The sequence below is a fragment of the Bombina bombina genome, chromosome 6, assembly GCF_027579735.1.
Source record: "Bombina bombina isolate aBomBom1 chromosome 6, aBomBom1.pri, whole genome shotgun sequence".
Taxonomy (NCBI): domain Eukaryota; kingdom Metazoa; phylum Chordata; class Amphibia; order Anura; family Bombinatoridae; genus Bombina; species Bombina bombina.
In genome coordinates, this window is record NC_069504.1 from 494,043,310 (window position 1) to 494,115,398 (window position 72,089).

A 72,089-nucleotide genomic window follows, 5' to 3' on the forward strand; every position below is an offset into this window, starting at 1 on the left:
TGTGTAAAAAAAGTCTAAAATATACGTTTAATTATATCATGCTTAAAACAAAAACAGGGTTAATAAAGGCTTATTTAAGCCAGACTGTTTACATGCAGTTTTTTCATCATGTTGATTTGAAAGGTTTTGGGAGTTACTAAATTGCAGAGCCAGGGCCGGCTTGTCATTGGGACTAACAGGGTCCCATGGACCCAGGCGGCACTTGACAGGGAGTGGCCCTTCAATCAGTAATAATATCACATTTATTATAGTCAGACTGCCGCTCCTGTCTGTCTCTCTGTCTATGTCTAGACCACCATCTCCAGTAAGTCAGTGAGTGACTGTCTGTTCTCTCACCAGTCACTCTGGATATGATACCCGGCCCTGGGTTGGTATTCTTTGACAACCCTCAACGTCAGCGGGTCAGCAGCTAGCTTGGCCCTAATGGTCAGTGGCACTGACGCTGGCTCCTCCTCCTAAATCCTAACCTACCTGTCCTTAGTTGTCTGAGTTAGTCTTACTCACTCTCAAGACATTGAGAGTGAGAGCAACTCAGACAACTAAGGACAGGTAGTAGGTAGGTAGGTAGGTAGGGTCAGTAGTCAGTAATAGTCAGTGGGTGGGATAATGGGATTGACATGACAGGCACGCCGCACAACAAGTCATCGTCAGCCTCAGGAGCGACATTGAAGACAGTCTCTGGGCTGCCTGTATCTAGGGGTCTCTCACTCTGGGGTCAGACCGTCAATGGGTGGGATTTGAGAGCTGAGGAAGGGGTTTTCAGTTGTTACCAGCAAGTTGAGAACTAGTTTATGAATGTAAAGAGTAAGTGGTGAGTACGGAGTATGGTCCTAACTGCAATGATGATATAAGCACATAGAACATCCGAAACATAATTTTTTTCTCACAACCCTGGATGAAAAAAAACACAACAGTGCAGGCGAAGGGGTTGCGTGACCATGCTTTTGTGATTTAGCAAGTACGTTCATGTACAAACTGCACTTACTTTTTAAGGTTGTGGGGGAGTATAATACAAATTTTAATAAGCAAATAGTGATGTTGCGAACCTAAAAATTTGGGTTCGCGAACGGCGAACGCAAACTTCCACAAATGTTCGCGAACGGGAGAACCGGGCGAACCTCCATAGACTTCAATAGGCAGGCAAATTTTAAAACCCACAGGAACTCTTTCTGGCCACAATAGTGATGGAAAAGTTGTTTAAAGGGGACTAACACCTGGACTGTGGCATGCCGGAGGGGGATCTATGGCAAAACTCACATGGAAAATTACATAGTTGATACAGAGTCTGGTTTTAATCCATAAAGGGCATAAAAAAAAAAAAAGGGCATAAAAAAAAAAATGGAAAAAAACACACTTTTTCTAACTTTGACCCCCAAAATCTGTTACACATCTACAACCACCAAAAAACAACCATGCTAAATAGTTTCTAAATTTTGAGTTTAGAAATACCCAATGTTAACATGTTCTTTGCTTTTTTTGCAAGTTATAGGGAAATAAATACAAGAAGCACTTTGCTATTTCAAAACCACTTTTTTTCAAAATGAGCGCTAGTTACATTGGAACCCTGATATCTGTCAGGAATACCTGAATTTCCCTTGACATGTATATATTTTTTTTAGAAGAGATCCCAAAGTATTGATCTAGGCCCATTTTGGTATATTTCATGCCACCATTTCACCGCCAAATGCGATCAAATAAAAAAAAATTGCTCACTTTTTCACAAACTTTAGGTTTCTCACAGAAATTATTTACAAACAACTTATGCAATTATGGAATAAATGGTTGTAAATGCTTCTCTGGGATCCCCTTTGTTCAGAAATAGCAGACTTATATGGCTTTGGCGTTGCTTTTTAGTAATTAGAAGGCTGCTAAATGCCACTGCGCACCACACGTGTTTTATGCCCAGCAGTGAAGGGGATAATTAGGGAGCATGTAGGGAGCTTGTAGAGTTAATTTTAGCTTAAGTGTAGTGTAGTAGACAACCCAAAGTATTGATCTAGGCCCATTTTGGTATATTTAATGCCACCATTTCACCGCCAAATGCGATCAAATTTAAAAAAACTTACATTTTATTGCAATTTTAGGTTTCTCACTGAAATTATTTACAAACAGCTTGTGCAATTATGGCACAAATGGTTGTAAATGCTTCTCTGGGATCCCCTTTGTTCAGAAATAGCAGACATATATGACTTTGGTGTTGCTTTCTGGTAAATAGAAGGCCGCTAAATGCTGCTGCGCATCAATTGTGTATTATGGCTAGCAGTGAAGGGGTTAATTAGGTAGTTTGTAGGGAGCTTGCAGGGTTAATTTTAGCTTTAGTGTAGAGATCAGCCTCCCACCTGACACATCAGACCCCCTGATCCCTCCCAAACAGCTCCCTTCCCTCCCCCACCCCACAATTGTCTCCGCCATCTTAAGTACTGGCATAAAGTCTGCCAGTACTAAAATAAAAGGTTTTTAATTTTTTAAAATATTTTTTAAGCATATTTACATATGCTGTGGTGTAGCATCCCCCCTTAGCCCCCAACCTCCGTGAATCCACCCAAAACAGCTTTCTAACCCTCCCCATCTGCCTTATTGGCGGCCATCTTGGGTACTGGCAGCTGTCTGCATATATTTCACAGTCAAAAAAGTGTTTTGTTTTTTTAAATGTTCACTTCTGTTACACCAGATATGAGTGGTGGCACTGGGCAAGTGGGCACAGTATACGCTGTGAGCCTGACACACACGCTGGCAGGCAGGCAGGCAACTGCAATTAGATTACACAGGGAAAAAAAAAAAGCAGACTGATGTTCTAGCCCTAAAAAGGGCTTTTTGGGGTGCAACAGAGATCAGATGAGTCCTTCAGGACTGTAGTGGACACTGAATACACTAGCCTAGCTATCAATTTCCCTATTAAATCACCAGCAGCTACACTGTCCATCCTCTCACTAAGAATGCAGCTTCCGAATTAATCTAAAATGGATGCTGTCCAGGAGGTGGGAGGGTCTGGGAGGGAGTGTCTGCTGCTGAATGGCTGGAATGTGCCTGCTGACTGTGAGGTTTAGGGTCAAAGTTTACTCAATGATGACGAATAGGGGGCGGATCGAACTATTCGCCGGCGAACTATTCGAGACATAACTATAAGCAAAGTGATTGGTGAGGAGGAATGGTGAAGGTGTGCTGAATTTGTTTGTTGGCTCTGCCCTTCTCTAAGTGCGGCCCATTATAGCATCAAACACATGCTGGAATCGTAAGGTAAAGTTTAAAAAACTTTTTTAATGTGCATATCACTTTCATGTAACTGTTATCTGCTTTTTAAATCTGTAATATTGTTTTATATTAAATGCTGAAAAATTGTCTGCACACTGGCCCTTACGACCGCTGCTTTTTACCACCTTTTTCCAGCGATCTGGAAACTACGGGGGTAGATTGCAGCATCCGCTGCTTGTTAAATATACCCCATAGTCTGAGAGCTGTTAAAATCCCTTTATAGAAGGTGAGATATGTTACAGACACTTTCTTTTTATGGAAATTAATTTCCAGTAGTTTTCTTTTTAATTTTTAGATGAAAATCCTCGCCACAGTGGAAAAGATTCTGAATAAATGAAAAATTAATTTAAAAAATTACAATTGTTAAAACCCTTACTGAGCAAACTTGCCCATTATACTCATCATGTCCATATACAAAAAGCATTCAGATTGTTTAACACTTATCATGAACATCAGTCTAATTGCAAAAAACAGACTCCATTAACCCATATTGGATTTAAGTGCTCTGCATCCATTATTGGCATTTCCAAGTGCCATTGTGGGAAAATGGAGATTGGATTTCATGAGAGTTAACAATCTTGGCTGTGTTTGACTTGGAAAGATTGTGATCACTTTGTTGACATTTCCATTTTTCCAATATCTGAAAAAAAAACTCCACAAAGATTGGAATCAACTTAAAAATGATATAAATAGTACAATATGTAACCTCTTAAAAATATGCTGAAATGAGAACTAGAACAAGAAATATAGATTAAAAAAAAACAGTTGAATGTGAGCAGAGAAGACAAAATGAGAAGAGATAAAAGAAATATGTACAAAATGCATAAGGGATTGAGAAAGACTTATATCAAATACAAATTGGGTAGTTCAAAATATTGTCTCAGAGCGGTAACATCTGTAAAATAAACCACTCAGTCACTAATCTTGGGGTAGTAAGATTGTCTTCAACCAATAAGTAATTGCACTAAATAGGGACATGTGTGTTAGAAAGATGGGGCTGGGGATACACTGAGTCTCAGGGGCCGATTTATCAAGGGCCGAATGGCCCTTAATGCCCCTGCTTCCGCGCAAGCCTTCAGGCTTACTGGAAACTGGTCCGCCGCCTCTGAGGTTGCGGACATCAGTCTGCCCTATCATGTACGATCAGGTTGATTGACACCCCCTGCTAGCGGCCGATTGGCGGCAAATCTGCAGGGGGCGGAACTGCACAAGCAGTTCACTAGAACTGCTTGTGCAATGTTAAATGCCGACAGCGTATGCTTTAATGTCCGCCAGACTTTGATAAATCGGCCCCAATATCTCTATTCCCAAAGAAATTAAAGTTTCATGATTCAAATAGAGAATGCAATTGAAAAATTGCAATATACTTCTATTATCATTGAAAAATTACAATATACTTCCATTATCAAAACATGCACATTCTTTTTATATGCACACTTTGAGGCTCCAGCTCCTAATGAGTGTGTGCAAAATGCATAGTATACAGTATATGCATTTTGTGATTGGCTGATGGCTGTCACCTGATACAGGAGAAGGGAAAATTGGATTAACTTTGAGATTGAGCAGAAAATATTCTACTGCTCACTTAAAATTCAAAGTAAGTGCTATTGGATTGTTTTTGTTGTTGTTGCTAGTCTACTGTATTTAGTGATCGTTTAACTATGATATATAATCTATAGTTATAGAATGTAATCTACTTCTCATGACAAACATTCAAATGTTGGAGCCTTTGTATTTTCCCATTACTGAGGTATTACTCTGTTATTTAGCAATATTTGGTAAAGCTTTTTCCAATATTTTAGTAACCTACGTACCTCTTCCTGACAATTGATGCTTTTATACTTCTTAAATCTATAAGTAAAATAAAACAACACACACACTAGATATGTCACAATATGATGAAGCAAATAATGATTCGGAAATCAAATACTGAACTAAAATAGTAATAGTACAAACATCAAAAATAAAATAATAATCACAATCTAGTTATCCAAACTATATAGGGCTAGATTATGAGTGGAGTGCAATATCTTATAGATAGATTATGAGTGGAGTGCACGGAAATGTGCGCTGGTATTATAGGTGCGGTGCAATGCCCGGAAGCCAACTGTTTTCTTTATTTTGGGGGCAATTGGGACAACTTTTTTTATTTAACCAAAGGTCTGATCTTTGGTTAATTGAGCTTAGCGCAACGTTTATGGGTTATCTAGAAGATAAGGTTGTGTTTATCGGTAATTGGGGGGCAAACTTGGTGCTCTATCGCAGATTTATAGATTATATTTTTATTATTTGGAGGGGTGATATAGAAATATTTGAGTTTTTTATGGATGATCTGAAAGACAAACATTTTGGTCTAGATTTCACTCATGAAATCAGTAAAACCCATATAAACTTTCTAGATCTGGATATAGACATCATAGATGGTAATTTATAAACTAAAACTCATTTTAAAGCAGTCGATTCAAATAACTATATACATAATGACAGACAATATACCCAAGAATCAGTTCACAAGAGTAAGAAAAAACTGCTCTAGACTTATAGACTTTGAGGAACAAGCTGATCAACTTGAAACCAAATTCAATCAGAGGAGATATGATAAGAAATTGATAAAAGAAGCTAGGAAACTAGCAAGAGGAAGGGAAAAATCTGAACTACTAAAAAGGAAACCCAAAATAGATAAAATTAAGGATACACTATGGACACCATTCATCACAGAGTACAACATAAATCACAAAGAATTAAGAAACATCTTCAATAAACATTGATACATACTTCAAAGAGACCCCATTATGGGTGAACTACTTTCAGATAGACCAGAGATAGTCTTTAAAAAGGCCAAGAATTAAAAATCTATTTTAGCCCTGAGTGTTCCAAGGAAGCCAAGCAACACATACATAGAGGTTGATATGAACAATAAAAAACTGATGGGTTTTTACCCATGTATAGGGTGTAAAGCATGTAGTTTCAGCAATAAAACCAAACAGGTAACATCTAGCTCCGCAAACAAAGAGTGTGAGATAAGAGATTGCATCAGGTGCACAGATAGGAATGTGGTGTACTTAGCACAATACCCGTGTAAAAAACAGCATTTAGGGGAGACCTCCCGCCCCTTGAAAGATAGAATAAGGGAGCACCTCCTTAACATAGAACATAGGTTTAAGAGTCACCTGCTATCTCGCCATTTTAAAGAGTTTCATGATCAAAGCACAAGGGGTTTTAAATATTGGGGCATAATAAAAATTAAAGGAGACCTAAGGGGGGGAGACATAAATAAAACATTGTTAAGGGCAGAAACAGAATTAATTTTCTTATTTAAAAGTTTAGAACCAATGGGACTTAATGTTGAGTTGGATTTGAATTCCATTATGGAATGATATAGGTAGGGCCCACTAAAATTTGAGCACTAGCACTAGTCACCAAAATATTGAGTATTTGTAATGTCTTTATTGTATTATAATAAATATTTTAGCAAATATATATATATATATATATATATATATATATATATATATATATATATATATAAAATAACACACTTTTAAGTTGAGTTATATTTGAAATTTCATTGTAGAATGACTAATAGAGGGAACACCATAATTTGAGCACTAGCATTATTGATAAAAGAATATTATATTATCTGTATATATATATATATATATATATATATATATATATATATATATATATATATATATATATATATACATGTATATATCTATTCATAAGGTTCTTTTGAATATATATACACTTTAGGGGAATATATCACCATTATTGTATTCATAAATATATTAAATTTCCTTATCGCATTGTGAATAATGATTTTAATTTATTAAGGGAGCATATCATTATCAATACATCTAACGTACACTTAATGATTTTTAAATAAGTTGTTACTGTAAACATTTAGCCCACTTTTAATTTTATTTTAATTTTATTATATATTTTCTATTTTTTATTTATCCAACTTTTTTTTATATATCCCACTTCTATTGCATTAATAGTTCATTGGTAGCAATAGATTTGTTTTATTAGATATGCTTTTGAATAAATTGCTTTTTAATAATATACTTGGCCCCAAGAAAAAAGAAGTATAAGTCTCAAAGTATAGCTATACGAAGAATTATGCCTTTAAGAAAGTATCAAAGGAAGATCATCAATTAAGGAATCAACGGATAAATAGGGGAGTATGGGTAAGAAAAGTTCCATCTTGAAAAAGGCTGTAAAGCTGAAACGCGTAGATGATGATGATAAGCCGTTTTTAACTCCAATATCAGAGCGCTGTGATGAGTTAAATGCAACTTGCATTTGATACATTTATGTTGGATACTTTGGAAACTTTCTATACTTATTATACTTCACTCAAAGACCTCTTCAAATTACCCGGTAATCCGCTACTTTCATTGGTTCATCTGAAACCTGTGACCTGAAAACGTGACCCGGAACTAAGATCTGGAAAAGGCAACCCACAGTAGAGAACGGTAAAGTCCTGAAAGGTGATACACCGGATGCCGGATCCAAGGGTAAGCTTAGTCACGCTACGTGGAAGCGGAGAAATCGTTAAGGATTTCGGATTCTGGGGAAAGAATGAGTCATGGACTAAGTAGACACCATTATTGTAAAGTATTGAAGTCAAGTATACCACATTTATTACATCCAATAACAGCAGAACTTTTACCCTACCCCCTTTTCATACAGTATATATACAGGAACTTTCCATCTGCTAGCGGAAATTGTTATGAAATGCCTGTTATGAACTGCCTACTTTGGATATAAAGAGCCATATTCCTGGACAGACATCGTATTTTTTAAAACAGTATTTTTTATAACTTTATATTTTTTGATTGTAAGAGGAGCCATTCCTCCAACATTTCACCCCATTTTTATTACAATAATAATTTTGATTTGATTTCCATACATTGTATACCACCAGTGTTTTTTAATGTAGCATTTTTTATATTCTTTTGTCTATAAATATTAAATTATATATTTCATTTAAGATTTTTTGGGTATATAATTTTATCTAAGTATTAGTCTGATTATCACTGATCTCCCATATAGCTGCTTGTTTTTAGCGCTCCCTTGAATTGTTTATTTTTTATTTTTTATTAGCGCAATGTGAAACCTTGATTTTGTGGTAGCATTAACCAGCCACTTCTAATGGCTGGTTATTTAACGTGCGCCCGTAAACAAGACATTTGCCCCTTTATGGGTGGACATTAAGATAGCTCTCTAGTCATAATCTAGCCCATAATATAGTAATATAACTTGAGAAACTCCTATAAATACTCATGGAGCATAGAGTAGTTATACAATGTATGAATCAAAATGTAAAATAATAAAACATTATACCAATTACATTCATTTATATATTCTCCACCTATTTCATTGAACTGTATTGGGTCTAAATATTAGGAAGAACTACTAAGTTATTATTAATAGATTTACAAAATAAAAATCAATGCCAAGCTGAGACCTGTGCATAGCTACCAGGCAGAACTATTGTGAATACTGTCACCTATGCCCCATACTGTGGTTGTAATGAGACAAAGAATGAACATAAACAATTTGTTGCTCAGTCTCACCAGCCCCCCAACAACCCTCTTATACCAACCTCAGTGATAACAATCTGGAGAAAGCGCAGTAAAGTAAGCAGCTCACTTGAGTATTTGATTTGTTCTAGTGACTCATTGATAAATGGTTCTGTTTGTCACCTCTCTTCTAAAGAAAACTAACTTTATGTAAATGGCTTAACTGGTAGCTGCATAATCCCAGAGGGGTTACTGTATTTTAGCATTGTTTGTTACAGTGCTAATTAGCCTTTTTTTATTACAGCATCCAGTGTTGCATGATTCCTATTGATGCTTTATGAATGAGCACCAAGCCAATGCCTGGCTTGCTTTAAAGGGACAGTCTACTTCAGAATTTTTATTATTTTGAAAGATAGATAATCCCTTTATTACCCATTCACCAGTTTTGAATAACCAACAGTTATACTAATATACTCTTTAACTCTGTAATTACCTTGTATCTAAGCTTCTTCAGACTGCCCCTTGATCTCAGTTCTTTTGACAGACTTGCATTTTAGTCAATCAGTGCTGACTCATAAATAACTCCATGGGAGTGAGCACAATGTTATCTGTATGGCACACATGAACTAGCACCGTCTAGCTGTGAAAAAAATGTCAAAATGCACTGAGATAAGAGGCGACCTCTTAGAAATTAGCATATGAGCCTAACTAGGTTAGCTTTCAACAAAGAATACCAAGAGAACAAAGCAAGTTTTATGCTAAAAGTAAATTGGAAAGTTTTTTTTTTAAATTGCATGCCCTATCTGAATCATGAAAGTTACATTTTGACTAGACTGTCCCTTTAACTTTCTAACTAGTCAAATGAGTGTTTCAATTTGAGCTGTCCTATTACTGGCATTATACTACATTGCATAGGTACTTTCAGGCTTATGAGTTCTGACAAATCGCCATAGAGTATGTACAAATTTAAGGTAATATACCGCTGAAAAAAGTGACTTTACAACGTGAGATCAGAAGATAGCATTTTTATAGTTGGCAGTTTTAGGGTGTAACAGTGTGAGAATGGTCTATTAACTTAGAATTTCTGAGGTGAAAAATTGTTTATTTTATAGAACGGCAAAGGCAAATTGAAAATCTATATTTGTGACAATTGTTTTTGCAGGACCACTGTAATAAGCTTATGTATAAGTGAAATTCAGGATCCTGTAGTGCAGATGTCTGTAAAAAAAAAAAAAAAATCTTGCTGCATGAATAACGTTTCCATAACTGTTGTCAAATTCATACAGTAAATGTTTTCAGAAGTTAAAAATATGCACAGTCAGTAGTAGCGCTTAGACATGTCATGTTGTCTATCTGTCATTCTGACCCTAGATGGAATAATAAACATCAGTTTTTTTTACTGAGTACTGCTGAGGATTGTATATATTTGTTATACTTTATGGGAGTTTTTTTGTCACCCCCTACAGTGTTTTGTTTTTTTTGGCTACAAATAATTGAATCAAGACGTGATGAGCTTATGAGCTAAACTTATGAAAAACTTGCTTTTTTAGGTTAACACATTTTGCTATAAAAACATAAATGCAAACTATGTATTATATGTACAGTGCAGAGGACAGCTCCATCCATCATTCACATTTCTACTGCTAGTTGCTGTAAGGGCGCAAGAAGGGACAGCAGGCACTATCTAGCAGCAGAGATACTTCCTCATAGCTTTAACTCGCCTTGATTAGGAGATTTGAGCGATATAGGAAAATTAACAAACGCAACAAAGTGACGTTATTTAATCCTCTATAGCACTGCCATTACAAGTTTAAAAAAACCTGGATTGTGCGGGCGATATGGTGCTTTAAAGCTCCATACTGCACCAAAAACAAGCGCTGTTTTGACGTGCTCGTGCGCGCTTTCCCTATAGACATCAATGGGGAGAGCAGGTCAGAAAAAAGTCTAACACTTGCGATTGCGGAAAGAAAAGCTCCGTAACGCAGCCCCATTGATGTCTATAGGGACAAGAAAAGTTACGTTTAAACCTAACACCCTAACATAAAGCCTATGTCTAAACACCCCTAATCGCCGCCACATACATAATGTTATTTATCCCTAATCTGCTGCTCCCAATATCGCTGCCACCTAAATAAAGTTATTAACCCCTATTCCGCCGCACCCCAACAACACCACCACTATATTAAAGTTATTAACCCCTATTCCACCACACCCCAACATCGCTGCCACTATATTACTATATTAAAGTTGTAAACCCCTATTCCGCCGCTCCCCAACATCGCCACAACTAAATAAAGTTGTTAACCCCAAAATCTCTGGCCTCCCACATCACTACCACTAAATAACCCTATTAACCCCTAAACCACCAGCCCCCCACATCGCAAACAACCTAAATTAAACTATTAACCCCTACACCTACCCCTAAACCTAACATAACCCTAAGCCTATACCTAACTCTAACACCCCCTAACTTTAACATAATTAAAATTATTAACTAAATAATAACTATTTAAACCTAAATACATACTTACCTGTAAAATAAAACCTAAGCTAGCTACAATATAACTAATAGTTACATTGTAGCTAGCTGAGTTTTTTTTATTTATTTCACAATTAAGTTTGTATTTATTTTAACTAGGTAGACTAGTTAGTAAATAGTTATTAACTATTTACTAACTACCTAGTTAAAATAAATACAAACTTACCTGTCAAATAAAACCTAAGCTACCTTACACTAAAACCTAACATTACAAAAAAATAAAAAAACACTAAAATCACAAAAAATAAAAAAAACTACCATTACACAAACAAACAAACGAAATTATCCAAATAAATTATTCCTATTCTAATACCCTTAAAAAAAAAAAAAAAAAAAACACCCCAAAATAAAGAAGCCTAATCTAGAATAAACTACCAGGGGTCCTTAAAAGCACCTTTTGTAGGGCATTGTCCTAAGTTAAACAGCTCTTTTGCTACAAAAAACAAACTCCCCCTAACAGTATACAAACCCTCACCCCCCAAACTACCAAGGGCCCTTAAAAGGGCCTTTTGGGGGCCCTTAAAAGGGCCATTTGTAGGGCATTGCCCTAAGTTAAACAGCTCTTTAGCTACAAAAAGAACAAACACCCCCTAAAAAAATAAATTTCACAAAATAACAAACAAATTATCAAAAATAATAAAAATGATTCCTATTCTAATACCCATTAAAAAAACACCCCAAAAATAAAAAACCTAATCTAGAATAAACTACCAATGGCCCTTAAAAGGGCCTTTTGTAGGGCATTGCCCTAAAGGTATCAGCTCTTTTTGTGAAGAAAAAAAAATACAAATACCCACTAACATTACAACCCCCACCCCCCAAACCCACAAAATAATACAAAAAAAACTATCTAAAAAAAATAAGCTACCCATTGCCCTGAAAAGGGCATTTGGATGGGCACCCTAACCCTTAAAAGGGCATTTAGCTCTTTTACATGCTCAAACTCTAAACTAAAAAAAAAACATCAAAAACTGTAAGTGGGTCTTTGTTTTTTTTTTTATGTCCCCCTTGAACAATCTTCATCCAGGCACCGAGAAATCTCCATCCAGCCAGCCTCTTCTATCTTCATCCCGGCTGCGAAGTCCTCATCCAAGCGGCGAGAAGTCTTCATCCAAGCTTTCTCTTCAATCTTCATCCAGGTGGCATCTTCTATCTTGATCCCGGCGGCGTGGAGCGGATCCATCCTGAAGACATCCGGCACGGAGCATCCTCTTCATATGGTCCATCCAATAGAATGACAGCTGCTTAAATCCTGTTGGCTGATTTGAACAGCCAATAGGATTTTATCAGCTCTAATTCCTATTGGCTGATTCAAATTTTTCAGCCAATAGGAATGCAAGGGACGCCATTTTGAAATGACTTCCTTTGCATTGAAGATTCAGTGTACGGCGATGTCAGGAGTGGCAGATTAGGAGTTAATAAGTTTAATATAGTGTTTGCGATGCGTTTTCTGAGCCAGAACGCAAAACTCGTAATACCAGCGCTTTTGGAATCCCATTAAAAATGTCATTTTTAAGAATGCTGTACTGACGTTACGTTACAGGATAAAAGGCTTGCGGTACACCTATACCGAAAAGACTTGTAATGGCTGCGGTGCTGTTTTAACGCTGAAAATACCATATTTTCAGCGTTAAAAGATGAACGCACAGACTTGTAATCTAACTGTATATAAGCAGGACAAGGTTTGGTGGAACCATCATTTTTTTGGCTAATATCTAGAGAAAAACTTAATACCCAGAGGATTAAGAATACAGCTTTTCCTGGCATTTGAATTTTAGGATAAAAACTTAAATATAGAACGGGAACAAGCTTTATCAGAATGTTCAAATAAACTAATGAATATTTTGATTAAACACGATACCGCTGAGTATACCAGACTAGATGAATTGATTACAGCCCAAAATGAACAACTAAAACAGTTTGAGACTCTGAAAGAGTTTGAGTCTTCCTATAAAAAGTACCAAAAAGAATTGGATAAATATGAAGAGGATATTAAACACACTAAAATGGGGAAACTGAATAGGGACCTAGAAGATTTAAAAAAAAAAAAAAAAAACAGAGTGTATAAATGGAAAAAGGAAATGTAATCCTAATAATTTAAATAAACCCAGTCCCAGGATAACTATCATCCAAAGTGACACTGAAACTGAGGGAGAAGAACCTGATACCCCAAGTGAGGACCCGTTACTCCCCATTCCCACCCATTCTAATGTCACCAGCACAGATAGATGCAAAAGGAAGGGCTTTTTAGAGGAATAGGAAAGTTCCTGTTCAGATCAGAAGAGGTAGGAGGGGCAAGCAAAAAAGTTCCCAAGATAAAAAACACAAGAGACAAAAGAAAGGGAAAGAAACCTTACAAAAGGAGCCCCAGTCTCTTCTCCAGACTGAGAATGAAGCAATGAAAGTAATCAATTTATCTAAGAGAATGTTGTCTGAAGATCATGTCAGCTTATTATCTAAATGACTATAATTTTGTCCTAGTTCCACATTAGAAAAATTCGAGAATATAAAAGACATTCAACTTTACTTAAGGAAATTACTTTTAAAAAAAAATTAAAAATGATACAAGATAATAGAGACCATAAGGAAATTATACAGTGGTCTGCTGAAGAATTGAGTACACTACAGGATATGGAAGAATTATTACAAGAGAACGAATTAGATACCCCCTCTAAATGGAGACATTGCTTGATCAATAAATCTAAATATATACCCAAAACTTCTAACACTCCTAGCATACAGATATTTAATGACATATTATGCAAAAAAATCTCCAGTCTTGAAATCAAATCACCAGTAAAAAATCTAAGTAAAGGAGAAAAGATAGCATTGTCTGAAATCCAAAAGTGGGATGACACAATCATATGAAAAGCAGATAAAGGGGGCAACATAGCTGTCTGGCCCGCTGACATGTATCTGAAAGAAACTGACAGACAACTAAAAGACACAACCTGCTATGAGAAATTATGGAGCAATCCAGTTCATACAATTTCATACAGAATATAAAGACCTGATTAGATTTGCCAGAGTACATGGCATCCTAAGAGATAAAGAGAGAAAGTTTCTTACTGTAGTCAATCCTAATATCTCCACTCTTTATCTTATTCCTAAGAATGATAAAAACAGTAAACATCCCCCTGGACGCCCTATAGTGTTGGGTAATGACAATTTGACAGAGAAGGCCAGTCAATATGTTGATGCAAGACTGCGCAGATTTTTAACCCAAATGCCATCTTACATTAAAGACACAATGGAAACATTACAACAATTACAGGGAATCCAGTTAGGCCCCACTACATGGTTAGTCACGGCAGATGTGGAGGCTCTTTACACAAGTATAAAACATGAATTAGGATTAAAAGCTGAAAAGTATTACCTAGATATGTCAACAGATGAAGATGAGAATTATGATAACTTTGTGTTACAATTATTGGAATTTGTACTGAAGAAAAACTTTTTCGTATTTAATGACAGATTCTACTTGCAGACAAGAGGGACTACATACATATGCAAATGTATTCCTAGGCTGGTGGGAGCACAATACAGTATTCACAGATGTAAATGAACAATATACACAATACATACCCCCTTCGTTAAGATTTATTGATGATATACTGTTTTTATGTGAAGGCACAAAATAAGAACTTGATGCTTTTCTGGTACTATTCAACAACAACAACCTTAACATAAAACTCATATACCAGTCAAGCAAAACAGAAATATCTTTTCTTGACTTGAGATTATTTAAGAAAAAGAATGGATCTTTAGGCACTGATCTATTCAGGCAAGATACAGCAACCAATACCATCCTTTACAGTACTAGTGCCCACTCCCCAGCACAATTAAATATCTACCTATAGGGGAATTCTTGCACACAAGAAGGAACTGTTCAGAAGATGAATTGTTTAAAAGAAGAGCTAAAGAATTAGAAAACAGACTAAGTAAGAGGGGCTATAGCCAAACATCTATCAAAAAAGCTAAAAGAAGAGCTCTACATACCAAAAGGCAAGATCTACTACAACCTAAATCACGCAAACAGGATTGTAAAACCAGACTAGTATTAACTTATAACTCACAAACTAATAACATCCTCAAAATAGTGCAAAAACATTGGCACATTCTACAGTCGGACAACATCCTGAGGGAGCTCATAGGCCCCACGGTGGATGTTAGCTACAGAAGAACCAAAAATCTTAAAGACTTACTAAGTCCAAGTCATTTTGTACGGAATACAAAACCAGGGACCATGAACATACATGGTTCCCATCCCTGTGGATCTTGCTCCTGTTGTCAGCATATGAAAAAAACACTCTCAATCGACGATAGATTTGGCAAAACGCACATAATTCGCTCTTATATAAGCTGTTACAGTATAGGAATCATCTATCTGTTAAAATGTTAATACCAAAAAGTATATGTAGCTATGAAGTTACGCAAAATATGCGTAAGTCTCCAAGAACATCTTTGAAGTATTAAAAACGTGGCCAACGATCTAGAGAAAAAGAAAACCATTACCTCTGTGGCCTATCACTTCTACAAATACCATCAAGCCAAAGTGAAAGACCTAGAATGTTGTGGCATACAAAAAAAATCAGCTTCGGAATAAGAGGAGGTGATATGGAGAAAGTTTTACTCCAAAATGAAAGCAGATGGATTTATTTGTTGAATGCAGTTCAGCCCCATGGGCTCAATGAACACAACAACTATTTCTCTTATATGTAATGATGATGATACATTAAAATAATAAAAAATGCACAATGTAGGTTGAGACATTTGACGATATACAAAATATCCAGATATGGAATCACTGACTAACTTCAGTAATTTAATTAAGATCTATATACATAATCCTTCAGTAATGTAAAGTGGCAACCTTGTTGTAGTATAGCCATGTATATTTAATTCAAGCATTATATTCTAGAAGCATAGACATAGGAACTCTTATGGATAAACACTGCTAATATAGTAATCCACTCACATCATATGTATAGTGAGAAATAACTCATAGGAGATTCAATTGAGATCAAAACCAGAATTCCTAATAACGCATTAAGTATAAACATAATATTTGAATTATAATCCGAAAATATAATTAGTTATCTTTATGTCCATTTTATAGTTGAGCAATGCCTAAAGTTAAAAATATAAATTATGCTTACCTGATTATTTCATTTCCATATGGGAAGAGTCCACAACTGCATTCGTTACTTGTGGGAAATACTGAACCTGGCCACCAGGAGGAGGCAAAGACACCACAGCAAAGGCTTAAATACCTTCCCCACTTCCTCATAACACCAGTCATTCTGCCGAGGGAACAAAGAACAGTAGGAGAAATATCAGGGTGAAAAAGGTGCCAGAAGAAAAAAAATTTTTTTAGGGTCGCCTATTGGAGAACACGAGCGGGAGCTGTGGACTCTTCCCATACAGATGGAAATTAAATTATCAGGTAAGCATAATTTATGTTTTCCATCTTAATATGGGAAGAGTCCACAGCTGCATTCCTTACTTGTGGGAAACATATACCCAAGCTCTAGAGTACAGGGAATGCTAACGGGAGGGAAAAAAGAGAGGCGAACACTAATCTGAGGGCACCACAGCCTGCAAAACCCCTCCCGAAGGCTGCTTCAGCAGAAGCAAAAACATCAAACTTAAAATTTTGGAAAAAGTATGTAAGGAGAACAAGATAGCCGCCTTACAAATTTGATCCATAGAGGCCTCATTTTTGAAGGCCCAAGAGGAACCACTGCTCTCGTAGAATGAGCCGTAATCCTCAGAGGACGCTTATGTCCCACCATTTCCATGCTAAATGGATGACACTCCTCAGAACAAAAAGATAAGGAAGTCGAAGAGGCCCTCTGACCCATACGCTTCCCGGAAAAAGAGAACAAACAGAGAAAGAAGTTTGTCTAAATTCCTTCATGGCCCAAAGATAGAACTTCAAGGCACAAACCACCTCCAGAAATACGTTGTAAATGTTCCTTCGACGAAGAAGGCTTAGGACATAAGAAAGGAACCACAATCTCTGATTGATGTTGCGAATTGACACAACCATATGAAGAAAACCTAACTTGGTTCGTAGAACAGCCTTATCGGCATGAAACACCAGATAAGGTGGGTCGCATTGCAAGGCAGCAATCTCAGAGACTCTGCGTGCCATAGCAATAGCTAGTAGAAAAGAACCTTCCAAGACAACAATTTAATGTCTACTTCATGCATAGGCTCCAACGGAGCCCGTTACAAAACATTAAGATCAAGATTTAAACTCCAAGGAGGAGCCTTAGATCTAAACACAGGTCTGATCCCAGCAGAGCTTTAACAAATGGCTGCACATCTGGAAGCTCGGCAAACACAGACAGGGCCGAAAACTGTCCCTTCAGGGGACTTGCAGAAAAGCCCTTCTTCAGTTCATCCTGGAGAACAGAATAAGTAGGTCCTCCACACATTAAGATAGATGCAACGAGCAACCAGCTTACGAGCCTGAATGAGAGTAAAAATAACTCTCAGAAAACCCTCTCTTGGCTAGGACTAAGCGTACAATCTCCACACAGTCAGCCTCAGAGAATCTAGACATTGATGAACAAAGAGACCTTGGTCAGCAGATCCCTACGACAAGGTAACTTCCACGGAGGAGATAATGAAATCCCCACTAGATCTGCGAACCATATCCTTCGTGGCCAAGGTGGAGCAGTCAGTATCACTGACGCCTGCTTGACTCGAGCCACTTACAGTAGGAAGTAGTGGTAACGGTAAGAAAGGATAAATTAGATTTAACCTCCAAGGCACCGCTAATGCTTCTGCTACCTCTGCCTGAGGATCCCTGTACCTCGACCACTATCTGGGTAGCTTGGTATTGAGACATTATAAGATCTTCCTCTTGCAAATCTCTGCAAACACTCGGGATGGAGAGACCATTCTCCCGGATGAAAGGATTGTCTGCTGAGGAAATCCACTTCCCAGTTGTCAACACCCGGAATGTGGATCGCTGACAGTGAACAAATGCGGGTCTCCCCCACTCAGAATCTGAGATACTTCCCTCATAGCCAGGGAGCTTCTCGTTTCCCCCTGATGGCTGATGTAAGCCACTGAGAATATATTGTCTGATTGGAATCTGATTACCTGGGACAAACCCAGCAGAAATCAAGCCTTCAGAGCATTGTATATTTCCTGAAGATCCAAAATGAGATCATGAGCTTTACCTTCTTTGACCAGATGCCCTGTTCCTTCCTGGCACCCCAAACGGCTCTCTATCCTGACAGACTCGCAACTGTAGTCATAATCACCCAGGATTGTCTTGAGATGGACGTCCCTCAGGACAAGTGATCCGGACAAAACCACCAAGACAGCGATTCTCCCGATTGGTTGGCCAGAGAAATCTGTTGAAACAGATCTGAATGATCGCCGTTCCTCTAGTTCAGCATGCGCAGTTGCAACAGTCTGAGGTGAAACCTGGCAAAGAAAATGATGTCCAAGCTGGACACCAGGAGACCAATCACCTCCATACACCAAGCCAAAGATGGCCTTAAGGAAATCTGGAGGGCAAGACATGTTGAAGCTAGCTTTCAACGTCTCTGGTCTGTTAGTAATATTCTCATGTCTATGGAGACTATTATAGTAACCGAGAATTCTACCCTGGTACTTGATATAAGAGAACTCTCTCTAGATTATCTGTCATCCATGGGATTGAAGAAGACAGAGGAGATATTCCGAATGGTCCACTCTTTGAAAAATGTATTTAGCTAGACTAAACGGAAGAGCAATAAACTGGAAGTGCTGGTCCAGGAATCTATCGTGGTCATGAACTACCCCTCTCAAACGAGGGGAAGAATGGACCTTGTCTCCATCTTAAACAACATGGATCCTGCACATCCCTGAACCAAGCAACTGAAAAGAGCAACACACTGCCCCCTACACGATCCAGAAGAGGACCGGGGACCACCCATTCATGCCAACGTAGGCTCGGCGGGCTTCTTGCTCTGCTTGGATTTATTCCAGGACTGATCCAACTTCCAAAAGCTCTTGGTTTGCTCTGGCATAGCGGAGGACTGCTGACATGGGCTTTATCAGAACAAAAAGAATGAAAATCATCCCTTAGATTAGTTCATATACTCTTGCTGTAGGAGAGCACCCTTGCCCCCTGTGACTGTGGAGATAAATGAGTCCAGGCCTGGACCAGACAAATCATTCCCTTTAAGGGAGTGAAGAAGTCTAGACTTAGAAGTCATATCCACAGACCATGACTTTAGCCAGAGCCCGACGGGCCTGAACAGAAAAAGCTGAAGCCTTAGCATTCAAGCGAATAAACTGCCTAATAGCAGTACAGATAAAAGAATTAACAACCCTCAAGCCCTTAATCTTTTCTGAGTAACGTTGAGGGGATCCTCCACCCCGATCAAATCCTATAAGGCGTCACACCAAAAGGTAGTTTCTACAGTAACCGAGGCAACAGCCGCTGCCGGTTAAAACAAATATCCCGTATGTTAAAACATCTTTCTTAACAGAGTTTCCATCTTTTAGCCATGAGCTATTCAAATGAAGAATTATCATCAAGCAGGATAGTAGGACGTTTAGCATGGGTGAAGATAACGCCATCCCATTTAGGGACGGAACCTCACAACACCATTGAGAGTCCAGGACCGAGGACAATTTGTTAAAGGGAGAAGAGGGGGGAAAAGGAATACAATCTTGTCCCATTCATTCTTAATAATGTTCACCATCTAACAGGAGCAGGGAAGGATAAGGTACCACCCTATCCTCAAACTCTATCCAATTTAGGAATTTAAGGTTCATCAGGCAATTTGGCCTCTGGAACCTCTGAATTTGCCAAAAACTTCCTTTAGAAGAAAGCGCAAATTACTAAACTAAAGTCTGGTTCCTCCCCAGCTGGAGGTTTAGAGGCAGCAGACTCCGACCCAGAATGTTCATACTCTGAAGTCTCAGAAAGATCTTAATCCTCAGATAAAATGCAATAAATTATCTGATGTACTCTGGGAAGGAGTGCAATATGTAACCTTTTGCTTGCGCTTAGAAGGGCGAGGTAAAGCATTAAAGGCAGCAGACACCGCCGTCTGAACTGGGCAGTAACGTCTGGTGAAAAAAGGCCCCCTCCAGATGGAGGATCAGCAATGCTACGGGAAAACTGCATGTGTAAAGATATAAGATGTAGGGTACGCACCTCACTGGACGACAACTCCTTAGAGGTGAATGGCTCTGTGGTATCAAACATGTTCGACAAGAGGGCGGAACTAAGGCCTCCTCACCATATAAACAGGAATTACTCATTAGGAATAGAGGAAGTTCCCTCTAAAGTAACAGAATCCTCCATCGCTAGTGCAATAACCAGAGAACTAGAGAAATAAAACATCTTATTTTATTAAAAAAAGGCACCCTTATACCCCAATGGCTGGGGCACTCACCCCCTCCTATGACCCAGATAGTACAGAGATTTATGACTCCTCTCTGATAGACACTCAGTCAGGAAAAAGAGAATGAATCACATGGTGCACAATGCAGGACCAACCCTGCTATGAGAAAGCGCGCCAAGCTTGTAAGCTGCATGGCTCTCAAAGTGAAAGTGAAACTTGTATATTCCATAACAGCCTATGAGCCCACAACATCTCACACATAAAAACAGCATAAAATCAAATAAACATATAAGATTATTCCCCCCTGTTCAATAATCCCCCTAAGGAGATATTAACCCTTGATTCTATACAGATAAAAGGAGTCACACTGTGACCCTGTCTTCTTGCATTATCATACATGTATAAAATATGAAACAATCTTACCAGAATCTACGCCGTGAAACAGGAACATGGCCCTTCAATATACAGATAGTAGCATCGCTTCTGACATGGACTTGAGTGAAGAAAGCAGGCAGCGAAACTCGTCAAGGCTGATTGCCTATGGAGCTGTTAATTTGAGTCGGGATGGTTTCGCAGAAAGACTCTCCCTGCATCTCCGGACTCTAATTTTCATCCATGCTCTCACTGAGAGGCTGACAGGACTACTTAAAACTACAGTCTCATCTCGAAGAGTACTACCCTCCATAAGAGACTACTCCGAAATCTTCTAACACTTCTTTGTCCCAATGACTGGGGTTGTGAGGAAGTGGAGGAGGTATTTAAGCCTTTGGCTGTGGTGTCTTTGCCTCCTCCTGGTGGCTAGGTTCAGTATTTCCCACAAGTAAGAAATGCAGCTGTGGACTCTTCCCATATTAAGATGGAAATTTACTAAGTAAATTGTCCTCCCTACTGTCTAATATCATATTTGTTCACTTTTTTTTTTTTAACTATATTTTTTATTGAAGTTTCAACAAACAAAGAAATCCAAAATACAACATTTGCCCATGCATTAAATCGACATCTAAGTATAACACGTAATGATATGACATATGGGTTATCCATGTGGCTGGTGAGGGGGTAACCATACCAGGCAGCGAATTGAATCCAGAGTTTTAGGTTTTACAGAAATAGTCATAACAATAGCAATATTGAAAGGTTGGCCTGAACCAATAGGAACCCATGTTATGTCTAGAGAGGTATCAAATATAAGTTTGGGCAAATAGAGATGAGACTTCATTTTATGTTTTAGTGATTAGAATCTAATCTCCACCCTTGTGTGATAAATAAAGTAGAAATTCCTATCTTAATGTGGGGAGTTAGTATTGAGGATGGTCACAGAGAACCTGAAAGAAGAGGGGTTGCAGTGGGCAAGAGCCACTTGAATTATGGAGGAGGAGGGAAGGTGGAGGAAAAAGCAGGGAGGGCGGAGCCTATTGTGATGGGGCAACAGGATGAGGTTAGTTATGGGACTATATTTGTTCACTTTTTAATAGACAAATGGTTAGATCTATTCACATCAGCACCCCTATTCATTATTTCATTTTTCTTAACCACATTGAACTTAGTCACATGTATTTTAGTTTGTTATGATTTAAATCTCACTATCTCACTGTATTATTTAATCAATATGTACCCTTATAAGAAAATCACTTGAAGTTATATATACTGTACACTTGCCCTGATAATTCAGGCAGAACCCAAAATAAATCACATATCACTTCAAATATAAATTAATCAAGAAGATTCTTAATAATTTCAAAGGTTTATTCACAAGACAATAGTAAGGATAAGGTATATTACTTATATATCGAAACCCTAAAATAGACCAATATATCATATTGATATTTTCGCTAGAGAAACTATATTGCATTACTGTCACTTACCAACTATTATGTGGGTGAACCAATAGCGCAAGACTACTGAAGAGGTTATGTGACAGCTATTCAGAGATTGGCTCTAACTCAGACACATCCTGATTGGTTAGACGCAAATCAATATGCGGAGTCAGAATGTACCCTTTGATAAAGCCGGCAACGGCGAAACATGTCAGGGGATAGGATAAGTGGGGACGTTAATATATCTTTATGTATCTATAAAATATACGTTTTAATAAGCAAGTCTTTGCTGGTTAAGTGTATTGTACGAGGTGCTTCATTTCCATTATCTAACAGAACACACATCGAAAATGTGCATGTGTATAATTTAGCATTGCTAGTTTTGTTGCACCCTTTTACTCACGAAGGGAGATCCGTTCTGATTATTATTTGTTAATGGCGGCTTGCACCGTACTCTACAGCTCCCTATTAACTCTGCTGCCGTGTACTTACATAGTCTAAACTTATTACCTTCAAGTGCCTTAATATATTATTTTAGATAGACGCTCTCTGCGGATGTATGCGCGGGTAATATATCAATTCAATAGGCACCTTAAGATATTATAACGTATGCTCACGGTATATATTGATACAGATAGGTATAAAAAAAAAAATTTGTGTTATTTCTCCACACACTTCCATTATATGCAACAGTGCACTCTGCGACCTAGCACTATTACAGCCACTCAGGTGTTAACTGTGTCACAGTAAGGAGATAATATTATGAAATAATAAGGGGAATTACAATATTTAGGGTAAACCCAACATATGTTATCGCAGCAGCATAGGTTACACTGATATTATTCAGGTATTCATTTGGTTACATTGTTGCAAGGCCTAATGATTCCCAGTTTATCTTTATTGCATCCGTTCGATGTGCACGGAATTCCTGCTCATTTGTACCCTTCTGTTAATTTAGGGAACCTCTCAGCCTGTGGGTTTGAATTACACCCATAATGACTGCACTTTAGACCATGGTCTAATACCTACATCCTAGGCCTATGTGAGTAGCCTTACAGCAAGCCCATTGATACCGTTTTTGAGCGTTTGTTCTCCCCCTCCAGCAAGTTACGACTTTTTTTTAATATGATTTTATATGGTGAATTAAAAGTTATATTTTAATCTACTAAGTTTCTTAGCCAGAGTAACACTGCTCTTCCGTTAAGTCACTAAGGAACGTGAGTGCTTTAAAAGTGTACCCACCCTTCAGTCCTGTACTGAGAACTTGTTTGCAAGCAGCAGATGCTGTTTCAGAGGCCCATCGTTTCAAGCTCACCTGAAACTAAAATTAAGAAGCAGCGGTTGTAAGACAGCAGCTTCCTAACCTCTCCAGCACCTAAAATGTGGCAGATTGAAATCATCCTGATATGAGTGACTAAAGTGAATCATGTCCGCTCAATAGATGATAAATTGAGCCCATTATGTCAATCAATTATTAAACCTTTAATGCAGCATCTTTACCCAAATATCTCTCAGTGTATGATAAATAGATCTAAGTTAATGGTACAAGTTTGGCAGAGCCTAAGGGGCCTATTTATTATGTGTCTGTCAGCGGATCAGGTTCAACAGACCTCGCTGAATGTGGAGAGCAATACGCTCTCTGCATTCAGCATTGCACCAGCAGCTCTTGTAAACTGCTGGTGCAACGCCGCCCCCTGCAGATTCGTGGCCAATTAGCCTCTAGCAGGGGGTGTCAATCAACCCGATCGTATTCAATCAGGTTGAATTGCGGTGATGTCTGTCCTCCTCAAAGCAGGCGGAGAGGTTATTGAGCAACAGTCTTTAGACCGCTGCTTCATAACTGGTGTTTCTGGCAAGCCTGAAGGCTCACCAGAAACACGGGCCCTCAAGCTCCATACAGAGTGTCTCTCCATAACTCCTTGTAGTGAAGCTCTGGTGCTTTTTCCACTAATACAAGCGGTCTCTATAATACAACCCTGCTGTATTTGGTATCTTTCAGTTAATACAGCTTCCTAGGGCCTAGATTTGGAGTTTGGCGTTAGCCGTGAAAACCAGCGTTAGAGGCTCCTAACGCTGGTTTTAGGCTAACTCCGGTATTTGGAGTCACTCAAAATAGGGTCTAACGCTCACTTTTCAGCCGCGACTTTTCCATACCGCAGATCCCCTTACGTAAATTGCGTATCCTATCTTTTCAATGGGATCTTTCTAACTCCGGTATTTAGAGTCGTGGCTGAAGTGAGCGTTAGACATCTAACGACAAAACTCCAGCCGCAGGAAAAAAGTCAGTAGTTAAGAGCTTTCTGGGCTAACGCCGGTTCATAAAGCTCTTAACTACTGTACTCTAAAGTACACTTACACCCATAAACTACCTATGTACCCCTAAACTGAGGCCCCCCCACATCGCCGCCACTCGATTAAATTTTTTTAACCCCTAATCTGCCGACCGCCACCTACGTTATACTTATGTACCCCTAATCTTCTGCCCCTAACACCGCCGACCCCTGTATTATATTTATTAACCCCTAATCTGCCCCCCACAACGTCGCCTCCACCTGCCTACACTTATTAACCCCTAATCTGCCGAGCGGACCGCACCGCTACTATTATAAAGTTATTAACCCCTGATCGGAACAGCCAATAGAATGCAAGCTCAATCTGATTGGCCGATCGAATCAGCCAATCGGATTGAACTTGATTCTGATTGGCTGATTCCATCAGCCAATCAGAATATTCCTACCTTAATTCCGATTGGCTGATAGAATCCTATCAGCCAATCGGAATTCGAGGGACGCCATCTTGGATGACGTCCCTTAAAGGAACCGTCATTCGGCTAGTAGGCGTCGGGAGAAGAGGATGTTCCGCGTCAGAGGTCTGCAAGATGGATCCGGAAGAAAGAAGATTGAAGATGCCGTTGATAGAAGACTTCATCCGGATCATGGACCTCTTCAGCTCCCGCTTGGATGAAGACTTCAGCCGGATCATGGACCTCTTCAGCCCCCCGCTTGGGCTTGGATCAGGACATCGGAGGAGCTCTTCAGGACGGATCGGTGAACCTGGTAGGGTGAAGACAAGGTAGGAAGATCTTTAGGGGCTTAGTGTTAGGTTTATTTAAGGGGGGTTTGGGTTAGATTAGGGGTATGTGGGTGGTGGGTTGTAATGTTGGGGGGGGTATTGTATGTTTTTTTTTACAGGCAAAAGAGCTGAATTTCTTGGGGCATGCCCCGCAAAGGGCCCTGTTCAGGGCTGGTAAGGTAAAAGAGCTTTGAAATGTAGTAATTTAGAATAGGGTAGGGCACTTTGTTATTTTGGGGGTCTTTGTTATTTTATTAGGGGGCTTAGAGTAGGTGTAATTAGTTTAAAATTGTTGTAATATTTTTCTTATGTTTGTAAATATTTTTTTATTTTTTGTAACTTAGTTCTTTTTTATTTTTTGTACTTTAGTTAGTTTATTTCATTGTAGTTATTTGTAGGAATTGTATTTAATTTATTTATTGATAGTGTAGTGTTAGGTTTAATTGTAGGTAATTGTAGGTATTTTATTTAATTAATTTAATGATAGTATAGTGTTAGGTTTAATTGTAACTTAGGTTAGGATTTATTTTACAGGTAATTTTGTTATTATTTTAACTAGGTAACTATTAAATAGTTCTTAACTATTTAATAGCTATTGTACCTGGTTAAAATAATTACAAAGTTGCCTGTAAAATAAATATTAATCCTAAAATAGCTACAATGTAATTATAATTTATATTGTTGCTATATTAGGGTTTATTTTACAGGTAAGTATTTAGCTTTAAATAGGAATAAGTTATTTAATAAGAGTTAATTTATTTAGTTAGATTTAAATTATATTTAACTTAGGGGGGTGTTAGTGTTAGGGTTAGACTTAGCTTTAGGGGTTAATACATTTATTATAGTAGCGGTGAGCTCCGGTCGGCAGATTAAGGGTTAATGTTTGAAGTTAGGTGTCGGCGATGTTAGGGAGGGCAGATTAGGGGTTAATACTATTTATTATAGGGTTAGTGAGGCGGATTAGGGGTTAATAACTTTATTATAGTAGCGCTCAGGTCCGCTCGGCAGATTAGGGGTTAATAAGTGTAGTTAGGTGGAGGCGACGTTGTGGGGGGCAGATTAGGGGTTAATAAATATAATATAGGGGTCGGCGGTGTTAGGGGCAGCAGATTAGGGGTACATAAGGATAATGTAAGTAGCGGCGGTTTACGGAGCGGCAGATTAGGGGTTAAAAATAATATGCAGGGGTCAGCGATAGCGGGGGCGGCAGATTAGGGGTTAATAAGTGTAAGGTTAGGGGTGTATAGACTCGGGGTACATGTTAGGGTGTTAGGTGCAGACGTAGGAAGTGTTTCCCCATAGCAAACAATGGGGCTGCGTTAAGAGCTGAACGCAGCTTTTTTGCAGGTGTTAGGTTTTTTTTCAGCTCAAACAGCCCCATTGTTTCCTATGGGGGAATCGTGCACAAGCACGTTTTCGAGGCTGGCCGCTTGCGTAAGCAACTCTGGTATTGAGAGTTGAAGCTGCGTTAAAAATGCTCTACGCTCCTTTTTTGGAGCCTAACGCAGCCTTTTTGTGGACTCTCAATACCAGAGTTATTTTTATGGTGCGGCCAGAAAAACATAATTTATGCTTACCTGATAAATTCCTTTCTCCTGTAGAGTAGTCAGTCCACGGGTCATCCATTACTTATGGAATATATCTCTTCCTAACAGGAAACTGCAAGAGAATTACCCAGCAGAGCTGCTATATAGCTCCTCCCCTCACATATCATACTCAGTCATTCGACCAAAGCAGATGAGAAAGGAGGAACCATAGGGTACAGTGGTGACTTGAGTTTAATTAAAATTTAGACCTGCCGTAAAAACAGGGCGGGCCGTGGACTGACTACACTACAGGAGAAAGGAATTTATCAGGTAAGCATAAATTATGTTTTCTCCTGTTAAGTGTAGTCAGTCCACGGGTCATCCATTACTTATGGAATACCAATACCAAAGCTAAAGTACACGGATGAAGGGAGGGACAAGGCAGGAACATTAAACAGAAGGAACCACTGCCTGAAGTACCTTTCTCCCAAAAATAGCCTCCGACGAAGCAAAAGTGTCAAATTTGTAAAATTTTGAAAAAGTGTGAAGCGAAGACCAAGTCGCAGCCTTGCAAATCTGTTCAACAGAGGCCTCATTTTTAAAGGCCCAGGTGGAAGCCACAGCTCTAGTAGAATGAGCTGTAATCCTTTCAGGAGGCTGCTGTCCAGCAGTCTCATAGGCTAAGCGTATTATGCTACGAAGCCAAAAAGAGAGAGAGGTAGCCGAAGCCTTTTGACCTCTCCTCTGTCCAGAGTAAACGACAAACATGGAAGAAGTTTGACGAAAATCCTTAGTTGCCTGCAAATAGAATTTCAGGGCACGGACTACGTCCAGATTATGCAAAAGTCGTTCCTTCTTTGAAGAAGGGTTAGGACACAGAGATGGAACAACAATCTCTTGATTGATATTCCTGTTAGTAACTACCTTAGGTAAGAACCCAGGTTTAGTACGCAGGACTACCTTGTCTGAATGAAAAATCAGATAAGGAGAATCACAATGTAAGGCAGATAACTCAGAGACTCTTCGAGCCGAGGAAATAGCCATCAAAAACAAAACTTTCCAAGATAACAGCTTGATATCAATGGAATGAAGGGGTTCAAATGGAACGCCTTGAAGAACATTAAGAACTAAGTTTAAGCTCCATGGCGGAGCAACAGACTTAAACACAGGCTTAATCCTAGTTAAGGCCTGACAGAAAGCCTGAACGTCTGGAACTTCAGCCAGACGTTTGTGTAGAAGAATAGACAGAGCAGAAATCTGTCCCTTTAATGAACTAGTAGATAAGCCCTTTTCTAAACCCTCTTGTAGAAAGGACAATATCCTAGGAATCCTAACCTTACTCCATGAGTAACTCTTGGATTCGCACCAATGTAAATATTTACGCCATATCTTATGGTAAATTTTTCTGGTAACAGGCTTCCTAGCCTGTATTAAGGTATCAATAACCGACTCTGAGAAGCCACGCTTTGATAGAATCAAGCATTCAATCTCCATGCAGTCAGCCTCAGAGAAATTAGATTTGGATGTTTGAAAGGACCCTGAATTAGAAGGTCCTGTCTCAGAGGCAGAGACCACGGTGGACAGGACGACATGTCCACTAGGTCTGCATTCCAGGTCCTGCGTGGCCACGCAGGCGCTATCAGAATCACCAAAGCTCTCTCCTGTTTGATCTTGGCAATCAAACGAGGAAGCATCGGGAATGGTGGAAACACATAAGCCATGTTGAAGACCCAAGGGGCTGTCAGAGCATCTATCAGCACCGCTCCCGGGTCCCTGGGCCTGGATCCGTAACAAGGAAGCTTGGCGTTCTGACGAGACGCCATGAGATCCAGATCTGGTTTGCCCCAACGACGAATCAGTTGAGCAAAGACCTCCGGATGAAGCTCCCACTCCCCCGGATGAAAAGTCTGGCGACTTAGAAAATCCGCCTCCCAGTTCTCCACGCCTGGGATGTAGATCGCTGACAGGTGGCAAGAGTGAGACTCTGCCCAGCGAATTATCTTTGAGACTTCCAACATCGCTAGGGAACTTCTGGTTCCCCCTTGATGGTTGATGTAAGCCACAGTCGTGATGTTGTCCGACTGAAATCTGATGAACCTCAGAGTTGCTAACTGAGGCCAAGCTAGGAGAGCATTGAATATTGCTCTTAACTCCAGAATATTTATTGGGAGGAGTTTCTCCTCCTGAGTCCATAATCCCTGAGCTTTCAGGGAATTCCAGACTGCTCCCCAGCCTAGAAGGCTGGCGTCTGTTGTTACAATCGTCCAATCTGGCCTGCGAAAGGTCATCCCCTTGGACAGATGTGGCCGAGAAAGCCACCATAGAAGAGAATCTCTGGTCTCTTGATCCAGATTTAGTAGGGGGGACAAATCTGAGTAATCCCCGTTCCACTGACTTAGCATGCACAATTGCAGCGGTCTGAGATGCAGGCGCGCAAATGGTACTATGTCCATTGCCGCTACCATTAAGCCGATTACTTCCATGCACTGAGCTACTGACGGGTGTGGAATGGAGTGAAGGACACGGCAAGCATTTAGAAGTTTTAATAACCTGGCCTCTGTCAGGTAAATTTTCATCTCTACAGAATCTATAAGAGTCCCTAGAAAGGGAACTCTTGTAAGTGGTAATAGAGAACTCTTTTCCACGTTCACCTTCCACCCATGCGACCTCAGAAATGCCAGAACTATCTCTGTATGAGACTTGGCAGTTTGAAAACTTGACGCTTGTATCAGAATGTCGTCTAGGTACGGAGTCACTGCTATGCCTCGCGGTCTTAGTACCGCCAGAAGTGATCCTAGAATTTTTGTAAAGATTCTTGGAGCCGTAGCTAATCCGAAGGGAAGAGCTACAAACTGGTAATGCCTGTCTAGGAAGGCAAATCTCAGATACCGGTAATGGTCCTTGTGAATCGGTATGTGAAGGTAGGCATCCTTTAGATCCACTGTGGTCATGTACTGACCCTCTTGGATCATGGGAAGGATGGTTCGAATAGTTTCCATTTTGAATGATGGAACTCTTAGAAATTTGTTTAGGATTTTTAAGTCCAAGATTGGCCTGAAGGTTCCCTCTTTCTTGGGAACCACAAATAGGTTTGAATAGAATCCCTGCCCGTGTTCCGTCCGCGGAACTGGGTGGATTACCCCCATTAGTAAGAGGTCTTGTACACAGCGTAGAAACGCCTCTTTCTTTATTTGGTTTGCTGATAACCTTGAAAGATGAAATCTCCCCCGTGGAGGAGAAGTTTTGAAGTCCAGGAGATATCCCTGAGATATAATCTCCAACGCCCAGGGATCCTGGACATCTCTTGCCCAAGCCTGGGCGAAGAGAGAAAGTCTGCCCCCCACTAGATCCGTTTCCCTCTCTTCATGCTGTTTTGGGGGCAGCAGCAGGTTTCTTGGCCTGCTTGCCCCTGTTCCAGGACTGGTTAACTTTCCAGCCCTGTCTGTAACGAGCAACAGCTCCTTCCTGTTTTGGAGCGGAGGAAGTTGATGCTGCTCCTGCCTTGAAGTTACGAAAGGCACGAAAATTAGACTGTTTGGCCTTTGATTTGGCCCTGTTCTGAGGTAGAGCATGGCCCTTACCTCCCGTAATGTCAGCAATAATTTCTTTCAAGCCGGGCCCGAATAAGGTCTGCCCTTTGAAAGGAATATTAAGCAATTTAGATTTAGAAGTCACGTCAGCTGACCAGGATTTAAGCCATAGCGCTCTGCGCGCTTGGATGGCGAATCCGGAGTTCTTAGCCGTAAGTTTGGTTAAATGCACAACGGCATCAGAAACAAATGCGTTAGCTAGCTTAAGTGTCTTAAGCTTGTTGATTATTTCATCCAATGGAGCTGAGCGAATGGCCTCTTCCAGAGACTCAAACCAGAATGCTGCCGCAGCAGTGACAGGCGCAATGCATGCGAGGGGCTGTAAAATAAAACCTTGTTGAACAAACATTTTCTTAAGGTAACCCTCTAATTTTTTATCCATTGGATCTGAAAAGGCACAACTATCCTCCACCGGGATAGTGGTACGCTTAGCTAAAGTAGAAACTGCTCCCTCCACCTTAGGGACCGTCTGCCATAAGTCTCGTGTGGTGGCGTCAATAGGAAACATTTTCCTAAATATGGGAGGAGGGGTAAAAGGCACACCCGGTCTATCCCACTCCTTGCTAATAATCTCTGTAAGCCTTTTTGGTATAGGAAATACGTCAGTACACACCGGTACCGCATAGTATCTATCCAACCTACATAATTTCTCTGGAATTGCAACCGTGTTACAATCATTCAGAGCCGCTAATACCTCCCCTAGCAATGTGCGGAGGTTCTCTAGCTTAAATTTAAAATTGAAAATCTCTGAATCCAGGCTCCCTGGATCAGATCCGTCACCCACAGAATGAAGCTCTCCGTCCTCACGTTCTGCAAACTGTGACGCAGTATCTGACATGGCTCTCATCTCATCCGCGCGCTCTATCCTTAACCCAGAGCTATCGCGCTTGCCTCTTAATTCTGGCAACTTAGATAATACTTCTGTCATAACAGTAGCCATGTCTTGCAAAGTGATTTGTAAGGGCCTCCCTGATGTACTTGGCGCCACAAAATCACGCACCTCCTGAGCGGGAGGCGAAGGTACTGACACGTGAGGAGAGTTAGTCGGCATAACTTCCCCCTCGTCGTCTGGTGATAATTTCTTTACATGTAAAGATTGACTTTTATTTAAAGTAGCATCAATGCAATTAGTACACAAATTTCTATTGGGCTCCACATTGGCCTTTAAACATAGTGAACAAAGAGATTCATCTGAGTCAGACATGTTTAAACAAACTAGCAATGAGACTAGCAAACTTGGAAATACTTTTCAAAATTAATTTACAAGCAATATAAAAAACGTTACTGTGCCTTTAAGAAGCACAGAAAAACTGACACAGTTGAAATAACAATGACCAAAATAGTTATAGCAACCAAATGTTCACAGTAAATGTATTAAGTTAGCAAAGGATTGCACCCACCAGCAAATGGATGATTAACCCCTTAGTACCCAAAAACGGATAACAATTATATAATTAACGTTTTTCTCACAGTCAAATACACTGTCACAGGACTGCTGTGCCTGATTACCTCCCTCAAAATGGATTTTGAAGACCCCTGAGCTCTCTAGAGACGATCTGGATCATGGAGGATGAAGTAGACAGATTGTGACTGAATTTTTACTGCGCAAAAAAGCGCTAAAATAGGCCCCTCCCACTCATATTACAACAGTGGGGAAGCTCAGAAACTGTTTCTATGCAGAAAACTAAAATGGCCATGTGGTAAAAATCATGCCCTAATAAGTTTTATCACCAAGTACCTCACAAAAACGATTAACAAGCCAGTAAACGTTTTAAACATACATTTGAAAGTTATGTATTATTATTAATAAGCCTGCTACCAGTCGCTTTTACTGCAGTTAAGGCTCATACATTATTTCAGTATTAACAGTATTTTCAGAGTCAATTCCATTCCTTAGAAAAATACATTCAGTGTACACACACACATCAGCCTGATACCAGTCGCTATCACTGCATTTAAGGCTGAACTTACTTTACAATGGTATCAGCAGTATTTTCTCAGTCAATTCCATTCCTCAGAAAATAAATTACTGCACATACCTAATTTGTTGCAGGGGAGCCCTGCATGCTATTCCCCTTCTCTGAAGTTACCTCACTCCTCAGATGAGAAACAGCCAGTGGATCTTAGTTATGTCTGCTAAGACCATAGAAAAAAACCCAGGCAGATTCTTCTTCTAATGCTGCCTGAGAATAAACAGCACACTCCGGTGCCATTTAAAAATAACAAACTTTTGATTGTAGAAATAAACTAAGTTTAAAAAAAAAAACACCACAGATCTCTCACAGCGACCTATCTTTAGTTAGGCTGCAAGAGAATGACTGAATATGACATGTGAGGGGAGGAGCTATATAGCAGCTCTGCTGGGTAATTCTCTTGCAGTTTCCTGTTAGGAAGAGATATATTCCATAAGTAATGGATGACCCGTGGACTGACTACACTTAACAGGAGAAAAAGCCAGCGTTAGCTACGCGGGTCGTTACCGACAAAACTCCAAATCTAGGCCTAGATGTTTATAGCGGTACTTTTGTGATATTGTTTATGCTAGCTTCTATCACTATTCAATTGAATAGAGGGTTAAGTTAGGAGTTTTGCTTTTTAAATAGATCCTAAGGGGTAGATTTAACAAATGGCGGGCGGACATGATTCGCTGTGGTGGATGAATTAAGGAACAGTGGTTTTACGACCGCTGCTTCTTAACTTAATAAATCGGCCCCCATATGTACTGGGCCTTGTAATTATCCTGTATTATGCTCCTAATAAAGTCTCACAATGTTCTCAACTAATATATACAATCTAAATAATTGACAGAGGACTAAAATGTGAAGCGGCCAAGTGTTTGTTAAGCACTAACTTCTGGTATAGGTAGATGTAATTTCCCTTGCTATACTGCTACTCTCCAAGGCATTGGTTTGGTAAATGCTTTTTGTTGCATTGATAGTTTTAGTCCCCTTGAGAGACAACAAATTGTCATGATAGAAGCTCCTAGATATTCATATCCTAGTTTATCAATGGTTTCACTGTAATGCTTCAATTGAGTCATATTTATTACATAATACTAAAACGCTCACTCCAATGGGATATCATTTTTAACTTTAGTTATATGTAATAATTTAGTGCACTTTGATGGCTGAAATTATGATTATATCATACTGTTTAGATTTGCTAGTTCAGCTCCCATGTGGCCTTGTAACACTGGCTTGTTTGCCTTTTTTACATGTCTATGATGGATCTCTTTGGAGTGTTATAAAATGTTGTAATAGAGAAAAAAAGAACCAGGACTAATATGAGCACAAATTAGAAGCGCTATTGATTGTGCTTGAGTAATTTTAATGCACAATAGCACAAATATTTTTTCCCTCCACTTATAATAGTGTCCAATATACTTAAAACAAAATACAATAAATTAATGTATAAGTGTCACATACACCAACTAGTGGGGCTAAGGCAGGGGAGGACTGGCAATGTGTGGCCCTCGTACAGTAAGCAGCCATGCAGAGATACGAGAAGAGGTGGAGGTGAACACTACAACCATAATTTGGGGTCTCTGCATAGTGTCTATTTCTATGTCTGCTTTAATTTAATGTAATTTTGTAAACTTTGTTCTCTCTAAAATCTTATTCTTTTTAGGTTAACAGCCTGATGAAATGGCACTGTTGGCCGAGAAACGCATTGCTGTCTTTTATTTGTTTTAATAAACAGTTTTTACATTCACCCCTGCTCTGGGTATATGTTTGTACGAGGAGATTCCTTGCCTTCAACCCGCCCCCTCTTGGCTCCTGTTGATTGGTGTCTTCACCTGGGATATTTTGCCTGACGTCTTCGGAGTCAGTATCCTGATTGGCGGACGCCATACCACGTGACCTACTGCTGAATATCGGGAGTGAGTCTGTCAGGCGACTAAGAGGTCACGGCTCGTTGTTGGTGGCGTTGGGAGTGCCTGTACCTATGTGAGTTGCCAATTGTCTGTCCTTTCGTGTGCCTATGTTTGATGATATTGCTCTATGAGGCGCCTCCTTTCTGTTTCCACAGGATTCTGATTTGACTACATTTTTGGGAGAGCCGCCGATCACAGAATCTACCACTTCCTTTATGGACTGTTTTCATTACTAGCACAATATAATGTGTGTGCACCTCTTAAGGGTGAAATAGCCTTATTTGTTTTATTCTTTTATTACCTTATAGACTTATAAACTTTCCTGTTTTCCACTTGTGATAAGAAAGTGCCATCTCCATTGTCTGCTTAGGCATTGGTTTTTTGTGTTTTTATTTATGACCTATGTTTATTAGGACCATTTGACTGCTATTACCTATTATTATTGTGCGAGAGCGAAATCGCTAAATAGCGTGTCATAAACAGTTAAAGGAACCCTAAACTCAACATTTAATCTCCCCATAAATGTAAGTAAAAGAAAACAGTATTACAATATACATTGGTTATTTATTTTGTCTTCTTTTACTGTAAAATGTCCCTGAAAAAAACATATCTATTAACAACTATAGTGATGTGTGTCTGCTAAAGATTGAAATATTGCTTTTATCACCATAAAAAGATAATAACACTTTATCAACAATGTGAAAACTTGTGTGGGGAAGTACAGAAACAAATAACTGACAATAATATCATATAAATTATATATGTGTGTGATATAATGTTTTGCGTTTAATTAGCAAGTTAGTATTTCTAGAACTTGCACTGATACTATATATAATACCAAACTTATGTGCAGCCAGGTTTACTTTTTGATTATTCTTCAAGTAGAAACATATTTAATTCTATTATTAGTTCTTCCTCTATTCTAGAGTATGGTCTCTCAAATATAGTCTTCAAAAGTCCAAACAAGCTCAGTTATTGTGATTGTCTCACATGTACTCAGGTAGAGAAATTATTTAACTGATCTAGGGTGTTCACGCAGGGTGACTGAAAAGTTAGTATTTTCCATTATATGCATGGAACGTTGTGGTGATACCAACTCATTGTCTGTGCCCTGGCACTCATTACTAACATGCTCAGTGTATTTACTAATCCATCCAGTGCTACAATTATTAACAATCCCTTTTTCTAAATTGCATATATCTTCAAGATTAATATCATATGCATGCAATTAACTCTGCAATGTCTGAGAATCATTAAAGATCAGCGTTATTTATGTCCTTATTGATATGTAGACTTCAGAAATGAATAGGTTACATATTAGGTGAGCTACCAGAATTACCAGAGGCAGAAAATAAATTTAATTAACCCCTATATTGCCTTAAAAAAAACAGCCGGTGGCACAGTACCTCTAAGAGTCCTCACTGCCTTTTCAAGGACAACCAAGGGAGAATTTGCTGCTTTATTATAGAATCATTTTTAATAAGCCTTTTGTAAAGCCGCTGAGAGAAAGGGAAAGTAATTTGGCAGTTGGAAAAAAGCTCTGTGAGGGATCCCAAGGCTGCCCAGTTAAGACATTTATGAAGCAATACTGTTGGGACCTCCATTGCTATTTTCCTGGGCCTCAGGGATTGGGGGGGTGGGGGGTGGAGGAACATAGCTTAGATTCAGAAAGTACTCTGGAGGGATCTGATTATTTCTGCTGCTATTAGCCATACTCGTACATGCTGAAATTATACAGGCAGGAAATTATTACCCAGCCTGCCTAGCAATACCAAACCTAGAAAGGCAGGTTCTTCTTAACAGTTAAAGCTGCTTTAAAATACTGAACTCTCTCGACCTATTCTAACAGCATTTATATTCAGAGTATTCCTCAGTTTTCCATAAGTGTTTATTAATCCCTTTACTTAATATTATCACTTCTAAAAATATACAGCTTGTTCAGTGCCACAAATAATCATTTGTATGTTCATGGCCAAAATACACATTGTGTTAAAGAGACAGTAAAGTCAAAATTATACTATCATGATCCAGAGAGATCATGTGATTTTAAATAACTTTCCAATTTACTTCTATTTGCAAATTTTCTTTGTTCTCTTGATATCCTTTGTTAAGAGTAAAACTAGGTAGGCTTATAGGAGCTTAGGAGCGTGCACATGTCTTTAGCAGTCTATGGCCCAGTCAATGGCTAATGCTAGTGTGGGGCGCAATAGGCAGTATCACTGAACCATGCTAAAAATCAGTGATGTATTTAAGTCTCTCACTACAAGTCTCAAATCTCTACCTTCAAGTCTCAAGACGAGTCTCAAGTCCTAACAAGATACTATCAAGTCAAATCTCAAGTCGAGTCTCAGGTCTGGGAGCCAACTTCTGTCAGACAAAAATTAGGTTGTGGTGGGGTCAAGAAGACGTGCACACAGTTAGGGTAAAAAATTTTTTAATCATAGGCAAGTTCAACTAGGCTTTATTTAAACAAAGCTGTGCTGTTAATCAAATTTATCAAGATTGCATTTTAGAAAAACTATTGTTTCATAAGATTGGCCCCAGCCTGATGTGGTAATTCCACCTTCACTAAACTTTTGCTTTAAAATTATACATTTTTTAACTATTGAAATCAAAGCTGGTATGGCAAACATAAAGTATTGCTTATGTCACGTGACTGGTATGCAAAAAACAGTGAGATGGAGCCCTGTTCAAAGGAAGAAAACCGTTTTCCGTTCTGTAACATTTCTGGATAAATGCGTTATGTTACTGAATTAAGGACAGCAACCCTAGTTAAATAAGGATGATCTTTCTGGAGTCATTCTGAAGTAATCCATGACTCCAGACTAGTCATCAGAAGCCATCCTGACGTATGCCCACAGGCAGAAATATATAAATGAGATGACTCTAGAGTCATTTACTGGCTGTTCATGCTTGTGAAGTAATCAGTAAGGTTATCTGCTAATCACTCTGGTCATCACCCATAATTATTTACCTTAGCTGATGACTTTACAAGCCTGATGATGTCTGATGATGTGCAGAAGACTTTTAAAGTAGATTGTTGATCAGCAAAAAACTCCAGGATGGTCTATAAAGTAATCCTATTTATCTTGCGAAGTTGGTCGCTAAAAGTCGCAAGTTGAGTCAGTGGGCCATTTATTGCAGTTGAGTTCAAGTTGAATCATTGAAGTTACTTGAGTACAACTTGAGTCCAAGTCAATCGACTCAAGTCTACATCACTACTAAAAATAGTGTGCAAATTGATATTACAAGGCCATGGTAAACAGATTTACCAGAGAAGGTTTAGTGTGGCCAACATCGCTCTAGCATACCCATAACCTTCAATGGATATTACAATCTTGCTAAATATAACTGATATTACAGGTTGAACGTTATGGGTTGTGCTCGACCGAAAACCAAAATAGTACTAGAAGAAATAGTGTGACCCGAGTAAGGGTTAAATAAATAAAATTACAGGAAGCACATGTAAAATATATAAATATATAGTATTATACTCATATATACACTTTTTTTTAAAACATACATTTATATTGAGAAAAACAAGTTTTAAAATGGTCAAAAAGGGATATGGTGTATAGATATAGATATATAGATATATATGTCTAAATATTTTTAATATATATTTTATACATTTTAATATATATCTAAATATTTTTAATCAATTTTAATAATAAAATTGTTCTATTTATGAATGCTAGTAAAATTATTTTAAAAGAACAATAAACACCTTGTAATTACAAGAAATTTCTGTTGTGTTGCTATAAAATAACACATCTGTCAAGTGTAATTTTTTTTTAAATAACCAAACTTCACGCACCCTTTGTTTTATTTGAAGGAGCCAAACATGACTTGAGTCTGCAGAACACATAAACATTATCTATACTATAATTTTGTTTGTAACGTGTCCGTCGCCAGTTGCGCACGCATCCAGGTGGATTCCAAAAATGGCAGGGTGGTGAAAGAATCCCCCGAAGGTGGATTCTTTCACCACCCTGCTATTTTCAGAATCCACCGGGATGTAGCGTAAGCCATTTTCGGAATCCACCGTGATGCAGCGAAGGCAAACGGAGCATTAAAAAAAAAACACTGCCCGCCCAAAGTATAAAAAAAAAAAACAACCTAACCTCCCATACGAAGTATTAACACCTAAGCCGCAAACTTACACATTGCAAAATAATAAAGTAATTAACCACTAATTCGCAATAAACCTAATTACCCTATTAACCCCTAAACCGCAAAACCCCCTCATTGCAATAAACCTAATTACCCTATTAACCCCTAAACCGCAAAACCCCTTCATCGCAATAAACCTAATTACCCTATTAACCCCTTAAACCGCCAAAACTCACAATGCAAATAACTAATTAAATTACTAAGCCCCCTAAACTAACACCCCCTTACCTAACACCCCCTAAATTAAACCCAATTACCTAAATTAAAAAAAATAATTACAATTAAAATAAAAAACCTAACATAAAAAAAAAGTTTAAATTAAACTAAAATTACAAAAAATAAAAAAGTAAAACATTACAGAAAATAATGAACAAATTATCAAAAATAAAAAAAATAAACCTAATCCCTATGAAAATAAAAAAGCCCCCCCCAAAAAAATAAAAACACCTCCTAATCTAATGCTAAACTACCAATAGCCCTTAAAAGGGCTTTTTGCATTACAAAGTACTCATAATAACAACATCTAAAAAAAAACTTAAAAAGGGCTTTAACATAGAGATACATACATATAGATGTCTAAATATGTATATATACATACAGTATATGTTTATATATGTGTACATATGTATTTCTGTATTTATATGTGTATATATGCATTTATGGACATATATACACATATAAAAACATAAATACATATGTACACATATATAGACATATTCATATAGGTATACCTATATTTTATACCAAAATACCATCAGATATATGTATAAATATGTATTTGGGAATACATAGAACATATTATTTTATGTGGAGAATACTGGAATGTGCAATATTCATATTTTTATGTCGGGTTAGCGCACTTGAGAATATGTTATCAGGTTAGCCCGAGAGTGGGGTGTTATTTTTTCCCCCAATTTTTTTTCTCTATTGACTTCTATGGGGGAATAGGTTATCGCAAGCACAATATTCTAATTTCACCTTTTTGCGCACATTGGATTAGCGAGCGATAACTTTTTACTTTCAACTTGCAATATGAGTGCAACCTGATAAAAACAAAAAGTTTACTTCTTGCACAGTAATTGCGCAAGCAAAATTTGCTAAATGGCGCTCCATTCGTAATGTAAATAAATTATCGCTTGAATGATGCATTCAGAAGAAAGATTAGCCTGCAAAAAATGTGTACACGTATTTTTCAAAATGATATTAGTTGTTTAAATATTGAAAACGTAAGGGTAAGTTAATGTCCATAAAGCAGAAAGCGCCGCCATATTGTAACTGTAGGCTGTATAAATCTGTAGGAAGAATATAACCATCTGGCCTGCAATAGTGCACACTGTGGCAGAACAAGGAGAAACCAGAGAAAACTGAAATCACTAAGGAGACAAAGCCCATAAGTCCCGTGCGTCCTTTAGCTTTCCAAAGGCTGAACATTTTAAAATCATACGGCCAGATTGCGAGTTTTGCGGTAAGAGGGGTGCATTGCTAACTTGCACGTTATTGTCACCGCTCACTTCCCTACAGCGCTGGTATTACAGGTTTTCCTAAACCCGGCGTTATTAGTCAAGAAGTGAGCGTAGAGCAAAATTGTGCTCCATACCACACTCCAATAGCAGCGCTGCTTAAGTCAACGGTGAGCTGGTTGTACGTGCTTGTGCACGATTTCCCCATAGACATCAATGGGGAGAGCTGGCTGAAAAAAAGTCTTACACCTGCAATAAAGCACCGTAACGCAGCCCCATTGATTCCTATGGGGAAGCAAAAGTTATGTTTGCACCTAACACCCTAACATGAACCCCGAGTCTAAACATCCCTAATCTTACACTTATTAACCCCTAATCTGCCGCCACCTACATTATTCTTATTAACCCCTAATCTGCTGCTCTGGACATCGCCGCCACTAGAATAAACATATTAACCCCTAAACCGCCGCACTCCAGCATCGCAAACACTAGTTAAATATTATTAACCCCTAATCTGCCGCCCCTAAAATCTCGCCACCTACCTACATTTATTAACCCCTAATCTGCTGCCCCCAACGTCGCCGCCACTATACTAAAGTTATTAACCCTAACTCTAAGTCTAACCCTAACCCCCCCTAACTTAAATATAATTAAAATAAATCTAAATAAAACTTACTATTAATAACTAAATAATTCCTATTTAAAACTAAATACTTACCTGTAAAATAAATCCTACAATATAACTAATAGTTACATTGTAGCTAGCTTAGACAAGCTTGTATTTATTTTAACTAGGTAGAATAGTTACTAAATAGTTATTAACTATTTAATAACTACCTAGCTAAAATAAATACAAATTTACCTTTAAAATAAAACCTAACCTGTCTTACACTAACACCTAACCTAACCCTACAATTAAATAAATTCCCTAAATTAAATACAATTAACTAAATTCAATACAATTAGCTAAATTACAAAAACAAACAAACACTAAATTACAGAAAATAAAAAACAAATTACAAGATCTTTAAACTAATTACACTTAATCTAATAGCCCTATCAAAATAAAAAAGCCCACCCAAAATAAAAAAAAACCCTAGCCTAAACTAAACTACCAATAGCCCTTAAAAGGGCCTTTTGCGGGGCATTGCCCCAAAGAAATCAGCTCTTTTACCTGTCAAAAAAATACAAACAACCCCCAACAGTAAAACCCACCACCCACACAACCAAATCCCCAAATAAAACCCTAACTAAAAAATCCTAAGCTCCCCATTGCCCTGAAAAGGGCATTTGGGTGGCCATTGCCTTAAAAGGGCATTTAGCTCTATTGCAGCCCAAACCCCTAATCTAAAAATAAAACCCACCCAATGCACCCTTAAAAAATCCTAACACTAACCTCCGAAGATCCACTTACAGTTTTGAAGAGCCGACATCCATCCTCAATGAAGCCAGGAGAAGTCTTCATCCAAGCCGGCAGAAGTGGTCCTCCAGACGGGCAGAAGTCTTCACCCAGACTGCATCTTCTATCTTTATCCTTCCGACGTGGAGCGGCTCCATCTTCAAGACATCCGGCGTGGAGCATCCTCTTCAATCAACGGCTTCTTCTACAATGAAGGTTCCTTTAAATGATGTCATCCAAGATGGCGTCCCTTAGATTCCGATTGGCTGATAGAATTCTATCAGCCAACCGGAATTAAGGTTGAAAAATCCTATTGGCTGATGCAATCAGCCAATAGGATTGAACTTCAATCCTATTGGCTGATGCAATCAGCCAATAGGATTGAGCTTTCATGCTATTGGCTGTTCCAATCAGTCAATAGAATGCGAGCTCAATCCTATTGGCTGATTGCATCAGCCAATAGGATTTTTTCAACCTTAATTACGATTGGCTGATATAATTCTATCAGCCAATCGGAATCTAAGGGACGCCATCTTGTATGACGTCATTTAAAGGAACCTTCATTGTAGAAGAAGCCGTTGATTGAAGAGGATGCTCCGCGCCGGATGTCTTGAAGATGGAGCTGCTCTGCGTTGGAAGGATGAAGATAGAAGATGCCGTCTGGGTGAAGACTTCTGCCCGTCTGGAGGACCACTTCTGCCGGCTTGGATGAAGACTTCTCCCGGCTTCGTTGAGGATGGATGCCGGCTCTTCAAAACTGTAAGTGGATCTTCAGGGTTAGTGATAGGATTTTTTTAAGGGTGTATTGGGTAGGTTTTATTTTTAGATTAGGGGTTTGGGCTGCAATAGAGCTAAATGCCCTTTTAAGGGCAATGCCCATCCAAATGCCCTTTTCAGGGCAATGGGGAGCTTAGGTTTTTTTAGTTAGGGTTTTATTTGGGGGGTTGGTTGTGTGGGTGGTGGGTTTTACTGTTGGGGTGGTTGTTTGTATTTTTTTGGACAGGTAAAAGAGCTGATTTCTTTGGGGCAATGCCCCGCAAAAGGCCCTTTTAAGGGCTATTGGTAGTTTAGTTTAGGCAAGGTTTTTTTTTATTTTGGGTGGGCGTTTTTTATTTTGATAGGGCTATTAGTTTAGGTGTAATTAGTTTCAAGATCTTGTAATTTGTTTTTTATTTTCTGTAATTTAGTGGATTTTTTGTAATTTAGCTAATTGTATTGAATTTAGTTAATTGTATTTAATTTAGGGAATTTATTTAATTCTAGGGTTAGGTTAGGTGTTAGTGTAAGACAGGTTAGGTTTTATTTTACAGGTCAATTTGTATTTTTTTAGCTAGGTAGGTATTAAATAGTTAATAACTATTTAGTAACTATTCTACCTAGTTAAAATAAATACAAACTTGCCTGTAAAATAAAAATAAAACCTAAGCTAGCTACAATGTAACTATTAGTTATATTGTAGCTATCTTAGGGTTTATTTTACAGGTATTTAGTTTTAGATAGGAATTATTTAGGTAATGATAGTAATTTTTATTTAGATTTATTTTAATTATATTTAAGTTAGGGGGTGTTAGGGTTAGACTTAGGTTTAGGGGTTAATAAATTAAGTACAGTGGCAGCGACGTTGGGGGCAGCAGATTAGGGGTTAATAAATGTAGGTAGGTGACGGCGATGTTAGGGGTGGAAGATTAGGGGTTAATAATATTTAACTAGTGTTTGTGAGGCAGGAGTGCGGCGGTTTAGGTGTTATGTTTATTCTAGTGGTGGCGATGTCTGGAGAGCGGCAGATTAGGGGTTAATAATTTTCTTTTAGTGTTTGTTATGCGGGAGGGCCTCGGTTTAGGGGTTAATCGGTAGTTTATGGGTGTTAGTGTAATTTTTAGCACTTTAGTTATGAGTTTTATACTACAGCTTTGTAGTGTAAAACTCATAACTACTGACTTTAGAATGCGATACGAATCTTGGCGGTATAGGGTGTACCGTTTCCTTTTTGGCCTCCCAGGACAAGCTTGTAATACCGGCGCTATGGAAGTCCCATTGAAAAAAGACTATACGCAATTTGCGTAAGTTGATTTGCGGTAAGGCCAAAAAAGTGTGCGGTGCCCCTAAATCTGCAAGACTCATAATACCAGCGGTAGTGAAAAAGCAGCGTTATAACCTAATAACGCTGCTTTTTCACTATAACGCAAAACTCGTAATCTAGACGAATGTGTCCCTTCTTATGCACATATTGTATGTAGCATACGACAGAAATTATGTAAATGTTGTAAATAGGTCAAATAAAATTAAACCACAGTGGATGGAGAGCATTCTTGAATTAGTATATAAAGACGTATGGAGACAAAGACTGTCCCATAAACCAATAACCCAATTGCCAAGAAAATAATCTGTAGATCATCATGCCCCCGTGACTGCCCCATCAAGCATGTGTTGAAAGAGGGTAATAAGCAATAGTGAAGTCCTCAGAGAACATTACCTAAATCGGCCATATTTCCCTGGGAGAACTGCATTATGGGATCAACTGTATCACGCACACCAAATAGAAATATGATTATACTCCCTTAACACCAAACAAATTGTATCTCTGCATACAGTGGAGGCTCTGAATGTTTAATCTCAATCAAAATATAATTGTTAACAGCATAACAATGTAAATTTTGGTCTTCTTATCCCTTGAAGTAGCAACTATAGAATGGATTAAAGTTATCTTTCCTATTGTTTGTGCAAATGAACAAACTCTATAGATACTGCAGCATCGCTCTCACTCTCAGGCAGAAACAGAATTGACCTTAACAGAAAAATGGGGTATATTTAGGATGAGGAGGGGCCCTGGAGATTCTTACAAATGTGTATCATTACTGGACTGATGGTGAGGTTACAACTATTAGCACTCTGTATTCCTAATGGCTACTTTTTAACAAGATATATAGATGGAAAGTAGAATTTAAAATATAACTTTTATTGTCATGATTAAAAAATGAATGTGATTAAAAACAGAAGAAAACCTGGCTGCATATCAGTGCCCAAGACATGTAATACAGTAAAAGAGAGTGGCGGTTCCTTTATATGGCCTAGGATGTGGAATTTAATCCATGGTCATTTAGTGGAAATATCTGAACCAATCAGTGATTAAACATAATAAACAGTAACTCAGCATACATCTAAACCCCCCCCCCCCAATGATTATGTGAATTAAATGTACGGCGTACTGGCGGTCCATCAAGTAGGCTATAAATGATTTTATAGCAGACAGGCCTGATTGTCACACTATTAGTATTACACTATTGTCATGTTATTAATTTTATAATTACTTCAAATAGCCTTGTAGTTAAGGCCAAGATGATATATTAGCTCCATGAACCGATTTTCTGAAAGGGTGCAGTGGCGCTGCTACATAGGGTATCTATGCCCTTTGTGATGACGTAACGATTCCTTGACCAATCACAGCCAACCTGTTTTCATTCAATCGCCGTTGGTAATCCTACCCTCAAAATGTGTCAACAATTGTTCCTATATTTTTTATTATGAGGATGTTGCAATAGTAGCCATGTTAAACAACTTATTGAAACTGTGTAGTTATTTAATTTATAACTGTTTTTTCTTTTGTATCCACATACTCTATTACAGTTCATGAAATATGCTTTAAAGGGACAGTCAACAATAAAATTGTTATTGTTTAAAAAGATATACAATACCTTTACTATCCATTCCCCAGTTTTGCACAACCAACATTGATATATTAATATACTTTATAACATTTAAACCTCTAAATTTCTGCCTGTTTCTAAGCACTACAGACAGTATCTTATCACATGCTTTTTTATTTGCTTTTTACAACAGGAGAATGCTAGTTCATGTGGGCCATATAGATAAAATTATGCTCACGCTTATTGAGTTATTCAAGAGTCAGCACAACACAGCACTAATTGGCTAAAATGCAATAGATAATAAATAAAAAGTTCAGGGGAGCTGTCAGAAGATGCTTACAGGTGAAACTCAAAAAATTAGAATATTGTGCAAAAGTTCATGTATTTCACTACTGCAACTTAAAAGGTGAAACTAATATATGAGATATACTCATTACATGCAAAGCAAGATAGTTCAAGCTGTGATTTGTCATAATTGTGATGATTATTGCTCATGAAAACCCCAAATCCACAATCTCAGAAAATTAGAATATTACATGCAGTCAATAAAACAAGGATTGTACAAAGAACAATATCGGACCTCTGAAAAGTATAAGCATGCATACTGTATGTACTCAGTACTTGGTTTGGGCCCCTTTTGCAGCAATTACTGCCTCAATGTGGCGTTGAATGGAAGCTATCAGCCTGTGGCACTGCTGAGGTGTTATGGAAGACCAGGATGCTTCAATAGCGGCCTTCAGCTCTTTTGCATTGTTCGGTCTCATGTCTCTCATCTTTCTCTTGGCAATGCCCCATAGATTCTCTATGGGGTTCAGGTCAGGCGAGTTTGCTGGACAATCAAGCACAGTAATCCCATGGTCATTGAACCAGGTTTTGGTGCTTTTGGCAGTGTGGGCAGGTGCCAAGTCCTGCTGGAAAATGAAGTCAGCATCCCCATAGAGCTCGCCTGCGGAAGGAAGCATGAAGTGCTCCAAAATCTCCTGGTAGACGGCTGCGTTGACCCTGGATTTAATGAAGCACAGTGGACCAACACCAGCAGATGACATGGCTCCCCAAATCAACACAGACTGTGGAAACTTCACACTGGACTTCAAGCATCTTGCAGTGTGTACCTCTCCATTCTTCCTCCGGGACTCTGGGTCCTTGCTTTCCAAATGAGATGCAAAATTTGCTCTCATCAGAAAAGAGGACTTTGGACCAATGAGCAACAGACCAGTTCTGTTTTTCTTTAGCCCAGGTAAGACGCTTCTGACGTTGTTTGTTGTTCAGGAGTGGCTTGACAAGAGGAATATGACATTTGAAGCCCCTGTCCAGGATCCATCTGTGTGTGGTGGCTCTTGATGCACTGACTCCAGCCTCAGTCCACTCCTTGTGAAAGTCCCCAACACTTTTGAATGGCCTTTACCTGACAATCCTCTCCAGGCTGCGGTCATCCCTGCTGCTTGTGCACCTTTTTCTTCCACACTTTTCCCTTCCACATAACTTCCTATTAATGTGCTTTGATACAGCACTTTGGGAACATCCAACTTGTTTTGCAATTACCTTTTGAGGCTTTTCTTTCTTATGGAGGGTGTCAATGATGGTTTTCTGCACAACTGTCAGGTCAGCAGTCTTTCCCATGATTATGATTCCTATTGAACCAGACTGAGAGAACATTTAAAGGCTCAGGAACCCTTTACATGTGTTATGGCTTAATTAGCTGATTAGAGTGGGACACATTGAGCCTAGAATATTGCACCTTTTCACAATATTCTAATTTTCTGAGATTGGGGATTTTTATGAGCTGTAAGCCATAATCATCACAATTATGACAAATCACGGCTTGAACTATCTTGCTTTGCATGTAATGAGTCTATCTCATATATTAGTTTCACCTTTTAAGTTGCATTAGTGAAATAAATGAACTATTGCACGATATTCTAATTTTTCGAGTTTCACCTGTAGATACAAGGTAATCACAGAGGTAAAAAAGTATATTAATATAAATGTGTTGGTTATATAAAACTGGGGAATTGGTAATAAAGGGATTATCTATCTTTTAAAACAATAAACATTCTGGTGTAGAATTTCCCTTTAATACATGGTCCTTCCATTAAACATTTGTGTTTGCAATATGTATAGTGTGAATCTGGTGGTGATTCGTGATAATACTGATTATTGTGAATACATTAGAGTTAAAATGATGCTTATAACTGATAATAAAATATATGATGCTGGTGGGTGAATATACTAAAAATCTGCATATAAAGTGAAATAAATTTAAATAAAAAATAAAAGGGAATAGTGATGAATAAGATTGCAATTAGAAATATGAAAATATGATCACTAGTGAAATACAAAATGAAAATAAGAAAATTGTGCCTTAAAAATAAAAAAATAAACACACGTTATTTGTGTGTGCACGTGTGTACTAAGAAAATTATTGGATGTGAAAATGAGTGATTTAAGGTAATGCAAAAGGAATTTATTTTTACAAGTAAAATTATACAATGCAGATTTATTGATATATACATATTAATACAGCAATCTTGATTTTGCTGTTACAGAATATATTAGTATTGTAAAGATGACCCATGTTGTCATATTGGTATCTCAATTCTGTTTACAACTTAATATATGTATATGCATAGAATTAGCATTTATAGTTTATATATAGATATAATAATACGATTCTTTTATTGATAGTTTATAGCTCAATTATATTACACTTATGTACATATGGACCCCTCAGTTCCAAGGTTACATTCTGAATACCATAACAATGTAAATTGCCTACTTTGGCTTGGTGATACTTGAAGAAATTATCAGCTACTGAGGTAATATTTTGTAGATGTTCTAGCAATCTAGTTTGTAATTGATGTGAGGTCATCCCAACATGAATTTCGGGGCAATAGCATCTCAAAACAGATTACTCCTGTTGTATTACAGCATATATAGAATCTGATATCATGATTTTTACCAAATCTATCTTGAATAACTTTCGGCTAGATTACGAGTTGTGCGTTAGGTTTAAAAAGCAGCGTGGTTAAGAGGTCCTAACGCTGCTTTTTAACGCCCGCTGGTATTACGAGTCTTGCAGGTACAGGTGTACCGCTCACGTTTTTGGCCAGACTTGGAAATACCGCAAATCCACTTACGTAAATTGCATATCCTCTTTTTTCAATGGCACTTGCATTGCGCCGGTATTACGAGACTGCCAAAAAGTGAGCGGTACACCCTCTCCTGTCAAGACTGGTACTGAATTTTAAAGTCAGTAGTTAAGAGTTTTACACTACAACACCGTAGCATAAAACTCTAAACTAAAGTGCTAAAAAGTACACTAACACCCATAAACTACATATTAACCCCTAAACCGAGGCCCTCCCGCATCGCAAACACTAAAATAAAAATTTTAACCCCTAATCTGCCGAACCGGACATCGCCACCACTATAATAAACATATTAACCCCTAAACCGCCGCACTCCCGCCTCGCAACCATTAGTTAAATATTATTAACCCCTAATCTGCCGTCCCTAACATCGCCGACATCTACCTACATTTATTAACCCCTAATCTGCCGCCCCCAACGTCGCCGCCACTATACTAAAGTTATTAACCCCTAAATCTAAGTCTAACCCTAACCCTAACACCCCCTAAATTAAATATATTTAAAAGAAATCTAAATAAAAATTCATATCATTAACTAAATAATTCCTATTTAAAACTAAATACTTACCTATAAAATAAACCCTAAGCTAGCTACAATATAACTAATAGTTACATTGTATCTAGCTTAGGATTTATTTTTATTTTACAGGCAAGTTTGTATTTATTTTAACTAGGTAGAATAGTTATTAAATAGTTATTAACTATTTAATAACTACCTAGCTAAAATAAATACAAAGTTACCCGTAAAATAAAACCTAACCTAAGTTACAATTACACCTAACACTACACTATAATTAAATTATTTCCCTAAATTAAATACAATTAAATACAATTAAATAAAATTATCTAAAGTACAAAAAAACAAAACACTAAATTACAGAAAATAATAAACAAAGTACAAGATTTTTAAACTAATTACACCTAATCTAATCCCCCTAACAAAATAAAAAAGCCCCCCCCAAAATAAAAAGCAGCCCTACCCTACACTAAATTACAAATAGCCCTTAAAAGGGCTTTTTGTGGGGCATTGCCCCAAAGTAATCAGCTATTTTACCTGTAAAAAAAAATTACAAATCCCCCCAACATTAAAACCCACCACCCACACAACCAACCCTACTCTAAAACCCACCCAACACCCCCTTAAAGAAACCTAACACTAACCCCTTGAAGATCACCTTACCAGGAGAAGTCTTCATCCAACCGGGCCGAAGTCCTCAACAAAGCTGGGAGAAGTCTTCATCCAAGCCGGGCGAAGTGGTCCTCCAGACGGGCATCTTCATCCAGACGGCATCTTCTATCTTCATCCATCCGGCGCGGAGCGGGTCCATCTTCAAGACAACCGACGCGGAGCATCCTCTTCATCCGATGGCTAAGACTGAATGAAGACAGTCTTGATAAAGGCGCACACCTAGCGCTGAAACGCGTAGATTTTGACTATCCAGTGTGACTAACATCGGCTCCAGCGAAAGGACGACAGAATCATCATAGCACCACTCCCCCCACGACCCGGCTATCCGATTGGACCTCCTAGGACCACGTGTATCAGACGTCAGAGTAGGAAGGATAGACCGGGAAGTTCAAACGGCAAGACGCTGACCGGTGAAGAGCATTACATCTTGCTTACAGCTCATTAGGCGATACGCCGACTGGAGAGATATTTTGCATCTCAGAGCACAGGGACAGCCTTCCCATAACCCAAGAGAACACAGAGGAGGTAAGGGATATCGGTAGTCCGGTAAGGGGGTGCACCGTTCCACTTTGCTACACTGATGGAATTTTAAACTGCTCTGATTAGTGAGCATTTTTAACAGCAATATACATTTTATCTGGATACAATTAATAGTTGTGGCCACAACTTTATTTTTAGCATTGCTAATTACCCACCATCTTAGAACGATTCTAAGCCATTCACCATTGCGTGATCCTATACAGGAACTTTTATACACGGACTCAAGTCCCTCATTTGTTGCTATTTATGTCTATGTTTGGATTGTCGTTATTTTTTACCTTTGCATGAATTGTTGCCAATCTCGCTGCTATTTTTTAACCTCTGCATAAATTGTTACCTTTGCATGAACTGTTGTCAATCCTGCTGCTATTTTTTGCCATCATATTATACGCTGCTATATTTTTTGCTATCACAAGCTTGTGTATATATCGTGTTTTTTACACGAATCATGTTTTTTACACGAATTGTGCCCATTTGCATATATACCTGAAGTATTATATATCTGCAGCATCATTTGTATAAAGTCTAATATCATTCCGGAATATTAATCACTGAAGCCTAATATAATTGCTTGTTAAATACCTTGCTTTTATGCACATTTTATGCACATTTTTTAGTAAAAATTTATTCTATATTCATCTAAAAAATGTATTCTATATTCATCTAAAATGTATTTAGTAAAAATGTATTCTATATTCATCTGCGATTGTTATTTATCAAGGGATTAAGAATATGCTTTCTTTTTCACTAAGAGATTATTAAACACCTTTTATATTATTTTATATTCACTCGTATATACCTACGATTCGCACATTTTTTGTACTGAATTAAGTACACGTCACATAGGATAATACATTGACACACAAGCAGAATTACATCACGGAGAACCTCACCATCTATTATATTATTATTCATAATACTATTATTATTATCACGGAGTATTAACTACTAATATTATTATCACAGAGTATTAACCACATTTCTTTATAAAGGCATTGATTATTAACTCATTAATTGGGTTAACAGTATATGTACCCATTCTACATCAAAGATTAATTCTTCACTTCACCAATACAGATAGTCCCACTCATAGCTCTCTTTTGAGCGCACCCCACCCTCTTGCGTAATTGTAACTTAGGTTAGGTTTTATTGTACAGGTAACTTTGTATTTATTTTAGCTAGGTAGTTATTAAATAGTTAATAGCTATTTAATAACTATTCTACCTAGTTAAAATAAATACAAACTTGCCTGTAAAATAAAAATAAACCCGAAGCTAGCTACAATGTAACTATTAGTTATATTGTAGCTAGCTTAGGGTTTATTTTATAGGTAAGTATTTAGTTTTAAATAGGAATTATTTAGTTAATGATAGGAATTTTTATTTAGATTTATTTTAATTATATTTAAGTTAGGGGGTGTTAGGGTTAGACTTAGGTTTAGGGGTGGCGGTGATGTTAGGGCCGGCAGAGTAGGGGTTAATAAATATAATGTAGGGTTCGGCGATGTTGGGGGCAGCAGATTCGGGGTTCATAAGTATAATGTAGGTGGCGGCGGTGTCCGGAGCAGCAGATTAGGGGTTAATAATTATAATGTAGGTGTCGGCGATGTCGGGGGTGGCAGATTAGGGGTTAATAAGTGTACGATTAGGGGTGTTTAGACTTGGGGTTCATGTTAGGGTGTTAGGTGTAGACATAACATTTTCTTTCCAAATAGGAATCAATGGAGCTGCGTTAAGGAGTTTTACGCTGCTTTTTTGCAGGTGTTAGACTTTTTTTTCAGCCGGCTCTCCCCGTTGATTCCTATGGGGAAATCGTGCATGAGCATGTTACACCAGCTCACTGCTAACATAAGCAGCTCTGGTATTGGAGTGCGGTAATGAGCAAAATTTTGCTCAACGCTCACTTCTTGTCTGGTTTGTAAAAACTCGTAATACCAGCGCTGTCTGTAAGTGAGCAGTGAGCATAAACTGCTCGTTAGCACCGCACAGCCTCTAACGCAAAACTCGTAATCTAGGTGTTTGTTTTTTGTTATATGCTTACAGCAAGGACATGATCCCCAGGGATACGTCCCAAAAGTAGATCTGATGTTGGTTGGTTGGTATAGATTGATATTAACCTACAACTCACAAAGCCAGGACATAATTAACATTGTGCAAAATCATTAGCATATTTTACTCAGTCCTAAAAGAAATGATAGGGACTAAAGTTGATGTGAATTATAGAAGAAACAAGAATCTAAAAGATTTAATCAGTCCAAGTCACTATCACCTAGATTACGAGTTTTGCGCTAAACAGGGAGTGAAACTAATGCCAAAAAAGTTGCGTTATTTCACTCTCCATAGCGCTGCCATTACGAGTTACTGAAAAGCCTCCTTGTGTGTGCGATATGGTGGCGTTAAGCTCCATACCGCACAAAATCCAAGGACTGATTTGACGTGCTCGTGCATGCTTTCCCCCATAGACATCAATAGGGAGAGAGTGTTAGAAAAAAACCTAATACCTGTGCGGAATGAAAAATCTCCGTAACGCAACCCCATTGATGTCTATAGGGAAAAAAAAATTACATTTAAACCTAACACCCTAACATAAACCCCTAGTCTAAACACCCCTAATCTGCCGCTCCCCGACATCGCCCAGGGCCGGATTTCCCATTAGGCACAGTAGGCATGTGCCTACAGGCGCCTTGCAGTGAGGGGCGCCTGCCTGTCAATAATAAAAAAAAAAAAAAAAAAAAAAATTTTTTTTTTTTTTTTTTTTTTTTTATGAGGGCATTTATTTTAGTAAGAATTGTGCTGCCAGGTGCCTACAAAGTCGAGTGTTTCATTGGGAATATGTTACAGCAGTTGAGGGAGCCATGAAGGAGAGAGGGGCAAAGATTAAAACTAAACCCCTCCCATTGAATTTCTAAATTCTAATTTTAAACACATTTGTTGACCCCTGGATTACATATAATCTACAACATTCCATGTTTTCCTTTGAGAGCAACATCATATGATATTTATATTTCAGAACAAAATAAATGTAACATCTGTGTGTGTTTGTACCAAAAATATCAGAGTTTACAAGATTTTTTTCCCTACATTTTATATTTTCTTCCACTGGCTGCACAGGTTGTTGATGGTGATGAGCTTGCATGCTGCTAGTTTTAATATTGCTATTGTTTACACAAAACTGTGTTTGACTCCAACAAAATGTTAAGCACATAGTCAAAGTCATCTCCAGAAAAGCAATACACTAATGGCTTGTCAATAAACATGTCCTATGAGCCCATCTGGGTCTGCACAGATGTGTATTGCTGTCTCAGAACTGACATTGACTATGTGTTTAACTCTTTTGCAAGAGGCTAACACACTTCTCTGCAAGCACTAGTGCAATAATAAAATGCCCAGCAAACTGTCACATTTGATGTCCCTTTAAATAGGGTTTTCTTTAGAATATTTTGCATTAAAAGTTTAACATGATTTGTTTTTGTTATACATAATAGAAATTGTATGGCCATTTGAGTCAAGTGAATATTGATTTTTGGTGTAGCTTCCATTACAACAAATATTGCAATTGGTGTGTGTATTTGTGTATCTCCATAAAAGGGAAAATGTAATTTTACATCTAATATTTATTTTTAGTTGTCCTAAATAATAATAAAAAAAGTCCTCATTTTTTCCACTTTTTTCTAGGGGGGGTGGGGGGGGTGGGGGGGGCGCTTCAGGTTTTTGTGCCTACAGGCACCTGAGATGTAAATCCGGCCCTGACATCGCCGACACTAAATAAAGTTATTAACCCCTAATCCTCTGCTCCCCAACATCGTTGCCACTAATAAAAGCTATTAACCCCTAATCCGCCGCTCGCCGACACTATAATAAAGTTATTAACCCCTAAACCTCCAGCCTCCCACATTGCCGCCACTAAATATACCTATTAACCCCTAAACCTCTGGCCTCCCACATCGCCACCACTAAATAAACCTATTAACCCCTAAACCTCTGGCCTCCCACATCGCCACCACTAAATAAACCTATTAACCCCTAAACCGCCTGCCTCCCACATAGTAAAACACTAAATTAAACGATTATCCCCTAAACCTAACACCCCCTTAACTCTAAATTAAAATTACAATATAACTATATTTAAATAAATAAAAACTTACCTGTGAAATAAAAATAAACCTAAATTAAACTATAAATTAACCTAACATAACTATTCTAATAAAATAAAAAAATACTACCAATTAAAAAAATCTAAATTACAAATTTAAAAAAACCTAACTATGAAAATATCATGATATCAGATCCTACAAGATATCAGATTGTGTTTTGCGTTTTAATATTTCACAATATTGCGATTGTGGTTTTGCATTTGAAATATTAATATTTCCTAATATTGCAATCATGAGTGCATGTTATCATTTTAATGTAAATACAAATATTGAGAACCCGCAATCTTAAAATAAGTAAAAATACACGCCTACGGAAACAATAGAAGATTCGTACAATCATGTTTACATACATATTCTAACATTATACAATACAAAACATATACTGTACATTGAACATTGTATATACATATATATAATGTACCCACAATCCCTCAGCTCCTATATATGTATTATTTATATGTTTAATTCACTATTGTATTGTAAGAACAGGGGTTGAGTTTCTGTTGAGACATGTAAATTGTATTGTCATACAGTACTGTGCAAAGGGATCATTTACATTACACCTTTAATGAAGGTGGCTAAGCTACTTTGAATATATCGCCAGTATCAGCCCCACCACTCACTGAAATGTATGGTAAAACCCCTTTTGGCGATGTTGCCTTTAAACAGCACTGACAGACTTTTCGAAAATTTTGCCGGCTTTCTCGACATGGCAACAAATCCCTTTTGAATATCTTGCCAACTCATTTTACTTTCAATCATCAGCGCCTATATGAAAAATTAACGTGGTCGCGATACATGAAGTCCTGAAGTTAGCAAGCATCAGACTTTTGCTCACGTTAACGTTTTTACTTTTAACTTGTAATACGCACGCAAACCCTGCTGCATTAAAAAATCATTTTGAGCACAATTTGTGCGCTAGCGAAAAAACCTAATTAGCGTGTTACTTATAATTTGGTTCGATGTCTTCTTGTGAAGGAAACTATAACTTTCACAATTTTTTTTTAAGTGCCTTAAATTTTCTTGTTTACTTTTAACAGGTTCTAAAAAGCTAAAAAAGTTTAGAATAATAAAGAGGTACATTATATCCAAAACTTGCTAAGTAGACAGGTAATCAACAAAGGCATTTTAAGGTCTAAAACTATAAAAATAACATATAAATAGTGCTAACCAAATGTCTGCTTGATAGAAATGTTGTTGTTATCAATAACAGTAGGCGCAATAGCCCCACACACAGAGATGATGTGAAGAGATCTAAATCTGTCGAGGTTCCAACTATCTCCTACCTTGTATAACACTCCTAGGAGCTCTGCCCTACAGTCCACAATCCTCCATGAATCTCTGCCTTCTAAAAGACTACCTGGAAAAGTGATATCTGTTCTATTCATTTTTTTATATTCCTCAATGTAAGGAGGATAGATGTCCAGTATTGAACAGTACAGTCTAGTATTTCACCTGGCTATCTAATAAAACCTCTACAAAAATACTGGACTGGACCCTTAAATGTCCAACATTTTAGTATCTATAGGCAGTGGATATATATTTATAGGCTTTCTGTATTTCATTGCTTTACAAATATAAACTATGACACCAATGTTTACGATCCTAAAATGGTTCCGTCATTAAAGGGACACAAAACTAAAAATGTTTTTTTCATGATTTATATAGATCAAATAATTTTAAACAACTTTCTAATTTACTTTTAGTATCTTATTTGCTTTGTTCTCTTGGTATTCTTTGTTGAAGGTGCACTACTGGGAGCCAGCTGTAAGCCAATGACAAGAGGCATATATGTGCAGCCACCAATCAGCAGCTTATGATCCTACCTAGTTATTCTTTTCAACAAAAGATAAAAAGAGAACAAAATAAATGAGATAATAGAAATAAATTGGAATGTTAGTTAAAATTGCATGCTCTATCTGAATCATGAAAGAAAAATTGTCAGTTTCATGTCTATTTAATACCCCTGAAGCTTAAAAGCAACACAAAATTGTTATTTTCAACGTTTATCTCTTGTTCACATAATCCAAAAACCAAATGCACATTTTAAGGAAAAACAAAAAAAAGGAAATTTCAGGGATTAGCGATTACATCAGAGGTTGATATAATGGGGCCTATTTATCCAGCTCTGTATGGAGCTAGATGCACAGTGTTTCTAGCGAGCCTTCATGCTCACCAGAAACACAAGTTATGGAGCAGCGGTCTAAAGAGGCGGCGGACAGACATCGCCAGAAATCCACCCGATCCAATACGATCGGGTTGATTGACACCACCTGCTATCGGGGCCGGCATTGCACCAGCAATTCATGATAATTCGGCCCCATAGTGTAGTGATGCTAAGTGACATGTGTGCAATTAACCTGTTGTGCTCCAAAACCAAAATGTGTCTATGTTTCTCTAAGAGATCTGGATGGGTACATTATCTGTATGAGATCTGGATGGGTACATTATCTGTATGAGATCTGGATGGGTACATTATCTGTATGAGATCTGGATGGGTACATTATCTGTAAAGTGGGCAGATGTGTTTGTTGGGTTATTGATTTTGCTATTTTTTTCTTTGTACTATAGTTTTTATTGCAGTAGAAAACAAAGCTTTACAGGCAATTCAAATAATATCAGATGATATAACAATGCTCAACATGTGGATATCATATACTGAAAGTACAATGTGATGCAAGACTAACATTGTATAGCTCCAATATAGCTGAAGAACTGCTTATATAGGGCAAGATTACAAGTGCCGCGCTAACCGTTATACGCAAGTGATATCGGGTTTATCCTGGCTGTTTGCAGCGTTGGATATAGTGCGCATATTACAAGTTAAAAGTAAAAGTGATAACACCATCTAATAAAATATATTTTAAATAAATGATTTCACAAAAAAGTTTACTTCTAGCGTAGTTAGTGTGGATAAATACCGCTCTACTAGTAATCTGGCTCTGTATGCCTGAAAATCAAAGAAAAAAAAAGTAATATAATTTAATCCCCAATATACTTTAAACTGTAAGGATAAGATATCCCCATCTGGAAAATAAAAGTCACTCTTGGACTGACAAAAATATATTCAGAACATAACAGGGAGTAATATGGGATATGAAATACAACACAATGCTTTTGGGTCCATGTTAGAATATAAAATCTATTTATAAAGATCTAAATTATGTTTCAAATAGAAAATACAAATTGTTAATAGAAAACGTCACAGGACAAATTTCTAGGAGCTATTTAACATTTATAAGACATAGCTACTAAGTTTACAGAGAGCATAATATAAAATGGAACCTGAGATTATATCATGCTAGAATTACAGGTACCTGCACCTAGATTATTATAAGCAAGAATTGAACAGTTAACTCACATACATTTGGGGACAATCAGATCCCCATCAATAAGGGAGGAAGAAAAAAATAAAACCCTTAGTTAAAATGCCTGTTTTACACTTCTCAGAATATGACCAAATAGTATAGATGAAGTATAGGCATAGGGAATCACTTAGCCTAAAGCAACGACTGCTAGAATAAGATTGAAATAATTCTGAGTGGATCTTGTACAACTTGTCCTCATAAACTTGTCTACAAACGTACAAATATTACCTCTGTCTTTTACACTCAACATGCAATATTATTAACAAGGACTAAAAGTTATCTTAAAGGGACACTAAACCCAAACTTTTTCTTTCATGATTCAGATAGAGAATACGATTTTAAACAACATTCCAATTTATTTCTATTATCTAATTTGCTTCATTCTTTAGATATCCTTTGTTGAAGAACTAGCAATGCACATGGATGTGCCAATCAAATGATAGATCTATGTGCAGCTACCAAGCAACTGCTACTGAGCCTATCTAGATATGCTTTTCAGCAAAGGATATCAAGAGAATGAAGCGAATTAGATAATATAAGTAAATTAGAAAGTTGTTTAAAATTGCATGCTCTTTCTACATCATGAAAGAAAAAAAATCGGGTTTCATGACCCTTTAACACTTAAGGAAACAAGAATATAACTAGAGATGCCTACTAATATATAGGTTATTTGGACCACAAAGCTCCGACAGCTAGCAGTACAGTAACAGGCTCCAGTATTTAGGGGGAGAATCTCCAGAATGACGAAATTAGATGTGACAGATCAGGTCAGTTTACTATGACTTAGGCAAAATGAACATCTAAAGTACAAGATGAATACAGTGCAGTCAGTAACATAACAAATACAAATGCAAGTGACAATTGTGTAGTATATTTATATTATTTGATTGAAGTGCCACTTTAGTTCTCTGCAAACCAATCTGCAAACAACACTACCTGGAGTCCCCACTAGTATCCAGTTGTTATGGTATAGTGTCTAAGGTTATAGCTATGGACCCAGGGCATGTAGTTTATATAGAGAAAAAGCTGCTAACATTAAAAGAGAGATACAGGACAGCATTAAAACAGAGTCTGCTGAACTACCCAACACCAAGCTTTGGGTCCGGTAGCCGCCTTTGAAGAAAAGCCATCCTCAGGTATTACAAGTCTGTGATTTTGACAGAGAGGACATCACAGTAAGGTGGCCCTAGAAGGGAGCACAGCTAGAAAAGTGTAATGATGCAAGATAATCCCTCTAAAAGACATTGCTATGTTGCAAAAGCTTCCATCATGTGGGGCAGTGTAATCATAATATCCCACTCAATTTTGCTAATCTCTAACTCAGCAATTGCCACAGACTAAGATACATTAAAGGGACAGTCTACACCAGAATATTTATTGTTTTAAAAGATAGATAATCCCTTTATTACCTCCAAGGCGATAAGCCTGCCCAGAGAACAGTCTATGTTTAAAAAATACAAACCCCCAAGCTAATTTTACACAAAAAAAATATGTTAAATTACAGAAATAAATATACAAAGCTATCAAAGATAAAAAATTTAAACCTAAACTAATAACCCTATAAAAAAAATCCCCCCCAAATAAAAACACCCCCTAATATAATAATAAACTACCAATAGCTCTTTTGTAGGGCATTGCCCTAAGTTAAACAGCTCTTTTACTTAAAAAAATTACCAATTACCCCCAAACAGTAAAACACCCCACCCAACCAACCCCCCCAAAATAAAAAAACCTAACACTAAAAAAACTTAAACTACCCAATTGTATGGGCATTGCCCTTAAAAGGGCATTCAGTTATTTTACTGCCCTTTAAAGGGCAATCAGCTCTTTTACAGCCCATTAAATCCATAACCTTAAATTTTTTTTTTTTTAAATCCTAAAACTAAGCCCCATACAGGTGTGCGGATCCAGAGCGGCGATTCTCTGCGGCGGTCCTAAGCGACAGTCTTCAGTGGCGGCGATCCTCAGCGGCGTGGAAGTTCCTCTTCTTCCGATCTCTGGCATACACTAAAAATTGAATGCAAGGTACCACACTCAATTTGGGGTACCCTGCATTCCTATTGGCTGAAATTTTGAAATCAGCCAATAGGATTAGAGCTACTGAAATCCTATTGGCTTTTTAAAATGGGGTACCTTGCATTCAATCTTCAGGGTACGACGGACGATCGCATGAAGAGGAGCCTCTACGCCGTTGAGGACCGCCGCCGCTGAAGACCGCCACTGAGGACCGCCGATGAGGATCCGTGTATTGGGGAAGCCGCCTTTGCTCCGGATGAAGATAGAAGATGATAGAGCCGCCTGGAAGAAGATCTTTCTCCGCCGGACTTCAGGAACGGTGAGTACCTATTTGGGGCTTAGTATTAGGATTTTTTTAATTTATTTTTTTATTTTTAAGATTAGGTATTTAATGGGCTGTAAAAGAGCTGAATGCCCTTTTAAGGGCAGTAAAAGAGCTGAATGCCCTTTTAAGGGTAATGCCCATACAAAGGTATGGGTAGTTTAGGTTTTTTTAGTGTTAGGTTTTTTATTTTGGGGGGTTTGTTGGGTGGGGGGTTTTTACTGTTAGGGGGGACTTAGTATTTTTTAAATGTAAAAGAGCTGTTTAATTTAGGGCAATGCCATACAAAAGACCCTTTTAAGGGCTATTGGTTGTTAAGTTTAGATTAGGGGATGTTTCTATTTTGGGGGCTTTTTTATTTTCATCGGGATTAGGTTTAATTTTTTTATTTTTGATAATTTTGTTTATTTTTTCTGTAATGTTAGACTTTTTTTATTTTTTTGTAATGTTAGATTAATTTTTTGTAATTTAATGTTAGGATTTTTTATTTTAAGTGTAATTTAGTAGCAATTGGTGCTAAAGGGACAGTCAACACCAGGATTTTTGTTGTTTTAAAATATAGATAATCCCTTAATTACCAATTCCCCAGTTTTGCATAGCCAACACAGTTATAATTATACACGTTTTACCTCTGTATTTACCTTGTATCTAAGTCTCAGCAGACTGCCCCCTTATTTCAGTTCTTTTGACAGACTTGCATTTTAGCTAATCAGAGCTATCTCCATGGTAAATTCACGTGCATGAGCTCAATGTTATCTATATGAAACATGTGAACTAATGCCCTCTAGTGGTGAAAAACGATCAAAATGCATTTAGATTAGAGGCGGCCTTCAAGGTCTAAGAAATTAGCATATGAACCTCCTAGGTTTAGCTTTCAACTAAGAATACCAAGAGAACAAAGCAAAATTGGTGATAAAAGTAAATTGGAAAGTTGTTTAAAATGGCATGCCCTATTTGAATCATGAAAGTTTTTTTTTTATTTGACTGTCCCTTTAATTTAGGGGGTGTTAGGTTAGGGGGCTTAGTAATTAGTTATTTGCGTTGTGGGGGGTAGGCAGTTTAGGAGTTAATAGGTTAATTAGGTTTATTGCAATGTGGGGGGTTGGCGGTTTAGGGGTTAATAGGTTAATAAGGTTTATTGCGATGTGAGGGTTTGTCAGTTAAGGGGTTAATAGTATAATTAGTTGGCATTGTAGGGTTTGGCGGTTTATGGGTTAATATTGTAATTTATTTAATTGGTGTTGTGGGGGTTTGGTGGTGTAAGGGTTGGTAGTTTCTGTTGTGGGAGTTTAGCAATTTAAAGGGACAGTCTAGTCCATAATAAACTTTCATGATTCAGATAGAGCATGTAATTTTAAACAATTTTCAAATTTACTTTTATCACAAATTTTGCTTTGTCTCTAGGTATTCTTAGTTGAAAGCTAAACCTAGGAGGTTCATATGCAAATTTCTAAGCCCTTGAAGGCCGCCTCTTCTCTCAGGGCATTTTGAGAGTTTTTCACCACTAGAGGGTGTTAGATCATGTGTGTCATATAGATAACACTGTGCTCACGCACGTGGAGTTCCAGTGAGCCAGCTCTTATTGGCTAAAATGGATGTCTGTCAAAGGAACTGAAATAAGTGGGCAGTTTACAGAGGCTTAGATACAAGGTAATTACAGAGGTAAAAAGTGTATTAATATAACTGTGTTGATTATGCAAAACTAGGGAATGGGTAATAAAGGGATTATCTATCTTTTTAAACAATAAAAATTCTGGTGTAAACTGTCCCTTTAAGGTTTTTTTTTGTTTTTTTGTTAATACTTAGTACAGCCAGTTATGTTTATTTTTTTTCTTAATACTTTGTGTGGGTAGTTAGTTATTTTTTAATACTTTGTGCAGCAGGTTAGTTTTATTTTTTTTATACTTTGTGCGGGTGGTTAGTTTTTTTTTTCTTAATACTTTGTGCGGGCAAGTAGATAGACATGACATAGGTTCTATAAGGGGTACAGTCTATATAATGACTGATTTATGTGGGTTCCCAGACCTCAGAGGTCTAGACCTAGGAGCGGGGATTATAAACACAACATGAGTAGTACAAATCAATTCAGCAGATTCTACAGCAACCACAGGTGTTGTTAGTTTCTTAAGATGCTTTGTTATTTTTTATTAGTGTAAACGTGATTCCCCTCCCTCTCGATTTTCTAGATTGAGCAAGTGGTATCTGTTTGGTGACTTCTCTTCCTAACATCATCCAGTATGGCAGCAGGTGATTTTGGTGTGTTTTGTCTATATACTTAAAACTAGTGTTGCATTCGAAAAAAAATTGAGGTGCTAGGTAATAATTTGCAAGGTGCTTAAAGGAATAGTAAACACCAAAAATGTTATTGTTTAAAAAGATAGATAATCCCTTTATTTACCATTCCCCGTTTTGCATAACCAACACTGTTATAGAAATATACTTTTTACCTCTGTAATTACCTTGTATCTAAGCCTCTTCAATCTGCCTCCTTTTCTCAGATCTTTTGAAAAACTTGCATTTCAGGCAATTAGTGCTGACTTTTAAATAGCTTCACGTGCGTGAGCACAATGTTATCTATATGAAACACATGAACTAACACCCTCTAGCTGTGAAAAAAAAACTTTAAAATGCATTCAGATAAGAGGTGGCCTGTAAGGGGTTAGAATTTAGAATATGAGCCTACCTAGGTTTAGTTTTCAACTAAGAATTCCATGAAAAACAATGAGAATTTGATGTTAAAAGTAAATTAGAAGGTTGTTTGAAAGTACATGCCCTATCAGAATCATGAAAGTTTAATTTTAACTTTACTATCCCTTTAAGCATCAAGAATTTGGATTGTGATCAACCAAACAGGAGTGACATGTTAAAGGGACAGTCGGCACCAGAAATGTTGTTGTTTAAAAAGATAGATAATCCCTTAATTACCAATTCCCCAGTTTTGCATAATCAACACAGTTATAATTATACATGTTTTACCTCTGTAATTATCTTGTATCTAAGGCAGCCTCAGCAGACTGCCCCCTATTTTAGTTCTTTTGACAGACCTGCATTTTAGCCAATCAGAGCTGTCTCTATGGTAAATTCACGTGCATGAGCTCAATGTTATCTATATGAAAAACATGAACTAATGCCCTCTAGTAGTGAAAAACTATGCATTTAGATTAGAGGCGGCCTTCAAGGTCTAAGAAATTAGCATATGAACATCCTAGGTTTAGCTTTCAACTAAGAATACCAAGAGAAGAAAGCAAAATCGGTGCTAAAAGTAAATTGGAAAGTTGTTTAAAATTACATACCCTATCTGAATCATGAAAGTTTTTTTTGGACTTGACTGTCCCTTTAAGTATTTTTCAGCAGACAAATAATGGAAAAAATGCTGCCAATAAACAATGAAAATGGATCATTGCAAGTGTGTTGATATTGAAAAAGGGCTCGTCTGCTGCCGTTTACATGATGATAATTACTAATTGTAAATAACCACTATATTAGTAATTCTGGATTGATTCTTGAAACTGGATTTTCACACAAATCACCTTTCTCAAACCTATACATTTGACTGATTTGTCCAGTGTACATATACGTTTTGCAAAGAGTTTTGCAGAATCCTCCAAATTCAGAACATACTTATCAAACTAAGAACAATATTTAAACTACTACCTTTTAAATAAACTGAACTTATGAGTTCCAATTGGCTGAATGTACTTACATTAATACTCAGCATGACTAGAGTAGCTAACATCTTCACTAATGATAAGATACATCCTATATACCATATCAATGTCAATCTGTCAATCCTTTTCCAGAAATTGTTGAATGAATGAGCTTTTCTCCAACTTCCAAACTAGGCCAAGAACACATAGAGGAGAAGGACAGAGAGTGATCATGTTGCTGCTGCATACAAAAATTAAGATAGATGACCCTGGAACCAGGAGTAAGTTAGAGACTAGAGCAATGTTGTTAGGATAATTTTATGTGAAGAGTAGTGCAGGTGAGTTTCCTTTCAGTTTTGGGGGGTTGGAGACTGGGTTTGTAGGAATGCTGGATCTGGTTAGTGAGGCACGGTCAGTTAGTTGTTCTGAACCTGGTCATGTAGGGTGTCAGTGCAGAATTTTGGGGAAAGGCCATCTTTTTTTATTGTGGTTGGAGATCATTAGAGTTTATTCACAGTTAACATTAATTGCAGTGGGAGGTTAATCCATTTGGACATGAATGGTCTTCTTTAAAGGGACACTAAACCCAAATTTTATTTCAGGATTCAGATAGAGCATGCAATTTTAAGCAACTTTCTAATTTACTCCTATTATCAATTTTTCTTCATTCTCTTGCTATCTTTATTTAAAAAGCAGGAATGTGATGCATAGGAGCCGGCCCATTTTTGGTTGAGAACCTGGGTTATGCTTGCTTATTGGTGGGTAAATGTAAGCCTCCAATAAGCAAGCCATATCCATGGTGCTGAACCTAAAATGGGCTGGCTGCTAAGATTTTCATTCCTGCTTTTAAAATAAAGATAGAAAGAGAACGAAGAAAAATTGATAATAGAAGTAAATTAGAAAGTTAATTAAAATGGCATGCTCTATCTGAATCATGAAAGAAAAAAATTGGGTTCAGTTTCCCTTTAAGCATCTACCTTTAGTTTTAAGCTGAATTGAGGCAGGTATAAGGAGTTTACACCAGGTCAAGACAGCTGTAAGTAAGAAGAGATTAATTGCATAAAAAAAATATGCAGTATATAGTGTCGCTATTATGGTATATTGGCTTCCAAATAAAAGAAATTGCTGCCATTATTAAAGTGAAGGTCCATTTTGATGAATTAGTGCCCGGTTTTTAATAAACCTATTAAAAACAAGGGCACTTTAATTAATCAAAATTGACATTTCACTGTTTTCTTAAAAAACTTACCTTTTAATCCTGACAGCCGCTCCAGCACTTCCTCTGCCCGACGCAAGCCATCTTCGCGGGTCCAAAATGATGAATCCGGCTTCCTCCAATCACAGTGTTGCATCAGGCCAAGATTCCCCCAGGGGGAAGCTGTGATTGGAGGAAGCCTGATTCGTCATTTCTGACGTCTGCAGAGGCTTCCGACGGCCGGGGGAATCGATGGATCGGCATTCAGGATTAAAAGGTAAGTGTTTGAAGAAAACAGTGAAATGTCAATTTTGATGAATTAAAGTGCCCTTGTTTTTAATAGGTTTATTAAAGACTGGGCACTAATTCATCAAAATGGACCTTCACTTTAAAGGAACTGTTTAGATGCAACTCTTTGCAACTTAATTGCTGATAGGAGTCTAATCACAAGAGAAAGCTACTAATTATAATAACAAGCATAGGATCTAGGCCAAACAGAGGAACCAGGTAAAATATAAAATACCAGTATATCCTAGACCAGGTTTACTAAACAATTAATTTGTATGTTACAAAAATATTCATATTTCCTAACCATTTAACACTCTGAAAATCAAGGTTACCTCCTACGCCACAGAATTTAATATATCATTTCTATTGAGGCAAAAAAATATTGGTGACCACTCCGTCAGCACCTAATACACATTTAATTTAATTATTGTATCTCCAAGAAAAGGCAACACTGCAGTTACAACATCTTTTACCACTTGATTATTTAATAATACTGGATAAGACCTTAATTTGGGTCCCTCTATTTATAGTTGAACATTTGTATTGTTTGGTTGTTTAATGACAAAATAGTATCTCAAAGTAATCTCCCCTTGTAAATTTTTATATTTTTATGTTAAACTTTATTATAGAAAACAGAGAAAAGAGGCAAATTAATTACAACATTAATATTACAGTTCATGCAAAAAAACTAACATCTCAGAGCACTAGTACTAGTCTGGTTAAACATAAAAGACATGAAACTGCATAATTTAAAGAAACACCTCAGTGGGGCTCGCCAGAAACACCAGTTATGAAGCCATAACCTGTACGCCTGCTCTGAGGAGACGGACACACATCGCCGCAATTCAACCCGATCGAATACGATCACAAGTGCTGCTGGTGCAATGCTGAATGCGGAGAGCATATTGCTCTCCACATTCAGCAAGGTCTGTCGGATCCGCAATGTCGGATCATGTCCGACAGGCCTTTCATAAATAGGCCCCAGTATGATTGTTGTTTTGTTATTGTTATATTATTCAATTTAAATCTAAACAAAATATATATTTTTGACGTGTTTAAATATTCCTCATTCAAAAATGATAGATATTTTAAAATATAATGTCAGTTTAAAAGGCCTAAAGAAAAATATACTAAAGAAAATCTTAGCAATGTACAAACAGAAGTAAAATATTTTACATTTTTTCAGCAGGTCTAAAAAAAGGTGAAAAAAATGCTATAACTATTTTTCAATTAAGATCTCCACGAAACCAGATTTTGAGGCAGTGCCAAAGAACAAGCAAATACTTAAAATGACTTTAAAATGACTCTGCGGTGTTACTAAAATGCTCCAGTGTAGATATCTGCTAACTTTCGAGGAGCAGACTGTATGCCGTATAAAATGATGCAGCTTAAATATTATTTCTAAGCTGCAATTATTTTTGTCACATCAAGGAGTCCTTGTAGAAGAAGGGGAATTTGTAACTTACTCCTTTAATAGAAGGATTACATTAATTTAATTATCCATATCTTTGTATTTCTTTTTGTGTAAACTGCCCACTGAAATGTAATGACTTTCAAAGGGTTGTACAGCAGAATTAGGCAGTTGCTAAAATAAAATAAATATATATAATAATTTCTAATACTGGCTTACAATAACACAGAAAAAGAATTGGCTTTAGTTGGATGCTTCTAAATGAGGCTATTAGTATTAATTTGAGATGGAAAACAGACTGAAAAAGAAACTATATTGTATTTTTTCTAAATGTTTTCATTGATGTGTTTAATGATGGTATTAACCATTTATAATATATAAGAATGAAGAAATGTATGCAGCAGCAAAAGCCTGTTTAAAAACAAAGAAAAAAATAAAACTTGTTTTCTCATAGAAAAAATTGCACTAAAAATCGTAACGAAAAATACAAAAATTGTATATTATGGAAAATTAAAATTTGTATTGAAAAAAGGAAAAAAAAAACACAAAGGGAAATTAAACCCAAATGATTTATTTCATGATTCAGATAGAGCATACAATTTTATGCAACTTTCTAATTTACTCCTATTATTAATTTTTATTTGTTCTCTTGGTATCTTTATTTGAAAAAGCAGGAATGTAAGCTTAGGAGCTGGTTTATTTTGGTTTAGAACCCTGGGTAGCTCTTGGAAAATAAAAGGTGGCAAGATTGTTTCAAAATATGAAAGACACTTATTACCCTAATAGAAAAACACATGCATATGAAAAGAGAGGCGATCATGAGATACTATACGCTGAAAACAGAGTATTCTGAATTGTGTTTGCTACTGTATTTTATTTTTCAAGTACAGCCCCTACTAACGTTGCTCTCTCCATCACAGTTTCCCTGTCCAGTGATCTCCATTTCTTTCTGTGGATGACATCTTGCTGCTTGCAGGGGCACCCCATTTTTTTTACAATTCCCTTATGTGCAGCCCCTTCAAGTGTCAGGGAGGGTTTTCACTATGGACCCAGCAAAAAATTGATAATCAGGCATGACATTTCTGCATGCAACGGAGATTCACATAAGAAGAGTGCTCAATAAAAAAACTTATTTAAAGTGTGATGTAAACATTGTACATATTCAAAATCATATAAATAATAAGTCCTGATTTTTTTATTAAAATGTGCAACAAATTGCAAATATATATTAAGTCATAAAATTCCTATTTAAAGTACATAGAAAAAAAAAAATCATATTTAATGTGCACTGTAAAAATAGAAATTAAATAAACAGGGCTAGATTAAAAGTGGTGCGCTAAAGTTAGTACAACTTGCACGCATGTTACAAGTTGAAAGTAAACGCGTCTGTAACAGGAAAAAGGAGAACAACAGGGCTGTGAGGAAAAGAGAGAAAAGGCACAGGTTTAGATGCCACAGAGAGAAAGCAGGATAATAGTTTGCATAAGGTGCCCCTTAGACAAGAGTTTACTGCACAGCATCATAAAAGAAGGAGGCAAGCTGGGATTTAAAACCCAACTAGGAAATCACTCATCTCAGCACTATATGTTTGTATTGATAGGACCCTTCATGTGCTTATACTGAGAGCGTAATACAGTGCAGTCACTTGTGAAGTATGGTGGCCAATGACATTTTTGCCTGGACAGAGGTCTCAATTATGGGCCTCTCCATGAAGATGGATGACATCTGAACACTACATCTAAAAAGGAAATATATCTCATAAAATGATATAGTGCTATAGTAATAGTAATGCAACTCCTGTTATAGTTGTATACTGGAATACACTTTCTTTCACATTCCACTTTTAAACTGATCAATAGGAACAAACTACAAACATCTCTCAAAATCCATTAAGATTTGTTTGCTGTTGGCAACAGTTGTCAGCTGTGATGCTATGTTATAAAATGTGCAGATTCTGTGTTGAAGTGATAGCTAGATGGGTAGCATGCAGGTCTGGTGCACTAGATAACAGGAAATAGTGCTGCCTAGTGCTCTTGCTAATGTATAGCATTCATGCAAAACTTCTGCCACGTAGTACTGCAGACACGTGCACACTCCTGAGCTTACTTTCCAGATTTTAAACAAAGAATACCAAGAAAATAAAAAAAAATTGATAATAGAAGTAAATTGGAAAGTTGTTTAAAATGGCATGCTCTATATGAATCATTACATAAACATTTTGGGTTTTATGAAAGCATATTGCAGATTTTTTTATATATATGATTTATCATTTTATGTGACCATCTCAAAGTGTTTAATGTCCCTTTAAGTTTATTAGTATTATTTTTTTTTAAAATAATATTTTTACTGAGGTTTATAGTAAGTATAAACACAAAGGTAAAATGTTATGTAAACACAATAAAGATAAACAAATAATCACTATAATATATAGCAGCAGTGAGGAAGCAGTAATCTTTAACATAATAACGCGTTTGTAACGAGTCCGTCACCGTCGTCAGTTGCGCGCGCGGCCTGCAGCGCGAGACAGCTTCAGGAGCTCCAGCTCTCGGCTGTAATATAAGCTGAGAGCTGGAGCTCCAGAAGCTTCAGGCATCTGCCGCATATGGAGCCGCTGATCTTCTGCTGGTGCTGGCGGGCAGTGTGGGCGGGAGGCGAGTGGGCGGCTCAGCAGCGGAGGGGGGAGGGAAGGGGAGAGAGGGGGAGTGCCCTACTACAGAATTGTTTTTTAAAAAGTACTGGGAGGGATGGGGCAGCTACAAAGGGAAGGCGAGGGAGGGGGAGTGCCCTACTACAGAAAGAAAGAAAAAAGGACAGGGAGGAATGGGGCAGCTACACTACAGAAAAGGGGTTTGGGGGTGGGGGGAGAAATGGCGATTGCGGGGGGGGGGGAGGTGGTGGGACCACTACAATACAGAAAAAAATAAAATAAAAAAGAATAGAAAAATAGGGGTTTATAGGTACTGGCAGACAGCTGCCAGTTCCTAAGATGGCGGCAATAGAGGGGGTGGGTTAGAGAGTTGTTTGAGGGGGGATCAGGGACAGAGGGATAGGGACAGGGACAGAGGGATAGGGACAGGGACAGAGGGATAGGGACAGAGGGATAGGGACAGAGGGACAGAAGGATAGGGACAGAGGGATAGGGACAGAGAGACAGGGACAGAGAGACAGGGACAGAGGGATAGGGACAGAGGGACAGACGAATAGGGACAGAGGGATAGGGACAGGGATAGAGGGCTAGAGGGATAGGGACAGAGGGATAGGGACAGACGGATAGGGACAGGGACAGAGGGCTAGAGGGATAGGGGCAGACGGATAGGGACAGAGGGACAGACGGATAGGGACGGAGGGATAGGGACAGAGGGACAGTGACAGAGGGATAGGGACAGAGGGATAGGGACAGAGGGATAGGGACAGAGGGACAGGGGCAGAGGGATAGGGACAGAGGGACAGGGGCAGAGGGATAGGGACAGAGGGATAGGGACAGAGGGACAGGGGCAGAGGGATAGGGACAGAGGGACAGTGACAGAAGGATAGGGACAGAGGGACAGGGGCAGAGGGATAGGGACAGAGGGATAGCGACAGAGGGACAGGGGCAGAGGGATAGGGATAGAGGGATAGAGACAGAGGGATAGTGACAGAGGAATAGGGATAGAGGGATAAGGATAGAGGGATAGGGACAGGGACAGAGGGATAGGGACAAAGGGATAGAAGGACAGAGGAATATGGACAGAGGGACAGGGACAGAGAGATAGGGGCAGAGGGATAGAGGGATAGAGACAGAGGGATAGTGACAGAGGAATAGGGATAGAGGGATAAGGATAGAGGGATAGGGACAGGGACAGAGGGATAGGAACAAAGGGATAGAGGGAAAGGGACAGAGGAACAGGGACAGAGGGATAGGGACAGAGGGATTGGGATAGAGGGATAGGAGTAGAGGGATAGGGACAGAGGGATAGAGATAGGAACAGAGGGATAGGGACAGAGGGACAGGGACAGAGGGATAGGGACAGAGGGATAGGGACAGAGGCATAGGGATAGAGGGATAGGGAAAGAGGGATAGGAATAGAGGGATAGGGACAGAGGAATAGAGATAGAGGGATAGGGACAGAGGGATAGGGACAGGGACAGAGGGCTAGAGGGATAGGGAAAGAGGGATAGGGATAGAGGGATAGGGACAGAGGGATAGGGATAGAGGGATAGGGACAGAGGGATAGGGATAGAGGGATAGGGACAGAGGAATATGGATAGAGGGATAGGGACAGAAACAGAGGGATAGTGACAGAGGGATAGGGGCAGAGGGATAGGGATAGAGGGATAGGGATAGAGGGATAGGGAAAGGGACAGAGGGATAGGGACAGAGGGATATGGATAGAGGGATAGGGACAGGGATAGAGGGATAGGGATAGAGGGATAGATGGATAGGGATAGATGGACCTCACTTTAAAAAAATAGACTGCCCTCTGGGCAGGCTTATTGCCTAGTACAATAATAAAATACTTAGCACAATATCACTGTCTATAAAACAATTGGAGCTGCCATGTTTAATTTAGGTTACTTTTTCTGCTGTGGCCAATTAGGGACAGTTATAAATACGTCACTAGAGTGTGCAGCCAATGGCTGTGTGGAATATAACAGTGTTCTGCACTAACATTTCTAATTTCAGAATGGAATTACAGTTAAATGGGACAAAATAAATAATGAAAGCATATTGCAGATTTTTTTATATATATGATTTATAATTTTATATGACAATCTAAAAGTGTTTAATGTCGCTTTTACTTTATTAGTATTATTTATTTATTTATTTTTTATTTTAATATTTTTATTGAGGAAATACACATTACAGAAGCTGAATTCTCATCAAGACATACATTCATACAAACAAAAAAAAAACAACATATTTTGAAGAAAGAACAAGAATGTACCCCTTGTCTAAATGTCCTCATTTTAGTCCCTTTTACTGAAGCTAAGGAACTCTCTTGGATCCTTACAATTATTGTGTATAAAAGATAAAGGGAATTTTGTAAATTAGAACAGGGAAACGACCAACTAAAGCCCAAACTAAACCATCTTGAGCGATCTAAAAGGAAAAAAATTGTACATAGGAGTTATCTATCTCATACAATAGTAATAATCCAAAAAAAAAAGAAAAAAAACATTCTTCTAATGATGCTGACTCTGATTATCCTTGTCAGCCATGCTTATTCTAAATATATGTGGTAAATGTTTCACAAAAGAGTGGATTGTTTCAATGCAGTCATTATTAAGTTTAGTTTAAATTATGCCTGAACAAAATATACTAAGGTCTATGTCCCTATATTGATACATGGCATATCCTCTTTGAGTCTCTCCCCTGACCTCGGCCGCAGGCCACGTGGGAGAACTTAGTGCTATGCCAGCTTGCAATCTAATATGATGGTGTTATATCCCTAGAAGTTCTGGCATTATTTATAGTGTCCATCAGGGCCCCCCCCTTACCCCCAACGTGAACACCCTTGTAAAAAGGACATCATTAGTGTGTTGAATATAACTATATCGGCTCTAATATAATATTGCTTGCTGCATATTCTATATAA